Below are 55633 nucleotides of genomic sequence, written 5' to 3'. Positions count from 1 at the left end.
GCGCTAGACAGAGATATTCCTATAAAAATGCAATATCTTCTAATCAAACGAAACGAAAATATCAGCTCACTAAAACTAACTATGACTGATTGATTAGGTATAGTAATTTCCACGCCTCTATTCTGGACTTATTTATCCAATTAACCCACAGGGTAACGATCCAAGCCTCCTAAACTAGTAAGGACGGTCTTTCGTGGAGACTTTTTATAGTTACAACCCAGTAAATGTATCCTCTTGTAGTGATGATAGTTTAATGCTGCCCCTATTTAGTGATTTTAGTGTCGCAAATATTCATTTCTTTGTTTTAATTATACGTATTTTCTTCTTTTTTTCTTGAGTTTCAATTTTTTTTTGTTATGGACTTCAACAAGTTTGCTACAAGAATCCTAATTATTATTAGTATTATGTTCAATTTCTTTATTTGAATAAGTTGAATCAAATTGAAAGCATTTATACATTCTGGTGTGACCAAAATATTTATAAATTCAACTCTGCTCAGTATATTACAGGCATCTATTCAACGAGGTAAAATATTTCTCTCCCAGTTTGACTAGAATCATGGAGCAAAAGACAACTAAAATTTTTCCATTAACTTCATAATATGAAAAATTCTCCTATGAAGCAATAATCAGAGATAATTTTTATTGGCCAGTAGGTTGATGTTGGATATAGCCAACGTTAAATTCATCGATCCAACGAATCCTTTTCACCGACGGGCGGAGAAAAAGGATACAACAGTAACTATTATAGCAAAGTAAATGAAAAGGACAGCCTATAAATATTTCTTCTAATTTCTTCTACTTCGCCTGTAAAAATTTCTTCTACTGGGACTTTGTTACCAGGTGTACCAGGTACATATTACCAGGTGTAATTAAGTTTTAATCAAGGACCTTAACGTTACAAGAAAAGTCCGTATTAGAAAAAGGTCCAAAATTTTGTTTTAAAACTAATAAAGTCCCAGTGGATGAAATTATCTCTTCAATAGAAACATCTTTACATAGAAACCCCATCCTAATCAAAGATGTTAGCCTAGGAAGAGCTTCTAGAGTTAAATCCCTGTCAGAGTGTGCTTTAAAACCAGAAATTTTCAACAATTCTATCAAAGACATAAAGATTCTTAATAATTTAAGAAGGGATGAATCTATTATTATTACAAAAGCAGACAAGGGTAAGACTTTAGTGGTAAAGGACACCAAGGAATACGATTCAAAATAAAAATTAAACGCTTTACTGAAAGATGAAAAAACGTACAAAAACTTTCTTTTGACCCGATGGACTCATACACAAAGAAGTTTAAGAGCAAGTTAAAGAGTTTGAAGGAAGAAAGGAAGATTACACCTCAACTCTTCTACAAATTCTTACCAAGAAGTTCTTTGTGCCCTAAATTATATGGACTTCCAAAGTTAAATAAGCCAAATCTACCATTACGACCAATATTTGCGAGTACAAAGTCACCAACAAGTGCTCTGAATAACTGGCTAGTGTCATTATGTATACCACTCATGTCTACACAAATTTCTTACATCAAGAATTTGTCGGAACTAGTAAAAAAACTAAAAGAAGTGGAGATTTCTTCAAATTCTATAATTTCAAGTTTCGACATAGTGTCAATTTATATGAGTATTGATGTATAAGCCACAAAAATTCTTCTTGAAAGAAAGATACTAAGAAATTTGGACTTATTTAGTGGTAAAATAGTTTTGGAAGTCGGTGTAATTATGAATTTAGTTACGTTGTGCAACATGGTCTCTTATTTTTTTTCAATTCAGAGGGGGGGGGGGTTTCGAACAAGTAAATGGTTTACCCATGGGAGCCCCTTTAAGTCTTTTATTGGCAAACTGTTTTGTAGAAAATATTGAAACAACAGCGTTAGATTCATACTTTTTAAAACATAAATTTTTAGGGAGATATATGGATCACTTAATTTCAGTATGGAATTATGTGGTGGAGGAATTAAAAAGTTTTTTTTATAACATCTTAATTTTTGGGGAAGTGATTTAAAATTTACAATAGATTTAGATGTGGATAATAAACTTCTTTGTCTGGATGTTCTTCTATTAAAAAAATGAAAATAGTCTGGATTTTATGATTTACAGGAAAACCTACTAACAATAACAGATTTTTGTCGTTTTTCTCCAGTCATGCTCACCAAGTGAAAATTGGTTTAATCATATCCTTAACTGATCGCATTTTTAGAATTTGCTCTCCAAAATCCTTCGAGGAGGAATTATTAATGTTAAAAGAGATTTTAATAAGTAACCATTATCCGGGTTGTTTAATTGACCAGACTTTTTCGAAAAGAAGGAAAAAATTTCTAGAATTTTCTGACGATATTCTGGAAACAACAGAAAAGAAAGATATTTTTTGTTCTCTACCATATGTTCCAGGTTTGAGTGAAAGAATTAAAAGAAGTTTAAAAGATAATCCCTTAAAGGTAGTTTTAAGAGGTAGTAATACTTTGGCTAGTTTTTTAAATTCTGTAAAACTTCCGTGGAGCAACAAAGTGGGGTTTATAAAATCCCATGTACTTGTGGAAGCTCATATGTGGGACGTACTAACCAGGATTTAAAAATGAGATTGCTACAACATCATAATTCTATATCATCGTCTTTAAAGCAAAATGCCACACCTGAAGATTTCACGTCAAAATCCAAATGATTTTATTTTGTTTGAATATTTTTCTTTGATTTCTAGTGACCAAGGTTTAAAGCAAATTTTCAGGGAAACAATCAAAATTAAAAAAAAAATTATACAAGAATGATTCCATAAACAGAGATACAGGTGAATTTGGATTGAATTCAATTTATGATAATTTATGGAGGTCAAATTAAGTAAATATTACCCCATCTAAGAGCTCAGACCTCTGTTCACGTAATATGTCAGATAAATCTCATGAACCGGAACAGAAAAGGTCAAAGAGATTAGCTTCCGCTGTTGCATTGAAAAAATAAAGAGGAATAAACTATATGTAATTAGTTTATTACGTATAAATTTTGTTTATTTTTATTCATGTCTTTTAGATTTACTGTTGATGATGAACACTGTATATGTATTCGAAATAAACAGTTAAATAAGTTCATATCTATTCACTGTCAATAAAAAGGTTTCATCCCTTTTTTGAACTGTTTTACTTTTACCAATAAGCTATTTTCTGGAAAACAAGCAGAAGAAAGGATTAAGTTTCTTAGAGCTTTATTCAAGGTTTCAAACTCCGTAATCTTTATTTAATAATTATAAATGTTATCATTAAATGGATAAGATCTTGAAGAGATCTCTATTTGTGATGCGAGATCAATATAAATATACTGGTATACTACATTGATATTCCTGATCATTGAACTGTAAAAAACAATGAGTGCTGCGATCGGACCTATGAAAGAAATACAAGGTATTTCAATATCATGAAATACCTACAAATCCATAATTCGAAAAGGATATTTGCCAAAAAAGGTTACAGAATTCAATGACTATTAGAAGTCTTTAGTTCTGAGTTCTGAGTTATTTATTTAACAATAAAATCCATAAACAAAAAATTGCTTCAAGACAATCTCCCCCATAAGGTTCCAGGGCCGGGAAAGAACAGGGGAGAAAAAAAAATACCAACAACAAAAAACATAAATAAAAACCAAAAAACAAAATTGAGTCGCCCACCTTAACAATCTCCAAAATATGACAAGCTAGGCAGGGGGTAGCACATGATTTCACCAACTCAATTAAATATCCAATTCAATCCAGAGACACCAACTCCAAGGGAAACCGGAATAAAAAATAAAGAGACAATAAAACAACAACAACAACAAACAAACAAAATTATTTACTAGCTAGAAAATCTCTAACATAATTTTTGAACATACTAAACGAGTGGCAGCTTCGTACGAACTCTGGGAGCGTGTTCCAGATCCTGTTGCAAGCTGTCAGAAAATACCTCATTTTTCCTAATTTTTCAGAATTATCCCCCCCCACCCCAACTACCCCAAAGAGAGCGGATCCGTTCCGATTATTTCAATCATGTATCTGGGACTTGTGCTTATTTTTCCCATCAAGTTTCATCCCGATCCCTCCACTCTAAGTGTTTTCCAAGATTTTAGGTTTCCCCCCTCCAACTCTCCCCAATGTCATCAGATCCGGTCAGGATTTAAAATCCTGACCGGCTCTGAGAAGAGCTCTGAGACACAATATCATTCCAAACATCAAATTTCATTAAGATCTCATCACCCACTCATAAGTAAAAAATACTTCATTTTTTCTATTTTTTCCGAATTAACCGGCCCCCCAACCCCCAGATTTTCAAATAGGGAAAAGAACTATTTCTAATTTAAGCTGGTCATATCCCAGATAGGCCTGCCAAATTTCGTCGTCCTAGCTTACCTGAAAGTGCCTAAAGTAGCAAAACCGGGACCGACAGACCGACAGAATTGGCGATTGCTATATGCCACTTGGCTAATACCTGGTGCCATAATAATAGCAAAAATGATATTTATAACAAAAAATAAGAAATACATTGTGGTCTTTAAAAATACCAACCAAACTTGAAAGAATTAAAACACACGAAAACAAAACGATGCGGGGAATGGACAATAATAACAAATGAAGAAGATGTAGCTACTCTACTTTCCACTGAAGAAAATGCCCATTTCTTACCGAAAGGAAATGGAAAACAAAAAAGAAGTTTTTTGTTTTCTAAAAGACTTTTCTAGATGAATATTGTAGAAAATAGTAGAAAATAGTATATAGAGAAAAAAAATAAAAAAGGGAGAAAATTATAAAACAGTACTACGACTACTATTACTAGTAACTCACCACAGCACCAAGCCGTCTGAGGTCAACACAACTACACACGTTCCTCTGGCGTGTGTACTGAATTGTACTTGTTTCTACGTTTTAACTAACTGGCCTATAAAATGTACGATTGACAACATTGGATTGGGTAAACCTGCACTATACAAAATAACCAGATAAACTAGATTAATCAACTCGCTCTCTTTTCCATTCCGACGTTCCCTGAATCAAGGAGTATGATTATACTTAATTGGATATATTCCCTACCGTTTAGGAAATATGAATATCCCTCCATTTGTTTAGGGAGCAGGTAGTGTCTATGTGAATGACGGTTATATTTAGAGGATATAAACACCTCTGGTATTATTTTTCTTCTGTTTAAGAAGGACTTTAAGGATATTTAATTGGAGGTTAGGTGGGACATTCCTATTTAAGGTTAGTGTCCACCTATTTGTATCTTTCCTCCCTTCAACAGAGGGGCTAAATGTGGACCTTACCAAAAACAATAACAGAAAAAGTATTTTAACAAAACCACCAGCTAAACTAAATTAATTTGCTCACTCTCTTTTCCATTTCAACGTTCCCGAATAAAGAAGTATCATTTTACTTATTTGGACATATTCCCACCATGGGTCTAATTCAAGGATATATATCCCCATCACGATATACTCCCCACGAAGAGTATAATATATATACTGCTCCAATTGTTTAGGGAGTACGTATGGCATACGTGAATGACAGTTAGATATAATTGGAGGATATAAACAGCCCTGGTAATATTTCTCTTCAGTTTAAAGAGGATTTTAAGCAGTGGCGTAATTTTATCAAAATTCTATGGGAGGGGGCAAAGTTTGAGTTGATTTCCCAAATCGAGAAAAATGACACTGAAAAAGGGAAAATGAGCCATATAGTACGATTAGGGAAAAGAACTAAATTTCAGCTGGGGGGAAAACTGGGGTCTGGGAGGGGAGGGGGGAAATTGTGCTCTGGAGGAAGAATACCTCCCCTGCCAAATAGCAAATCACACCTCTGATTCTAAGGTTCTTTTATTGGAGGTTAGGTAGGATATTTTCCTTAGGCTTAATTTTCACCTACTTATATCCTCCTTCCCTTTAAAAAAGAGGCCAAATGTGGACCTTGCCCACGACAACAGAATGAGGTCCCAGAAAACAAAACTGATATAAGTTATATACCAATAAAAACGTTATTTTAAATAAAACTAATTTATGATTTAGCAAAAATTGTGTAATTAGCACTCCAAGGATGGGTTTGACACTACTGTGGCCAGTTACTAGATTCAAAAACAGGGTAATGGTGTAATTATTTTCCACGAAGACAAAATGTCCCCCTGAGTAATTTAAAAATAGTGGCCCATAAATATTCTCTTTTTATTCTCCCTCATCAAATGAATTCTTTATAAAAGCCATGAACTTTAAAAATCCTACCTGTAAACCAATAAACTTTATAAAACCTTAATTCTATAAAAATCGTGAAAATAAGCAAGCATGAAAAATATTAAATTTTGGCAGGACTCTGAAGATTGTGAGCGGGAGTAGTAAACCCTGAGCCCCTCTTAACTTTGCCTACAAACAACTAAATAATATCAAGTCTAAAATCAAAAGACGATTTTTTTTGACAATTTGTCAAAAGACAAGTTTTTTGCAAAGAGTTCATATTTGTGATGTGGTAAAATTTATCACATTTAGTTTACCTATTGCTGCTAAACAGAGGAATATATTAACAGGATAAGCTTGATTTGGTGTTACTTGGTTGTTCTACATTTGCTGGTATTTTTTTTCTTTTCATAGGCATAGGAGAGGGCCTAGTTACCCTCCATTTTTTGGTCACTTAAGAAGGGCGCTAGAACTTTTATTTTCCGTTTGAATGAGGTCTATCGCAAAATTTAGAACCATTGAGTTGGTACGATCAACCCCGGGAAGAAAAAAAAACAAATGAACAAGCATCCATGATTATTCATTTAATTGAAAAGACTGAAGAAATACTTTTAAAAATTTTAATATTAAAATAAATGACAATGATAAAAAGTTCCCTTTTATTTTTTGGTCACTTAAGAAGGGCGCTAGAACTTTTATTTTCTGTTTGAATGAAGTCTATCGCAAAATTTAGAACCATTGAGTTGGTACGATCAACCCCTGGAAGAAAAAAAAAACAAATGAACAAGCATCCATGATTATTCTTCTGGCAAAAAATATAAAATTTCACGTTTGTGCATATAGGAGCTTGAAACCTCTACAGTAGAGTTCTCTGTTATGCTGAACCTGATGGTGTGATTTTCATTGAAATCCTATGACTTTTAGGGGAGGTTTCCCCTTTTTTCGAAAATTAAGCAAATTTTCGCAGGTTCGTAACTTTTCATCGGTAGGACTATACTTGATGAAACTTATATATTTTGATATTTAGTCCGGTATTTAGATAGTTATATATTTAGTCCGTTTTCAGAGTTTGTATAGTTTATTCCTAGACTATAAAGTCTGTTTTCAGAGTTTATATATATATGTTTTGTTGACGTGACCTTCGGGGGAAAACAAGTGACTCATCTACTATAGCCGTGTAACATTATTTTCCCTGAATCCATACAGGGTAAGAAAGGAATTGCGAGAAATATCAAAATTAATATACCCAAAGGAGGTCCTTTTACCCTTCGAAGAGATAACTATAGATACTAGAGGTGACACAGATAGTGGCATTCTTAGAGCCACTAAATATAACCAGTAACAAACCATTACTATTTTAATCTACTTGCTACCGACACGCTACCAATAGTTTTCAATTACGAATTATCTTCATAGTATCTAGTGACAATAAAGGTCACTCCAAAACACCACTTTACAACATTTGCAAGACGGGATCTAAAATTAAAAATGACTTCGTCAAGGAGGAGGGTCAAAATAACTTCCCTTACAGCGGTCACTAACATAGCTAACTTAATGAATATTATATGTCAGTATTATATAATCTATATTTGGATAATATGCAAATATTATATTTTTAATATATTTTTGTCTTGTTTTTGTACTACAATTCGATTTTTTTTGTGGAAAATTAACTTGAAAATAAAAGAGTCCAACACAAAGAACGAGAGTGTGAATCAAAGAACACCTTTGATAGCACTTAAAAAACAAATAACTTACTCATTATTGATAATTAAATCGGACATGCATCCATCAAATTTTGAAGATGTCCCTGCCAAGATAGTGACATTTGCTGAGACGATTTCTGGCATGCCTCCAATAAAAAGACCATGCTTATAATTTGAGAGCTCAATTGGGCCATCGCTCTTTTCGAATGGAGATGAACCAACAAGAGTTTCACCAATAAACAGCTCAATTCTTAAATAATAAATAAGTCGTATATAAGTAATAAATTAACAAATAAAAAAGTAAATAATAGTAAATAGAACGTAAATAAAAGAAAATTCGTGCACTACATTATATACTCAGAAAATTCTTTTGTCAGATTTAGAGAAGGTTTGAAGTTTCAGTTATTTTAATTCAGGGATAATAGTCCTTAAATTGAGTAGCTTTTGTGGCTAATATGGTGAAATAAAGTTCGCTGAACAAGTAGAAAATAGATTTTGAGTAAGTCCCACACCCTAAAACTGGTGGCATCTACCATAGAATTTTCTGGTATGACAAAAAAAAACTCAATCTTTGGGAGTTGAATTGCGTCATCATTCTTTTCAAGTCGTGATGACTTCACAAATCAAACAGTTCGTGGTAACGAACTGTAGTAAGGGGCGACCCGGCTCAATAGTAACCAAAACTCTAAAAAGTGGAATTTTGATACCAATGCTACATGAAAAGAATAGCATTTTAATGCTGATTTTAAATATATAAGTTTCATCAAGTTTAGTTTTACCCATCAAAAGTTGCAAGCCTGAGAAAATTTGCGTTATTTTAGAAAATAGGGGGAACACCCCCTAAAAGTCATAGAATCTTAACGAAAATCATACCATCAGATTCAGCGTATTAGAGAACCTTAATGTAGAAGTTTCAAGCTCCTATCTACAAAAATGTGGAATTTTGTATTTTTTGCCAGAAGGCAGATCACGGTTGCGTGTTTATTTGTTTGTTTGTTTTTTTTGTTAGTTTTTTTTCCAGGGATGATCGTATCGACTTAATTGTCCGAGAACATTGCGAGAGGGCTCATTCTAACGGAAATGAAAAGTTCTAGTGCCTTTTTTAAGAGACCAAAAAAATTGGAGGGCACCTAGGCCCCCTCCCACGCTAATTATTTTCCCAAATTCAACGGATCGATATTCTGAGATGGCCATTTTATTCAGCGTAGTCGCAACACCTTATAACTATGTCTTTGGGGACGACTTACTTCCCCACAGTCCCAGTGGGAGGGGCTACAAGTTACAAACTTTGACCAGTGATTACATATAGTAATGGTTATTGGGAAGTGTGAAGGCATTTTCAGGAGGATTTTTTGGTTGGGAGGAGGGATTGAGAAGAGGGGGATAGGATTGGAAACTTTCCATCGAGGAATTTGTCATGGTGGAAGTTAATTTCCATGAAGGGAGCGCAGGATTGACTAGCATTATAAAAAAAAACAATGAAAAAATAAATATTAAAGTTCTTTTCAGCTGGAATTAAGGAGCAGAATTAAAACTTAAAACGAACAGAAATTATTACCCATATTAGGGGCTCACCTCCTCCTAACACCCTGCTCTTTACTCTATAAAGTATTATTAGTAATTTCGACTATTTATTCTACGGCTTTTGTGATTCAGGGGTAATCCTTAATGAATTCGACAAAATTTAAGCTTTAGTGTGAAGAGCGCGGCACTGACGAGGGGGCGAACCCCCTCATATATGTAATAAAAACATGAGAATACAAAACTTCTTTGCGTAAGCTAATTTATAAGTTACGTATATCTTATACTAATGAAAAGATTCGTATAAAATTAAAAGTTCTAGTTGCCTCTTTAATTAACCGAAAATCGGAGGGCAATTAGGCTTCCTCCCCCGCTATTTTTTCTCAAAATCATTCGATCAAAATTATGAAAAAGCCATTTAGCCAAAAAAAAAATATGCAAATTTCGTTATAATTATTCCTCTGCGGATAGCCAAAACCAAAACACGCATTGATTCAAAAACGTTCAAAAATTAAATAAAAAAATAAGTTTTTTTAACAGAAAGTAAGGAGCGACACTAAAACTTAAAACGAACAGAAATTACTTCGTATATGAAAGGGGCTTCTTTCTCACCAACGCCCCGCTCTTTACGCTAAAGTTTTTTTTTACTATTTTAAAAAGAAGAGTTGAGAGAAAGAGTCAAACTTTAGCGTAAAGAGCGGGGCGTCGGTGAGAAAGAAGCCCCTTTCATATACGAAGTAATTTCTGTTCGTTATAAGTTTTAATGTCGCTCCTTACTTTCAGTTAAAAAAAAACTTGTTTTCTTTATTTAATTTAGAGAAAGATCCAAGCTTTTGATGGCATAATAGTGGCATAAAATGCCAAACTTGAACGCCTCTTCCGGCTAAGAGGATACCTTACAATGGGATGGATATAAAGTCAAATAGAATTTTACCAAGTCCCATACCCCAAACAGGCAAAATCAACCATAATATTTTCTGGCATACCTTCAATACATATTGAAGGTATTGTTTGAGATGTAAATTATGACATTGCCCTTTTTTAATCTAAATGAGCAAAAAATACTCTCATCAATAAACAGTCCTATCTCTAAATAATAAATTGTATATAGAGATGGTGCATCTGCATGGTAGGTAGTCTGTTGATTCCCGGAGAAATTTACTAAATTTTTGCAGCCTATTCTTGTCGATTCTTTCAGTCTTTTTTCTTTTTTTTTATTTGGTGCCCCTGATACGAAAGTGCATAGCACTAAACTCTCGATTTTCACCTTGCACTTTAAGGTTTCTTTCTTTTTTTTTTTTTAATATGACTAATTTTTCATCCAAGAAAATAGTTGCACTGTTCCACTGACACATTGTCAGTGGAATCAGATTCTTAAATAAGATTCAGAATTGTTATTAGATAAAGAAATGACATAATTATAAATAAAACTAGCTGTTGGGGTGGCGCTTCGCGCCACCCCAACACCTAGTTGGTGGGGCGCTTCGCGCCCCCCCAAGCCCCCCCGCGCGCGTAAGTCGTTACGCGCCATATTAGTTACGTGCCATTGTAGTTGTGTCCCTGTGTCCCACCTGTGAATATAGATAGATTTTTATATGTGTTTCAAGCTACGTAAAAATTGCGAATATACAACATTCTTGGCTTTCCCATTGTCTGTCCATATACAAAGCCGTATGTACTAATAATGACGTCATATGCAAACGCTCTATTTACAAACAAACAAACATGCATACACACAACCCGTTTTTATATAGATAGATAGATAGATATATACAATACAAATTAACTACGTAAAACTTGTGAATATACAACAGTCTTCGCTGTCCCATTGTCTGTGCGTATAAATAGATTGTCAGGTTTACCGACCCTCAAAGATGCAACATACAATTGTACATTGGTAAAGCAATCTGTATTGAGATCTATACCGCATTTTTCTAGTGATTGCCCTTGAGCTTTGTTGATGGTGGTTGCAAATGCTAATCGAATTGGGAATTGCAATCTTTTAAATTGAAAAAGCAGATCCGTTGGAATCATGGGAATGCGAGGAATAAGAACAGCCTCACCCTCATAAGGCCCTGTCAAGATTGTGGCCTCTATTAGGTTTTCCATTGTTTTTTTTTACGGCAAGTCGCGTGCCATTGCAAAGCTTTGGTGGGTTGATATTTCTTAAAAGTATTATTGGTACGCCTATTTTTAGTTGTAGCACGTGTGGTGGAAACCCTGAAGGATCTATGGAATTTAAAAATTCAGATGGATAATTAACCGCTTCATTTGGTTCCAAAATACAAATTAACTGCGTAAAACTTGCGAATATACAACATTCTTCGCTGTCCAATTGTCGCTGCATATAAATAGATTGTCAGGTTTACCAACCCTCGAACATGCAACGTACAATTGTCCATGGGAAAAACAATCAGTATTAAGATCTATACCACATTTTTCTAATGATTGACCTTGAGCTTTGTTAATGGTGATTGCAAATGCTAATCGAATTGGGAATTGCAATCTTTTAAATTGAAAAGGCAGAAAAAGTATTAAAACAATATTGTTGACTTCGTAGACGTCTATATTTTTGGGTGCGAGAATCGCCCTTTCACTTAGCCATTTATTATTTTTATAATTTTTTAGAATGTTCGGAAATACTTTTTCAATCAATTCATTTTTGGACGTCACTAAATTACAGAAATCAGCAGGTAGTTGTATACGTCCTGAAATTGAGTCTACTGGGAGCTTTCCGTTTCCCATTGCCAGCAATTGATCTGAAAATGTTTGACCAGAGTCATCCTTTTGCAATCGGACACGCATATTTGTAGTTAATTTTAATATTTTTACGTGTGTCCATAAATTAGAATTTTTCAGGCAAGCATTCATTTCGTCTGCAGGAGTGGATTTAGGTATTATAGGTAATGTTTGCCTGAAATCTCCCGCAAGCAATATTAATGTGCTGCCAAAGGGTTTCGACTTCCCTCGCAAATCTTTCAAGCATTGATCCAGAGCCTCGAGCGATTTTTTGTGTGCCATTGTGCACTCATCCCAAATAATAAGTTTGCATTGCTGCAATACTTTACCCATCCCAGATGATTTGGAAATATTGCACGTGGGAGTTTCTGTAGAATGCAAGTTCAGAGGCAATTTCAAAGCGGAATGAGAAGTTCTTCCACCAGGCAGCAATGTTGCGGCTATTCCGGACGACGCAATTGCCAACGCTATATCATTTTTTGATCGAATTGATACCAGAATCAGTTTTATCACAAACGTTTTACCAGTACCTCCTGGCGCATCCAAAAAGAAAATTTCTCCAACGTTGTTATCGACACAATGCATTATCGTATCATAAATGTCTTTTTGTTCCGACGTTAACTTGGAAATGTTATTTTCTACATACGACAATAGATCACTCGTACTGTAACTTTGTTCACGATCCAATTCTACACATGTCGAAACAGCAGCGATACGGTTAGGTGAAGGCATTCCCAAATCCTGAAGAGGTTTGTTTGCCATACGTACGCACAAATCTTCTATAACAACTAAAGTGTAGTTATAAATTTCTGATGTAAAATCAAAAGTCATATCTGACGTCTCTAACTGTTATCGATGGAGTATATCTTCGGACATGACGTCAGTCAACACAGAAACATGACGTCACCTGATCCACAGACAGACAACTTATTTTATATATATATAGATATATATATGTATAAATAGATAAATAAATAAATAAATAAAAGTTTGATAAAAAATAAAAGATAAAATTAACTTAAAAATAGACAAAGATGTAACTTGTTATTTAAGTTATTTTCGTATTCACAGTTATTTAAATAACTTGCGTTTTGTTATTTTCAAACAAATCACAAAAATCATTCGATCAATAAAATCAAGTTAAGATGAAAAAAAGGTTGTAGAAATGATTAAAAGCCTTTTGAGTTATAAACGGAGGGAAAGTGATTAACAATTATCCAATCTACCAAAAACCCAGGATCAAGACTGGAATTTCATTTTCCATCACGATTATTGCATTCCCAATTTACACTACAAGCTATTATTTTTATCAGAACAGCATTTTTATGATCGAGATTGTCAGTGGATCGCCGTAATTCAAGTTCAGCTTTCGGATTTACGATTCAGCTTGTCAGCAGAAAAGGCCAAACAGTAATAAAATCCTGTCAGACGCTTGACAGGATTTTGAAGGCTCAACATTTCTTGGGAAATAATTTTAGACTGGCCAAAATTACCTAATTCCAAAGAAGACCTAACCCTCCTTCAAAGGTCATCTTGTAGGCTATCAGAAGTCTAGTACTACACCACCATGTAACTTGAGTATTTTAAAAAAAAGTATTTAAAAATCAAGGTAATCATCAAGATGACATACCTAGTAACAGTGCTAACTCTAAAGGCAAATAAGAAAAATATGTTCAAAAGCAGAAAGGGGCATTATAAAATTATGTTACAACTACTACTCCTACTACCTCTGCTACTACCCTACACTCAAGAAAATACGGTCAACGCTGTATTTAAAAATGAGAAATTTCAAGCACTTTCACCACCCGGGTAAAAACAACCTCTACTTCAAAAGTATTGACTATGCGCAACAATGCATACCAATAATACCAAATATAATTACAAAAAAATAAAAATAAAAAAGGTCGAGTAATTTTGAATAGGCTATCACGTAATATAGTTTAAAGCCACAAACATGGTAATTATTCTATCTTTTAACAAGGAGAAAACGAATAAAAAAGAGAAAAGAAGAACAATATAAGCTAACAGAAAAACCGAAAAACATGAGTGTAGGGACACAGATCAATTAAGAAAAAGGTAAAGGTTTGTTTTAATTATTCATGTACGGTGAGCCAAATTCAAAACCTGCATTAATTCAAAAATGTTCAGGACTTAAATAAAAAAAAAAGTTTTTTAAAACTGAAAATAAAGAGCGAAATTAAAACTTAAAACAAATAGAAATTATTTTTTATATGAAAAGGGCTGTCCCCTCCTTAGCACCCCGCTCTTTACGCTAAATCTTTTTTATTGTTTTAAAAGGTAGAGTTGTGACAAAGAGTCAAACTTTAGCGTAAATAGCGGGGCGTTTAGGAAGGGACAGCCCCTTTCATATACAGAATAATTTCTGTTCGTTTAAAGTTTTAATGTCGCTCCTTAATTTCAGTTTTAAAAAACTTTTTTTTTACTTCATTAAAAAATTAAAAGACAGAGTATGTCAAGAAAACTTTGTGTGAGATATGTTCCAAAACCATTTGAGGATAGTCGCAGTTTAGGTTTTTTTTTGTCACAGTTTCTTCATTAGGGCCCTTTCTACAATAATTAAGGGCAAGTCCTTAATTTCCGGGAAAAAAGCCAAAAACTAAATATGAGTAAAATTGAAATGTTAGATAGCTCTAGCATTTTTTTTATAACAGCAACAGTTTCTCATATTTACTGGTCTCAAGAAACTTATTTATCTTAAAAAATAAAGAGACAAAAAAAAATCCAAAATCAAAGGGTGAGGGTCGTAAGTTTTTTTTTAGTACAAACTAAAGCTTGAGGAAAATTGCCCACCTCTCCGAAATGGCACCACTGGTTATAGGATACTCTATTTTGGAGCATAAAAATCATACCAGTAAATAGAATATAAGTCCGTCCGACTGATCGTCCAAAATTATAGAGTATTGCTGATGCCACCATTCAGATTCCCTCTCTTTTTCAAAGGTATTGCTGCAAAGCTGTCCTTCAAGCTACCACAATTCAAAGCACCATCTTCATACAGCAAATTAGCACTTGAGCCACATGAAGAGGGCTGTGGAGCATCCTTAGCCTCTTGAAAAGCCGTAGCAGCCGCTAAAGATTCCACCTCTTTGCAACGACCAATGGTCATAGATTCAATCTGGACAAGTAACTCGAAGCCAATGATTCTAAAATGATAATTGTTAATTAACTTAATAATTAATTGTTAATTAATTAGTTAAATTATTAATCTTTTTAACGGCCTATGAGTTATTAAAAGTACCAACAAAAATGGGGATATTTCTAAAGATCAACTGTTCCTAAAGCTACGGTTTCTTAGAAAAGCGGTGTCATTATCTAGGGATCATAACGTGGCCGTGAGCGACGTTGTCAAGACGTTGTATACACAAACTACTGGAGTAGGTTTCCCAGGGAATGTAGTGTCACCATAACGCCAAATAGCGGCGCTGTAAGTTGTATGACGGTCATCATAACGGTAATAAATGGTTCTGGGACGTTTTTCGCATGTAACAGCGCCTGCTTTGCTTTAAACTATGAGAGGGAACGTGACTTGGATGGTCAAAAATCACTCGAGCGAGCAAATACATGTTCTTTTTGTGTCTATTATATGGTTTAGAAGCTAAGTAATCTCTTTTGTGATCCAATACACAATCAAACAATTCTGGTGTTAAGTAAAAGTAATAGCTACCTTTTTTTTATTACAATGCAGATGATGGCGCAATAAAAATTGAAATGCAACCTTAAAATCTCGATTTTTAAACATAATACTATTTTCCAAACGATCTTTTTTCGTCTTCCGATGACCCTTCATCATCCAAACATACTAATAATACTATGATAAAATCGTCTACTCTTTACCAGTGCAAGGCACACCGCTCGACCAAGTACTGAATGACGACGATTGTATATGGTTGCACCACATTCTAGAATACCAGAGGCTGGCAACCGTAAAGACGGCCAGAGGATTTCCCTCCCGAAAAGCAAAAGATATACACAAATAATGATGCTTCTTATTATCCGAAATATGCATAACTCGATTCGGCTATCAAACTCACCTCAAATGGTTACCTTCCCCGAAATATTTATAACCCCTCTTCACTCCAAAAAAATCAAAATGATTGTTTCCAGCGTTTGAGTGTTTAACAGAGAATAAATCCGCGATTGCCAAGATGCCATTTTTACGTATCAATATTGGAATGTATTTCATTCTGTCTTTCGAGTCCCTTCACGTGAATGATCATACGATAATCCAATCGTACGATATTCAGTCATATGATTGCTGATTGTATCACATGATTATATGATACATTATATCATATGATATGACAATCATATATTGACTCCAATCATAGTAGTATTGATAAATTTCTTGGCCAAGCATCAAGATATCCCACTTGTTGGATTCACTGCCCGTTGCTTGTCTTCAAAATTTTAGAATAATATTACAAGTTGCATTTGAGGGGCTGAGCATATTCGTCTATTTAAAACACACTTAATAAGTTTATATATACACTTGTTTTGTGGAAAAGGTATAATGAGAGAGAGGTTTACTTGTTTAAATAAATGAATAATTGGTTGATAGTCAAAGTTTCGCAACCGTCTTTTATCTGATGCCTTGTTACCTTTCCTTAGAACCTATTGTAAGTGATGTTTATTGTGTGACGAAATTGAAGGAAGTTTGTAAGTACATTAGCTTCCGTTAAAAGAAAAAAAATTGCCTAGTACTCGGTATGTAACTTATCGTGAATATAAACTTTGGTAGACTTCTATGAAATGTTTTGCCGGTTCCAATTTCTGCTGCCAGAAAATTGAGACGGAAAACATACAAAAATATATTAAGAACTATAATATTTTAAACTAGAAACTTATAAAATTTAAAATATAACTTACAAAACAAAAAAACCTTTTATGTAACAGTAAAATTTAACTCATAAAACGAAAAAATGTCAACCCGTTTCTTATCAAGGCAACTGATGCGTCAAAGTAACCATTCAGGGTGATGCATGAACGGCACTTGACTAAGATCATAATTTATCTCTGACTTTCACTCTAACTCTCTTGCTCCCCTCTGTATACTCTCTCCTCTCTCTATCTCTCGCTCTACGAAAGTTAAAAATCTCCCCCATTCCTTTTGAAATAAAAAGAATATACAGAAATTATAATACTTTATAAAATTCAGAAAATTCGAAACATGTTTCAGGCATAAAAAATTATTTAAAATCTTTTATCCCATTCATAATAAATTTGTAGCCCCTCCACTTAATTAGAATAATTACCTGGCTACTGCTAGGTAGATAAGCAAGCATTATGTTTTTATCCTTTTCTGTGATGGCGTATGTTAAGGACAAAGACGAGGTCGTTCCTAGCCTCAATTCAGGCAAATATGACCGTATACAGTTTTTGTCCTTAGCTGCATTAGTCACTGATACTTTGACCTCATTTGCCTCTTGCTTTGCCTTTTTGATTTTTCTTTTCAGTTCCTCCAAATCAAGCGCAAATTAATCTTGGATGATTTTTGTTTCTTTGATTTTTCTTTTTGAAGTAATCATTTGAGTTTCGAGTATTTCATAGTTCCGTCTGGCTTCGTCAATGTTTCTTGAAATCTCTTCAGAGCTCTGAAAAGGTTTTATTCCCTATTTTATTCTAGCAATTCTTTCACGTAGAAGTGAATTTTTTTCAGTAAGATTCGGTCACCCGCTCTTAAGTTAAAAATACCTTAATTTTTCTAATTTTTTCAAATTAACAACCCCCAGCTCCCCCAACGAGAACGTATCAGTCTTGTCCTGTCAGTCTAGAGTCATGTAAGTTTAGAGCTCTTCGGTAGTATTTTCTCTTCTATTCATCCAAAAACATTTGAATAAAGACCAAAATCATCAGAAAATTATGAACTCTAATGAAGATGCATGTAGGTATTTGCTTCAAACTAAGTATACTAGTCGAAAAACTCGTTAAAAAACAAATTGTTATGTGTTTGTTATTTTTGTATTTACTAAATATAGATTGGTGATTTAAATTCTCATGGTTTCAAGCTGTGGTAGATTTCTAATTATTATTTTTTTAATCTTGAGATTTTCAGATATTCGATTCAAACGTTTAATGCGTCTGTAAAGCACAAATGTAAAACTTTGAAATTTTTCTAAGATTTAGCATTAAGTGAAAGAATTGTCCTGTAAAAATTGTTATTAATAAACAACTAATCGTGGAAATATGATTGGATGGAACGTATCAAAGTAAGCATAAAAATCCTCACACGGTATATATAGCAGTTTAGACAATTTTATGAACAAATATAAGCAACCCTCAAATAGCAACTTAACTATATTTTGTGATTGGTTGGTATTGAGAAGTTGAGAAATTCTAAAGTAATATCGTAGTTGCATTCCATTTCCGTGGTTAGCTCAAGTTGTATGAATTTCCACTTTTTATTAACATCTTATTAGTCGATGTTTAAAAAAATAATTTATGCCATTCTTTTGATTCAAAATGAGAATTCAGAGACCTATCTATACCAGCTAGATAAAAAAATAACTATTTCCCTTCTTTTATAAATAATTTTTCGAAAATATATTTTTCTTAAATGATTACTCCGACCTTGGAAGGAGAATTTCAACTCATGCAATTAATACTTAATCTTTTTTATACTCATACAAAGTTACAATTAATCTTTTGTTGCAACGTTTGACAGAGGATGGTCAAACGAAGATGACGCACAAAGACTTTTATAATTTTTATAAATTTGTATTAAATATTAATCTTGTATGGAACTACATTTTACACAACAAAATAAGATTTAAAAAAACGCTGCTAATCCTTAATCCGCTCCATAATCCCTCAGGGAGGACTTGGGAGGGGATAGCTCAAACCCCTCTACACAAACGAACACTATACAAAACCTCTCAAAAATTACTTTCAACCTTCTATACATATATTAAAGCTCAAATCTCACAGTAATATAAGAGCATTTTTTCCCCAGCTTCTCCTCTGTGACTATCAGATCACTATGTATTTAAAAAAATGCATCCTATTCTCGATTGTCAAAACCTTCAAGCCAAATTGATTCGGTTCAAGAGTAAATGTTTTGTCAAAATATTCATTTCATCCTTTATTGGCAGATGTTTATTATCAAGATGAGACCCGCCAAAACAAGAGGATAATCTTGGATATTTTTGGTCGGTAAATATCTTGGAAAATGAGTCGAATGGGTATGCTACTTGGAAACTTTTAAGGATTGACTTTCAAATCAGAATGAAGGAAATGAACCTCTTTGTAAAGGAGGCATTGAGTGACAGAAATTTGACGAACCTGTCATAAATATAAAATATTTTATCTCTTCATATCATTATGTCATCAGACCTGGAAACGTGTCATTTTGACACAACTGCAACCCATTGGTAACCTAAGAAGGAACATGTTTCCTTCTTTAAATTATTATGGATAATTGTGATTGACTAAATAATAATCATTATTATTTATTTGCGAGGGCATTAATAACAGCATAACAGAGAGGTATCATATACTTAAGGGCGGCAAGGCATGCAAAAATCACAATTGCGATAATTTGTTAGTCAGATTAAGCATCCTAATAGGAGTTTAAAATAAAAGGAGTTTAACATAAGATGTCAAACAAATTAGGGGAGTGGTGATACCTGGAAACCTTTGGTCTAAAGCATGAGAGGTGGTCGTGGAGTGGCACCGTTGTCGCCTTATGTGCCACTCATCGGGGTAGAACTAAGTCTAAAAAAGCAAGCTAATGCTGAATAAAATTTTCTTTACCCACAAGAAGTGACCAGAGGAAGACTTCGAAAAAATTAGTCAGAAAAAAGAGGAAATAAGACAAAAATATACCGAAAAATTTAGTTTACCATGGATTTCTCAAGCGTTGGCCTACACCTTTTTATAAGATATAAGCTTTCTAGAATAATAAAAAACAAGTTTTTCCACCTGAAAGTAAGGAGTAGCATTAAACCCCTCTTATTAAATCCCTCTACAGCTCCAGGGGCAAGGGCTGTAAGCTATCTAAGTTGCCAATTGTTGGCATTTAATGTTTCTATGGGGGGGGTTGACGCATAAACATTTGAGCTGCTAATTTGATTGGAAATCGAAAGTTTGTGTGCGCTTTTGAAGAGTAGAATGTGATATGAGGGTGAACAGTACCCCATCAAACCTTTTTATCCCCAAATGCATCAGATTAAATTTTATAATTGCAATGTTGTTCACAATTGTACAAAGGTCAAATAACCCTTCCATAAGAAAGGTGATAAACAGGGTGTGGTAATTAGAGACATTGGCCTGGTTTCTGTAGGAAGCAAATTACATTTGTATGATACATTTTAAGACTTGGAGATTCTCTAGATAGTTTTAAGAGAATAACAGCTTGATTTTAGAAAGAGTAGAAGATGCGTCGACCAAATTTCCACTCTTAGGTTAATAATTGAGAAGCACCTTAATTATCAGAAAACCCTTTAATCCTCACTTTCTTAGATTTACAAGTTAGCGCTTGATTCAGCAGATACAAGAGCTTTAGCAAAGTTTCTATAAGTGTAGGGTAGGTTAAGATAGGATATCCGGTTAGTAGCTCCTGCCGTATTAAATCAGGAGATAAGGGCGATGTGTTCTACCCACATTTATATGTTTCTTTTTGATAGTTTATATTAAGGAGCAGAGGAAAGGATATGGGAGAACATGGAATCAAATGGGGAAGTAAACTCGCCTAGACATAGCTTAACAAGTTTGAAGTTAGAATTGTTTTCTGACTTCAGACTGTCCAAATACTTCACCCCCTCCCCTTAAGCGCAAATATATAGCCCAAATTATATATTTCCCATCTATTCTGTCCCTTGTCTTTGTCTTGTCTCGTGCTAAGCTGAAAGAAACTAACGAAGAAACCGGTTTGTTCTCGAGTTTCATACGGGGTTAACTTTAGTGAGTGGCCTATAATACACAAGCACCAAAATTCCTACCCCATACGGAAAATAAAAACTAAACTCAAATAAAATTCTCAAATTTTGAGAGCCTTATTTTCCATGTGGTACAAGGGGGAGGGGTATTTACCTTGGAGAGAGGGGTATTTTCTGAGGAGACGGGGGTATTTTCCGAGGGGTTATATGCAGGGGGGGGGTATTCTCCAGGAGGGCTATTTCTGGGAGGTATTTTCCGCGGAGGGGGGCTGTTTTTCGCAGTACTGGGGGTATTTACCTTGATCGCGTATGATGCGAGCATGACACAAGAAACTGGTCAAGCAGCTTCTTGATACCGCACAATTAGCTTTGGTTTGGTTGCAAATAAATTGTAGTTAAATTTTGTTTAGGTAGCCTATTTAGTTTGTATTTTGGTTTGGCTTATGCAAAAAAATTTGGGCTATATATTTGCACATTAAGGGGGGGCGGGGTCAAGCATAGCATATATTATATACAGCAATGGTTAGCTGACAAATTTAATATATGCTATGCATTAACCCCACCCCCACTCTTAATATGCAAATATATAGGCCAATTTTGCTTCTAAACTATTATACATTCATCATATTTTGTTTTATTTCATGAGCATTAATCAAACTTTACTTTCCGTTTTTTTTTTCACTTTCTTAAAAGCTTTTTCAGAAAGCTTTTTTGTGCATGCTGACCCATGGTCTGCGTAGCATAGACAGACCTCAACGTCACGATGGAAAGTCGAACGAACAAAGATAGCCTGAATATGAAGAACGCTACTGCCCCCTCCGACCATTACTTAACTGAGATTTTACATTACGAAATATGGCCAGTTGGAAAACAACAGAGTTTTCATTCGATTGCATTTAAAAACACGAACTCAATCAAACAGTTCATGGTAACAAACTGTAAGTAAGGAGTGACTCGGCTCAATAGTAACCGAAACTCTAAAAACGGCATTATAATATCAATAGATACATGAAAAGAATCAATTTAATATCCTGATTCTAAATAAACAAGATTCAACAAGCTTAGTGATACCAATCAAGAGGTACGAGTCTGAGAAAATTTGTTTGGTTTTTGAAATAGGGGAAAATACTCCTAAAAATTAAAGCAATCTTAATAAAAATCACACCGTCAGATTCAGGGTACCAGAGCCGTACTGTAGAGTTCTCTAACTCCTATCTGCAAAGATGTTAAATTTTGCAATTTTTGCTAGAAGAAAAATCACGGATGCGTGTTTATCTGGTTTTTTTTTTTTTTTTTTTTTTTTTTTTTTTTTTTTTTTTTTTTTGTACTTTAGAAGTCTCCAACTCCTATCTACAAAAATGTTAAATTTTGCAATTTTTGCCAGAAGACAAATCACGGATGCGTAGTTTATCCATTTTTTTTTTCTTATGATTTTTTTCAAGGGATGATCGTATCAAAATAATGGTCCTAGAAGATTGGGAAATGGTGCAATCGAACAAAAGTTAGAAGCTTGGGGTGAAAATAGATCATAATTAAACAAGAACGGAATGCCACCGTTATTTATAGGTCAGCCGATTAATAGATCATAATTAATCTATGCTGTTTTTGTGGTCGAGAGTGTTTAATCTAATAGCAGTTTTTTCATTTGACAATAAAGCCATTTCCAATGGGTTTACCCCCCCCCCCTTCTATTTTTTTTAGGTTTTACAAAGAACTTTTTCACACTCAGTTACCCAATTTTCTCAAGGTTTTACCAAACCGGTAAAACCATCCGAAGTAACCAACAGTTTACAAATACGTTTCTAAAACAATCTGGTGAAAAAAAATGACCATTTATAGATGATTCAGGAATGGTAATTGAAATTTTCCTTAGTCTTGTGAGTAAAATCTTATTTTGAAAACAAACTTGCATGAATTCTTAAGAAGAGCCTGAATCCCCTAAAAAATTATATCATAGCATAACTATGAGGGTTTATGGCTCTTTTTGAAAATTTCTGTAAATTTGGATTTGATACTGATATCTTACTATTAAGACTAACGAAAATAATAATTACCATTCCTGAATCAGCTACAAATGGCAATAATAGTACTTGTGTATTATACCGACCACAATGTTGTTCTTGACTTGTTTAAAGCCGGTTTCTCTGTGAGCATTCAGAAATAATCAGATTAACCTAAGTGAGATAAACTATAATGCAGGTATATTTTAACTAAAAATTGTTATAGGCTATTTAGAGTTGGTTAGGTTAGGTGTTGGGGTTAAGGCAACGTGTGGCTTCTAGCACTGGCAGCTGGACAGTAAAACGCTCTTCAAACTCATTTATCACTCTGTCCAAAACCTCGTAGAACTCTGTCCGCATTTTGTCTTCCGTTGTTGTGCTTTCGGAGTCAATGTTGTGCTTTCCAATTGTTGTTGTCGTCAAATAGTCTCTTAGTCTTCCGGATATCTTCTGAACTCGTTTTGATTTAACAGGTATGGCTGAAGAGAGAGCACATGTTTCCGACAGATCAGCTCCGACATTAATGGCCATCTCTTTAGACTTGCCGTATTGGACACGAAAATACTCGTCATCACGCATTTTCCTCAGTTCGTTCTTTGTTGCACTGATTAAAGTGCAAGCTTCTGAGATGACCAGATCTGCTGCCTGTAGTTGTTCAGAAAGAGGGTTTATCACTGCAAGAACTTCGTGAATGACATGCAAACTGAATATGAAGGGAAACGACTCTAGCTGGTTCTTAAGGCCCGTAGCTTCTGCCGCTGCCACCCTGTCAGAAGATTCTTGAACTACTGACAGAACTGCGAGTATGCAGTCATATCTAACCAGGATCTTAGCCACTGATCTATACCAGTAAGACCAACGTGTCACTACTGTCCTTTCAAGCGTTAGCACAGGCACATTGGGAGTTTTCTGGGCTTCGACGAACAACTGGTATCGAGTGTTGCTGTTGGAGACGAAACTGTAAACTGTTTGCAAAACTGAAAATACTGATGAAATTCTTTGTATTTTCTGCATACAATCGCCAATGACAAGGTTAAGTCTATGGGAATGACAGTGTGTGTACACCGCTTGTGGTGCTTTTTCCCGGAGACGGGCCTGTACTCCTGAAAAGTGTCCGCTCATTACACTGGCCCCGTCATAGCACTGTCCAACACACTTTGACCAGTCAAGGACGATACCCTTTATTTCGTTGTAAATGAAGTCGGCCAAACTCTCAGCGTCAACCTTGCGCATGTGGTAGCCACCTATGGCCCTTTCTTTGATTTTCAGGTCATGAACATAGCGCACTAAGATCGCGAGTTGTTCCTTTTTCGAGAGGTCTTTTGTCTCGTCAGCAAGAACGGCAAAATATTTTGCTTCTCTGACTTCTTTCGCGATAGAACTTTTGATTTCATTTCCTATGACCTCAATGTAGTCGTTTTGGTACTCGTGTGACATGTAATGGCCATAGGCCTTACGAGAGTTTTTCATCAAGTCCGGGTTGATTTCTGTTAAAAGATGTACTGTCTCTACGAAATTCCCTTGATTGGCACTAGACTCCCCTTCATCATGGCCACGAAACGCAAGACCTTGCCGTCCAAGTAATGCTGTAGTTTTTAGTAGAGCTTTTACGTACTGTCTATTCTCTAGTATTTCCTTTTCGCGTTCTTTAGAGAGGCATGACGCAACAGATTCGGCCGCCTCCGTCTCAATAGCTTTAAACTGAATCAAAGAAATGGTATATGCTTTGTGTCGGTCGCTGTTTTCGTGCTGCCGTATCAGTTCAGAAATGTTTTTCCACTTTCTAAATCCTACGTCAATGAATGCTCTAGCTCCATACCTTTCGCCTGATCTTAGCGAGGATCCACTGAAATGTCGGCAATTGAAACAGAACACCGAGTCCTGTTCTTTCGAATATTCGAGCCATGGGTATGCCAAGAAATAGGAGCTGTTAAATTTTCGTGTGCGATTCCCGATGGTAGTGGCGGGATAGTCAGTCAAAACTGGTTGGCAGGGGTTATCATACGGGTTCACGGACAAATTGGTACTGATCGTTCTGGAAGCCATTTCCTCCGTTTGTGGTTCGCGCAGGTTTGTTTCCTCAGAAATGTGTCTCACGTCCAGGGTCTGCTCGTTTGTCGGTAAAACTTCGGTTGCCGATGGGTTGTCCCTTGACGTCCCAGCATCACTATCCTACAGAGTAATCAAGTTTTAATTAAAAACAAATTAAAAGCGATGTCCCAGTTACTTCTTTTACCAGTACTTCACCGATAGTTATATTTCTAGTTTACTAAATACTCGACAAAATTTGCAACTTGGATGTGTCCTCTTGTAAATTATTAAGTTTCATCCAGATGGGATAGTTATTCGAAGTATCAAAGAATAGGTCGCTGAGTATTCTTTTTTTATGGCACTTGCCCTTCGGCCAAGTGCCATATAGCGATCGCAATTTCTGTCCGTCCGTCGGTCTGTCCAGGCTTTGCTAGTTCGGGCACTTCCACATACGCTAGGACGATGAAACTTGGCAGGCATATCAGGGACCCCAAATGATTAAGTTGGAAATAGTCACTTCCTTGATCCGAGCATCGTGGGGGGAATGGAGGGAGGGGGAATCCGAAATCTTGAGGTATTTGCAACTTTTGAACGGGTAATCGGATCTTAGTGAAACTTGATATTTAGACCTCGTGTCTCAGACATCCCACTTCAAATCCGGACCGGATCCGGTGACTTTCGGGGGAGTTAGAGGGGGGACCGGAAATATTGGGAAACGCTTATAGACTGGAGGGATCGGGGTGAAACTTGGTCGGAAGAAGAGTCATAAGTCCTAGATACGTCATTAACATAACTGGACCGGATCCGGGCACTGTGGGGGACTTGGGGGGGGGGGGGTCCGGATTTCATATGAGCTCTTAGCTCTTATTCATAGTGAGTTTACACATAAACTATTATTTTTATGATTATGCTAGTTTTAACATTTAATCCTTTTATATTAGTCCTATAGGTACTTTTTGGCATTCAGGCGTCATTATTGCCCAAATTATTATAATGATAAGTAGGTTGAAAGGCTAATTGAAATTTGATTAGTATAATAATATTTTGCTCTTGTATGTAGTCTAACCTATTTATTTGACTAGATCTTCTAAGGCTTTATTTCTATTTTTGTGACAGTTAGAAATCTACATTTTATTGGATCAAAGCCGTTACATGTGATTTTTGATGCTTGCCGTACATCGCATAATTTGAACTTAAACGATGAATCATGGAATGAATCTTTGACTCTGTTTACTTTACAATATTTAGTTGAGGGTATTAGCGTTTTTGTCGAACAACTTTTTTAATATAAACTACAGAAATCACCCTTAGTTAATTATTATCTTCAAGGAACAGCTCTATTCCATTGGCAATAAAAGAGGAGATAAAAGAATCAAATAAAAGAATCAAAAGGAGATTAATCAAATAAAATAAAAGAGGAGATTAATTCAATACGGAATGTTTGAAAAGGCCATTCTGGCAATTTTACATATGCTGAGAACTCAAATGTGGGTTATGCTGAGAGCTCTTATTTAAAATTCCGACAATATCTGTTGACATTGGGGGGTGGTGGAGGGGGAAACCAGAAATCTTGGAAAACGCTTAGAGTGGAGAAATTGGGATGAAACTTAGTGAGTAGAATAAACAAATGTTGTAGATACGTGATTGACGTAACCGTAATAGATCCGCTCTCTTTGGAGAAGTTAGGGGGTGGGATTCAGTGCTTTGGCGAGTTTGGTGCTTCTGGATGTGCTAGGACGATGAAAATTAGTGGGCGTGTCAGGGAGCTGCATAAATTGACTTGATAAAGTCGTTTTCTAGATTAGACCATCTGGGGGGCTAAAGGGAGAGGAAAAGTAAGAAAAAAATTAGGTATTTATAACTTACGAGTGGGTGATCGGATCTTAATGAATTTTGATATTTAGAAGGGCCTCGTGACTCACAGCTTTTATTTTAAATCCCAACCGGCATTAAGCCTCTGATTTTCATTTTAAATCAATCTATTGATTCTTAGAATTTTGCTAGAGCTCATACCAAAGTGAACAGATCCGTTCCAATTATGTCAATCACGTATCTATAGCTTGTGCTTATTATTCCCATCAAGTTTCATCGTGATCCCCCCACACTAAGCGTTTTCAAAGTTTTTAGACCCCCCCCCAATTCCACTCCACTTTAATGACTCTGGATCCGGTCAGAACTTAAAGTAAGAGATCCGATTTAGGAGGTCCTTCTAAATATGAAATTTCATTAAGATCCGATCACTCCATCGTAAGTTAAAAATACCAAATTTTGTCTAATTTTTCAGAATTAACCCTCCCCCACCCAACTCCCCCAAATAGAGCAGATCCGTTCTGTTTATGTAAATCATGTATCTAGGACAACTGCTTTTTTTTCCACCAAGTTTCATACTAATCCCTCCACTCTAAGCGTTTTCCAAGATTTTAGGTCCCCCCTCCAACTCCCCCAAATGTCACCAAATCCGATCCAGATTTAAGATAACAGCTCTTAGACATGATATCCTTCTAAATATCAAATTTCATTAAGATTCGACCACCCGTTGGTAAGTTAGAAATACTTCATTTTTTCTATTTCTTCCGATTTGACCGCCCCCCCCCACTCCCCCCAGATGTCGAATCAGGGAAACAATTTTTAATTTAATCTGGTCTATACGCCTGCCAAATTTCATCGTCTTAGCTTACCTAGAAATGCCTAAAGTAGCAAAACCGGGACCGAAAGACCAACAGAATTTGCGATCGCTATATGTCACTTGGTAGATATCAAGTGCCATAAGAACTAGGACGTGAATTGTACATAATTAACATAGAAAACAACACAAAATTTAGAGCAAGCAACAACAAAAAACATAATTAATTCAACTACGAAGCTATAATCAATTAGTTCGTGGTAACGAACTTCAAGTAAAAAGCGACGCGGCTCAATAGTAACCAAAACTCTAAAACACGGAATTTTGATACCTATAGATGCATCAAAAGAATCAGATTTGTACGCTAATTTCAAATATATAAGTTGTATCACATTTAGTTTTACCCATCAAAAGTTACGAGCCTGAGAAAAATTTCCTGGCTTTAGTTAAAAAATGATCAGAAATTAAATAGAAAAACAAGTTTTTTCAACTGAAATTAAGGAGCATTATTAAAACTTAAAAATAACAAGAATTATTACATATACGAGGGGGGTTGCCTCCTCCTTAACACTGCACCCTTTATCCTAAAGTTTAAATTTTGTCCCAATTCTTTAAAAACGACTCCTCAAACACAAAGGGCGTTTCATTAAAACAGTAAGTAACTTTTTTACAAATGCTGAAAAACTTTAGCATGAAGAGCGGGGTGTAGAGGAGGGGGAAGACCCTATCCTCTATGGGGGCACTGTGGGGGACTTGGGGGGGGGGGTCTGGATTTCTGGCAATTCCGTGAGATCGGTACTTCCTGATGCAACAGGACGATGAAACTTGGCAGGCATATCAGGGACTCGAACAGACTAACTTGAGATTAGTCGTTTCCCCGATCCGACCATCGTGGGAGGAGTGGAGGGATGGGAATCCGGAAACTAGTGGCATGCATAACTTTTAAACGGGTGATCGGATTTCAATGAAACTTGGCAAGTGGAAAGAAATATCGTCTCAGATATTCCATGTCAAGTCTGGATCTGATCCGATATTTGTGGGGGGGGGTGGAGGCGCCCACCGGGAAACTCGTGAAATACTTGTAGTCGAGGGATTGGATAGGGTACGCTCCGATTCCAGTCGAACTTGATGGACGGGAACCGGAGATGTCAAAGATGTGACTTTTATTTTTTCAAGTCGTGTTCGGCCACAGTAGGGGGCCGGGAAATTGTGTGGCTCGCATATGGGTCAAATGAGTGCAGCGATTTAAATGAGACTTGGAATGTAAAGTAAGCATATGCCCTAGATGACATATTTTACTGTCCGAACCAGATCCGACCACGGTCGGGGGGGGGGGATTTATTGAAAAATGCTGAGATTCGAGTGAAACTTGATAGGTGGTGAGACAAGATGCTCTAGATGATCCGTTCACGAGTGTCTGAGCCAGATTCGGCCGCGAAAGGGGCAGCTGGAAGGAGGTATCGGAAACCGTGTTGCACGTCTAGGGATTAAACGAATAGGTTTATTGTGCTGAAACTTGGAAGTTACAACAGTCATCTGCTCCAGATGATCCGAGGCGATGCCAGAAATGCACCGACTTGAGTGAAACTGCATATTCTATTTCTAGCTCCGAACCGCATTTTTGGGGTGGCGGGTGTGGTTTGTGACGGGCTCATCTCCTTTGTTGTACTGCCTACTCGTAACAAGTGCCATATGAGCTCGTAGCTCTTGTTCTGGTTCGTTCAGTAAGATTGGTCGACGAAACAAAATTTAAAATGTTGTAGATTTACTTACAGTCGGTTTGAAAAACGAAGCCAATCGTCGTTGCATCTTTATTTCTTCTTCTTTCCTTTGGGCTTTTATTTTCCATTTTTGCACCACTCGCACCGGATGAACTCATGTTTCAATAATCCGATTTGAACTTGAACACAACTCAACACTGTTTCACAATTCTTTATTTGATGAAGGGTAACGAGAAACTAAATACAAAACTGGAATGACACCCTGGTCTGGATACCCTCTTTTCCAGATGTTAGCCTACACATAAATGTGCCGACTGACGGGATTCATTAATCACTGGAGAGACTTCAATGTCACAGAAGTACTCCGAGCCCAGAAAGGACTTTACAAACCCCTGCCAAAAGGGTGACAATAAATTAATGAGGGAGAACGGCAAAAACAGGATACTTTCTTGAAATGCAATAATCGTCGAGTATCTTGAATTTGCTATTTAGTAATAATTCACAGTAGAAATACGGTAAAAAAAAAGAGAAAAAAGTAGAACAAGGACGAATAAACAAAGAATTACGTGGTTGAAATTGGGCCCCTCCAGAAATCAGAGGGGGGCCATGGTCCCCCCTGCCCCCCCCCCCAAATGGCGCCACTGGTATTACTAAATAGCAGTTCTCGCCAATGAACTGACCGTAAGAATTGACGTGGCTAAATAGTGACGGAATATCTAAAAACCGGTTTTCGACACCAAATGGTACACCAAAATTGACTATGCTGATTCCAAATATATAAAATTCAGTAAGTTTAATGCTACAAATCAAAAACTACGAATCTAAGAAAATTAGCATGATTTTTGAAAAACGGGGAAACAACCCCAAAAAATTAAGCAATTTTAATGAAATAATACCATTAATTCAACACATCAGAGAATGCTACTTACAGTGATTTTAAGCTCCCTTCTGCAAAATCTCAAGTTTGTGTATTTTTTGCAGGAAGGAAGACCGTAGATGCGTATTTTTTGTTTTTCCTCTTTGTGTAATCATGTCGAACCAATGGTCTTTGAATATCGGAAGAGGACTCTTTCAAACTGAAATGAAAACTTCTAGTGTTTTTTTAAAGTTACAAAAAGATTAGAGGGTAGATAGCTCCTCCCACACACCTTATCCCCCTAAGTAGCCCAGTTAAGATCTTAATATAGCGATTTTGTTCAATATAGTTGAAAAGCAACATAAAAATTGCTTTCAACAATAACATGGACACCCCCAAACCTCCTGTGGAGCTTTGGGCTATAGGTTTTGAAATTTTATATATAGTATTTTGAATCTTACAACAAATATTGTATTATAAATTATGTTTGAATTGTAAACAGACCTTATAGCTTATTGGTAGACCCTTCGACTGTAGATTAAGAGATCATCGCTTCAAACGTGGATGTTCCGTAATTTTAGCCAGTCATATCTGAAGAGCTTTGATATTGAATTTTAACAGAAAGTAATAAAAATTTTATTAATAGTTGATTTTTTTTTAAATGCAAAGGGGCGAAAGCCAAGCATATTCTTTTTTATATTATTAACAACAATCTTGCAGTAATACTCTTGCCAAACAAATTTTATTAGGGGTTTGTTTTGCCGATTTTGAATTTAATTAGTGCTTTGGAACATGCTTATTCACATTATTTAACGAGTGTCTTATGTAACTTTTCTGTTTATATAACTACTCTTGTTTTGTTTAAACCATTAAAATCAGCGTTTTAGAACATCAATGTTTTGTGGAAAGTCAGTTCTAAAAACTATATGTTTGACGATGACTTGACCTCCCACAGTCACTGGGGAGGGGGCTGCAAGGCATGAACTTTACAAGCTCTTAATAGATAACATTAGTTATTGGACAGTATACATGTTTTTTAGGGGGGAGGGGGTCCGTAGAGTTTGATTTACGTGAGAGGAATTTTCTGTGGAGGAATTTTTCGTCGAGGAATTGAAACTTCAACGGAAGGAAAGTTGAATCGTCTAGCATTATAAAATAAAAAAAAGAAAAGAATAAGCAGTTGAGTAAACAAAGTATTTTCCTGCTGAATGTAAGGAGCAACATTAAAACTTAAAACAAACAGAAGTTATATGTTTATGAAGGTGCCTCGTTCCTTATTACATTACTCTTTACGCTAAAGTTTTTTATTAATTTCTTGCCTCATTCCTTATTGCATCACTCTTAACGCTAAATTTTTTTTTAATTTCTGAAAAGTTTAGTATTTTAATTAAATGAATCTCTTGTTTAAGGAGTTATTCCAAATTACTGGAGGAAAAAAAAAACTTTGGAGTAAAGACCTGTAAGAATCTTGTTATTAGGTTTATAGGTTGTTTACCAGGTATTATTCTCTTCTTGGTATAGCCTTGGAAATGTTTGTTTGTACGAATTGATTCTTGCTAAATAACAAGTGCAAATCGAAAAACAGGGGGTTGTATAGAAGGACGAGAGGGTTTTGGAGGAGTTAGTTGGTGTTGGTACTTTGGCGAGTGTGGGTAGCTTTGCTTAGATGTGAGTAGAATAATTTGTTCCTTCTCAATCTCACAATGTTAATTTACTAGTTTCCATAGCGTGACATGAGTCTCGCTGATATAATTTAAATACCTTGGAACATTTTGTTCGCTCACATATTAGTTAGTAGTTAGTTTATTTTAATATCTTAAACTTCTTATTTCAGTAAGAAGACTATGCAAGATTGTACTTATATTACAAGTTATAAAACTTTTTGATTTTCTTGATTATCTTTTTAAAACGAGACTATTAAAAACCAAAAACCAAACTTCTTTTAAAAATAAAACCTTTGCTCTTTTTTAACTCTTGTGTTGTGTTAACTGTATTAGGTACTGGTTATTTTTAGCACTTCTGATATATTTATTTATCTTCTGATATATTTATTAACCGGCAGAGTTTAGATTTCTCCACGCTACTCGAACTATTGTTAATTCTCCAGCCTCTGTTTAAACCAGTTACAGACCAAGGTTTTAAGGAGGAGGTGCCCCCTCCAGTGTGTAATATTTTCGATTCGTTTTGAGTTTTAATGTTGACTGCTGATTTTCAATTCAGAATAACTGAATAGTTTATATTTTCCAAACAGGCAAAAAAAGAAATAGAGTATATTACTGTTTTTTAAATACAACGATCACGTACCAAATAAAAGTTGTTACCATATATCAGTATCATAAAACAATATGCACAGTAAAAATACACAGCGAAAATTTTTTTAGAATAAATTTGAACGATTACCCATGGTATCGTTCAAAGAATAAAAAAGAAATTACGTACGTTATTGGTTGCAAATTATATTTATTTTCTTAGAAAATAATTGTTGTTGATTTTGTGCATTAAATCAGCAAAAAAACTTGAAAAGAATTACCAGTCAAAGATCTTCTGAATAAAAGCTCAATTTTAAACTAAAAAATCGAATAGGAGAATCTTAGTCCCACCTTATTTAAAATAAGGTGGGACAATAAAAATAGTACGATTAAAAAATTAAGAAATAAATTATGTTATTGGATTTAATTTACATGTACCAGTCATTTGACAAATAAAAATCAGTATTTGAACATTAATACAGGAAACAACAATTAGAACGATAAAGCTCAAGAGCTTCTGTTTTATTTTCGTTTCTTATGAGGCACCAAAGTTTCAAAGCATTGTCCTTATATTGTTCCTAACTAGCTGCTCTAAGATATGATATTATGGTCTAAGAATAGATCTAATTGGCAGGCTCTTTTGCATTTTCTTTCTCTGTATCATTTGTAGGACAGGTCTATCATGAATAACATAATCGAGTAAATAAAAATAGTCAGGAAAAATTCAAATATTCTTATGCCTAAATGTTCTATATATTAAAATGATTTCTTCTGCTACCATGAAAAAATTATGTTTTTCAAGACTAAAATAACAAAAAGGAAGATTTTGAGCTGGTTCAGACGTTAAAAATCACAAAATTGAAAAATCTAAATTGTCATTTTTTGGATGCTTTGAATGTGTCCCTGAACATTATTCTGTCCGTCATTATCTAAATTGTAGCAAATATATCATTTAAATTAATATATCATTTAATAAATCATTTAAATTAATAGAAACTACACCTCTAAGAACCCATATCCACTTTTTCAAATATGCGCCTAGACGCAGTAGATCCTTGTTCCAATTAAATAATAAAAAGAAAAAGCTTTTCCGACTGAAAAAATGAACCAACATCAAAACTCAAAACGAACAAAACTATTCCGTATATGAAGAGGTCCCCCACTTCCTCATCTACTTGCAATCTTCATATGAAACTTTTGAACATTTTTTGGAAAAAGTTTTTATTCTAGTTAAACTGTCATTGTTTTTAAGTTGTTAAAAAATTGGGAATAACAGTCAAAATTTAGTGCAAAGAGCAAGGTATTAAAGAGGAGGGGGCAACCCCTTCATATACTTTACTTAACGCTTTCACTCAGCAGGGTCACCAGTAAAGAGAGAACTGGTTGACAGCACAGTCAGTTTTCTCCAAGTACTCCTGTCCAGGGCTAAGGATGGGGCCTCATTTGGTTTGATGTTGAGACTGAGCAGGTGTTGGTTTATTACATCAGCCTATCTAGTGGTTGCCTTCATTGAGGTTGAACCCAGCTATTTTCCAATGGACTCAAGCGGCTTGTTGCTGCAGTGAGTTTTTAGTAGTAGTAGTTGTTGTATGATGAAGTGGGTTTAAATTATTTCTTAACTCGCTATTTCAATTAATCCCTAGATCGAGGCCTTATCCGTATATCATCCAATCTAGCAACAATGGAATTTTTTTTTTAAAGATAATTGCAAATTTTGGTTTATCGGTGAATTGTGTTTTATTTTAGGATTTGAAAATGAAGCTGAACCCACCAAGTAGTAAATATAATGAACGTACTAAAGTTTCTAATATTACAAGCAATGTTGATAAAATGCATTTTCATTGCTCAATAGTGGAAAATTCAATTGTGAATGGGAATACATTTTCTGATGTAATCTGGAGTTTTGCTAAAAAAAAAACTTGGAACGCTGCTCTGTGAGATTCCTCTAGAAAGGCGATATCTTCCAATCAATCGAAACGAATATATCTACACGTTAAAAATTACAATCACTAATCAGCTAGGTAGATTAATTGTTCTGAATGGAGAGAATATTGAATATGTTTTGGATTTGAAAAAAGTTTAATGAAATTATTAAATAAAATTTATGTATAATAAATGTTGATCAAAAAGATAGAATTATTGTATACAGGACATATGGTAGTGGGATGGCTAGTTTCTTATAAAATATCGTCAATTCTCAATTGCTCTAGAGGTCCATAAGAAATATAAAAGATGAAGCTCGCTCCGTGTATAACTCTATGATTAAACCTCGACTGAAATTATTTTCCTATTATTATTATTTTGGAATTATAAACAAAAAGAGAGTTAAATAAAGTGAGATCTTTATAAGATATAGTTTCAAATAATAAGAGATATTTCAAGAAAAATCTTGATGAACAGAGGAAAAGCCTACTGGATGCAATTATGTTAGGGAAAGGACTTAAACTACATCCCTGTTAATATCCTCAGTGACAATCGAAGACCCACCTCCACTGTTTGAAAATCTTTTAAAGTTTAGTTAATATTTTATTCTGTAAATAAATGGCAGTGAATAAAGTTGTTGCTCCTCACTGGGAAATATTTGAAAAAGCCTATTACTGATGATTCAACTAAATGTGAATATACGGAAATTTAAGAAAACAATGTGAATATATCTTAACAATTAGATTATAATTTCATTTGAAAAGATTCTGAATCTTTGATTCTTACAAGTGATAGTTACCTTTATGCTAAACAGACAATTGCACGATGGGAGGGATCAAATATGTAAAACAATGAAGAAGCTATATTAACAAAAAATGGATTTAATTTGGCCACAGAGCCATATTTGGCCACTTTCATCACTGTGGTCAGCCTTGGCCATTCTATTTTTAACATCTTCACTGCTCCCACCTTCTCTACTAATAATAATAACAAGGTAAGTGAAGCTGCCCAGCTGATGCTACCCACCTGATGTTACCCAAAGATTATATTTATTTACCGTTTTCATTTCGCTCAAAAGTTTCTCCATTTATTAATTACTAATTTCATTAAACAGAATATCAAATTGAAAATAATTTATATATTAAAATATAATTTGCTATTAATGTAGCATATAATATAGCACAAAATATAACAATATTAACATTGAAATAAAACAAATATCTGAAAATATAACACGGTAAAGGTTAAATGGATTGGCAGGTACTTGATCTAATAAATTTAATTTTAATATTAGCAGTTGATCCAACTAGCGAAAAGTGTACAGCTTCATTAGAAAGTTGAATAAGAGAGAATTGTACCACCATCCACAGGGGCCAACAACCTACCAAGGACAAGTGATTACTGATATCAAAACAAAAGCTGAAGTAGGAGCAAGTCATCTCCACCAGACAATAGGTAAGAAAGATCCATTTGAAGAAACCAGCCTACGCTCAACAACTTTCATTAAAGCAAGAGAATTTTCTATAGAACAATAATAATCAAATTACAATAAACCCTTCTCAAAAGCAGGATTTGAATTTGTCCTAAAAAACAACCAGAAACTCCACCAGGCTGTGACCTGGTGGAGTGACTGATAAATGGAAGGTTATTTTGCTATTTCCTTCAGACAATCTTCTTTTCTCCAATGCCTATACAGTAGGATTAATTCACGGTAGTGATATTCTTCGTCATTTTCTTTGCTAAATCTCACATATCTAATGACTTTTTATTTGTTTCTCAGCCTTAAACTTGTTTTACCAGATGTAATATCGCTAATATTAAGCTTTCTTAGTCTTATAATGTTGGGTTGATCTATTGACCGTGTATAGTCTTCACTATTGGATTGGTTAGAATCTTCAGACTCTGATTTGTGACAGTCTTTGGGCTGTCACCTGCAAATGCAGACTGTGAAAGCAATTCTTGTATGTCTGGTCGTTTTTCATATTCGTCAAAAATACATTTGAAGTAAAGTTGATCTGAATCTTTTAAAAGCTTTTTTATGCTATCCATGTCTTTAAGTAGGAAACAGTGGTCTTCTTTTTTTGCTGTGTTTAAAAATATGAAGGATCGACTGGCTTCCCTCATAGGAAATTCAAATAAGTACCATGTTGCTTCCTGGACACTCAGCTCTGAATGGCTTAGCAAGACGTTTCCTAGTTTTCGAATAGATTCTTTGATACCTACATTACCTTCTCTAGCTTCTTTCTCTGCTTGAGACAGAAGTATGCTTAAGCCCCTTTTGCTTTTACTGTTTTACTGTCACGGTGATGTATACTGCGCAAGCATCCACGAATTGAAGATCGTGATTTGATTCCATTACTTTTAGCAATGTAGTATTGTAACTGTTTACTCTTATTTCTGCAGGAGATCGTTTACAGAATATCTTCTCTGTTTTCTTCGTATAGCTTTGATGTAAGTTTCTTCGTCAGTGTTTAAAATAGCTAGAGAAAGACCTCAAAAGTTAGATCAGACCCAAGTTTCAAATTGTTTAGTAATTTCCGAATTATTTCCCTAGTTTCAGGTATTCTAGCTTCTGTTCGAATGTTTCTTCGTCTTCTTCGAATGGTTTTAAAATCGGTGTTCGATTCTTTGGAGTTATAGGGAAGTGAAAACTACATCCACTCGTCGTTCCTTTTTTTAAACACGACTTAGTATGTTTGTGTATCTGCAAATAGGTGAGATCATCTGGACTGTTCGAGCTGGAAATATCACAGGATGTGTATTGTTCTATGTAATTTGCTACCTCTTGTTGATTTTCACTACTTAGTTTCGGTGCATCTTTGACCCATATGAATATGTGGAGATCCTCTCTGTTGAAATTCTACTCGAAAAAAATGGTCTGTGCATCCTAGTATATCTTTGTTGTGTAAAAGATTTGACACGTAAGCGTTCACGATATGGTGGAACTGTCTGGCACAGTTAACAGGGTTCCTGCGTACTAATCTGCACTTTTCTTCCCAAGTTAGAGCTTCAACGTCTTCGTCGGCATAAGTTTTTGTATCTACTGTTAGACCCAGAATTTTGAATAGGAAAATCTACCTTGTTTCAGCGCAAGATACAGAATGAAACCAAATGGGGATGCCTAGCATTCGTATCATAGCAAACAAATCTTTCTTGGCTGCTTGTCAATTTGCAGGCGTTGTTCTGACGTTTTTGAAAGTTTTGTAACCTTCGTCTAAGTTCACAAGTTTCTGGACAAAGGTGTCATTGTGAGAATATCCAGCCTTTAAATGTTTGTTGCTAATGCATTTTCGAAGCACAATCTGGCTCTTTTTGTTGAATTTCTTTTATCATTATTTTTTGCTTGTACTAGTTCCGTGTGTTGTCTAAAGTGAGAATGTATGTCGAGTATTTCCTATTTTACGAAATCCGCTTGGGCTACTCGTATTTTTGATGATTTAAATTTTGGTTGTCCGCCATATAAGGTAGGGAAAAAACTTATCTCGCAGTCTTTGTCATAGAAAAGACCTTGAGCTTTACTTTGTGATCCTGGTGCTACGTATATTTTATCGATGAGATCTCTGACGTCAGGGAATAAGAATGTATCAAAATTTCACACCATTTCTGGAGTTTTCGACTTCTTCCCACGAAGAAGCATTTGGGTCGGACGGAACTTCTTCAGTATTTTGGGGGCTATTTAAAGTTTGTGGTGTTTGAGATCTTTCGTTTGTGTTCTCTTTAGTTTGGTGAACCGGTAAACGTAGAGATTCGCTCGGTGATGTTGACCTTGAAGAGCTTTAACCAGTCTCTTCCTTTGATACCTGTTGGTTATCAGATAGTTCAGATTCGAACTCGTTTACTGATATTGATATATTCCGTTCTTTGTAGAGATCACTTGTTGAGCACAGATGATTTAATGCCTGTAAAAGCTTTTGTGGTCTGACATTTCCGTGTCGATAGTCGTGATTATATGCTAAATTTTGTTTGAGTGAAACGAATACTGTTTGACAATTAGCAGTTATCCTCAGAAGAACTGAGGTGGTACCTTTGATGTTTTGCAGGAACATTTATAATATTTCCTCTCAATGCCTGTTGTCTCCCTCCAGGGAGGGATCTAATTTGCATAAATTGGGTGTTTCAGGCAATAAATCTTTTTTCTATTGAATTAAGAGTTGATATGACAGGATATTGTCTCCCAATGTATTATTTCTCCCAATGACATTATGTCTAGAGAAGTTTCCTCTTTAGAATATAATATTTTCGAATTTGAATTTGATATTTTCGAATTTGATATTATGATAATAGCTTCGTTGTGTTGACACGATAACAGAGTTTTGTACAAGACTTGCAGACAAAACTTAGGCAAGACTCTTTGACCGTGAGGAATTTTTTAATTTGTTCATCCCTTTGCAAAGTTTTGTTTGCTCGCTTTTGTAGTTTATCAATAATCTTTTCAGATCGGCGGAGGTTCTCGTTACTACGCTTAGCTGCCATCCGATTTGTATCTGCTTGTCTTTTCTTTTGTCAAAATTTTGTTTCTTGACGTTTTCGTTCCTTTTCTATCCTGTCTATTTCTTTTTGACAAAATTCTACATCTTGACGTTTTCATTCCTTTTGTATCCTGTCTGTTTTTTTTTCTTTTGACGAAATTCTACATCTTGCCGTTTTTCTCTTTTTCAGCTCTCTCTGCTCGTCTTTTCTGTCATGTCTGTTTCTTTTTCTTTTCTTGACGTTTTCGTTCCTTTTCTATCATGTCTGTTTCTTTTTCTTTTCTTGACGTTTTCGTTCCCTTTTCTATCCTGTCTGTTTCTTTTTCCTTTTGACGAAATTATACATTTTGACGTTTTCGTTCCTTTTCAATCCTGTTTGTTTCCTTCTACATCTTGGCATTTTTTCTCTTTTCAGCTCTATCTGCTAGTCTTTTCTTTTGTCTGATTTCTGTTTCTTGACGTGTTTTCTCTTTTTCAGCTCTATCTGATTAATTTTTTTTTGTTTCTGTTTATTAGAAAAAAATATTTAATTAGATAGTTAATTAGTTGTTATTGCAGCATAACTTCCTCAACTGATGATGAAGATTATGATGGTGATGAAGATGACGTCACAACTGGTGATGAAGATGAAGGCTTTTAGTTTCAGTTTTAGTTTGAATTGTATATACGAATAAAAATTTCTGTTTGTAGATAAGACCTCTAATATTTTAATATCCAAACGTTGGATTTTTTTAATTTCATTAAACTCATTTATTTTATAAACTTAAACATCATTATCTCATTAATTTCAAATATTATCTCAGTATTTTAGATCCCATTAATTTCAAGGCTCCTTCTATTTATGCAACAGCTATATATTTCTTCATGAATTTTCTCACCAAAATTCATATATTATGTAACAACCGAAAGAAAACACTCCAGTATGACGTAGGTGCACTGTACCGTTACATGTACGCTATAATATTGCATAAGACCCAGGAGTGCTTAATAACATCTTTTGGGAATTGCCATTAAACTTAGATTTTGTTTGATCTTCTCTATTCTGCACAAGGAGTTTTAGTTTGAAACCCTTTTAAGTATATCTTGATCTAATTAGATTGCGAAAAAAATATTAGGACAAAAATGTCTTAAAACATGACAGACTCTGGCTGTAATTTGAAAGAAATATAAGGAACCAACCGCAAACAAAGTGAGCAAATAATTTTAATATGATCATGGCAAAATGTCCTGCCCGAACAAGCCCCAAAAAATTGTATCGAAATAATCCACTTTTGAGACTACGCTTTATAGTGAGTGTGTCCGAAAGCTTGTTCCCTCCAAATTTACACCTTTCAACAGAGTTGCCACCTCTCCATACCCTTGCAACAGCTATAACCCTATACAAATAAAGCCACTTCCCCATGCCCTATCTCCCTAATCAGGGATAAGATTTTTTAATTTGTCACTAAACATTATATTTTCCTTATGTTTATCTCTTTAGAAACCTATTTTGAAGCAAGATTATAATCTAAAAATTACCTTAAGCTACGTGGCAGCTAAGTATTTTGAACTTTTATGGCTATTTAAGACAAGACTTTTCACTGAAAACTTTCTTTTTTTCTTGTCACCTAGTTTCAATGAACGCGGTTTTCAGCTAATTCTTAGTGCATTGACATCGTAATACAACAACAGAAAATTCACGAGTAACAGAAAACGCAATGATATCTCTTTAATAAGCAAAATAATTTTAGTGAGCAAAACAGAATCATGACCAAAATATCACAACTAGAAACACACAGGCTTAATTACTTCTTTGGATAGAGTTGTAAAATGCAAAAAAAAAAAACAATTGAAGCTTTAAATTCTGTATCACAAAGGAAAAAAAAACTTCAAGAGAATCAACGTAATGATTGAAAAGCTCTCAATACTTTTGGTACATTTTCTTAATACCTCAAGCAAGAAAAATTAAAAATAGTTTATGAGAAATGAAATATAATGTACAGCTTTCGACAAAAAAAAATACTGCAACAACTAAAAAGCTAATTGCAATATAGGAATTCAGTGTCATCACCTTAGGAAAAATATGCATATCATAATCTGATTATTTTGTAATATAGCATTTTGGTTTTTAGATGCAGCTTATCAATCGGTTTCTTTTACCAATCAGGTTCCAGTCCGAAGACTCCTAGTTTTCACAGAATCTGAAGAATTCCGACATTTGTTTTTCTTTTTAAAGAAACCGATGGTTTATTATTCAATTCCTATTCGTACCTTGAGGTGCAAACTGAAAAAATTCCTATCAAAAAATAATTTCGTATCTTATTTTCAACATTATTTGCTAGAATAATCAGGAAATCGTAGAATATTAAGCTTTTTCGTTGGATTTTCAACTTTTTTTGAGAAAGTGCTTAGGGGTTATGAAGTCTATCTCCATCTGTTTCAGACACAATATCGTATTTGGCGTCTTACTTTTTGTAAATAATTAAATAAAAAAAACTATTTTTTTTAACTGAAAGTAAGGAGCGACATTGAAACTTGAAACGAACAGAAGTTACTCCGTATATGAAATGAGTTGTCCCCTCCGCAATCCCTCGCTCTTTACGCTAAAGTTTTTAATTGTTTTAAATAGTAGAATTCTGGTAAAGAGTCAAACTTTAGCGTAAAGACCGAGGGATTGCGGAGGGGACAACTCATTTCATATACGGAGTAATTTTTATTCGTTTTAAATTTCAATGTCGCTACTTACTTTCAGTAAAAAAAAACTAGTTTTTTTTATTTAATTTCTGAACGTTTTTAATTTAATACATGTTTGATTGTGGCTCGAACGTTTTGTTAGTAAAAAATATACGTAACTTAAGAATTAACTTAAGTAACAAACTTTTATATTCTTATATTTTTATTATGTATATGAGGGAGTTTGTCCCCTCGTCAACACCTCGCTCTTTAAACTAAATCTTAACTTTTGTCCCAATTCTTTAAGAGTGAACCCTGAATCAGAAAGGCCATTGAATAAATAGTTGAAATTACTAAAAATACTTTAGCATAAAGAGCGAGATATTTATCTCCTCCTAAATACCTCGCTCTTTATGCTAAAGTATTTTAGAACCCCTCATATGCGTAATAATATTTGTTTGTTTTTAGTTTTAATGTTACTCTTTACTTTCAATTGAAAATTTTTTTCATGTTTATTTTTTCATTGTTTTTTTTATAGTAATGCTAGAAAATCCTGCGCCCTTTTCATTGAATTACTCTTCCCCCATGACATATTTCTCCAAGGAAAGATCCTTCCACATAGCTCCCTCACCTCAACCCCACTCCCAAACCAAAAAAATCCCCCTGAAAACGTATGTACACTTCCCAATAACCATTACTGTACGTAAACAATGGTCAAAGTTTTTAACTTGTAGCCCCTCCCCCAGGGACTGTGGGGGAGTAAGTCATCCCCAAAGACATAGCTTTATGGTTTTCAACTATGCGGAACAAAATGGCTATCTCAAAATTTTGATCCGTTGACTTTGGGAAAAAAATGAGCGTGGGAGGGGGCCTAAGTGCGCTCCAATTTTTCTGGTCACTTAAAAAGGGCACCAGAACTTTTCATTTCCGTTAGAATGAGCCCTCTTGCGACATTCTAGGACCACATGGTCGATACGATGGCCCCTGGAAAAAAAAACAAAACAAAAAAGAAACAAATAAACACGCACCCATGATCTGTCTTCTGGCAAAAAATACGAAATTCTATATTTTTGTGGATAGGAGCTTGAAATTTTTGCTATAAGGTTCCCTAATACTCTGAATGCGATGGTGTGATTTTCGTTTAAGATTCTTTGACTTTTATGGGGTGTTTCCCCTATTTTCAAAAATAAAACAAATCTTCTCAGGCTCGTAACTTTTGAAGACAAACATTAAATTTGATGAAACTTATATATTTAAAATCAACATAAAAATTTGATTCTTTTGATGTATCTTTTAGCATCAAAATTCCGTTTTTTAGAGTTTCGGTTACTACTGAGCCGGGTCGCTCCTTACTACAGTTCGTTACCACGAACTGTTTGAAATGTCTTTATTCAATAGTTGTAACTAGTAATCTGCCGTAATAAATAGTTCTTTTTGACTCACTTTAATTAGCTTTTTCTTGTTTTTTAGTGAATCGTAGGGTATAGTTAAACTTTTCCTTAAATCCGTTTGCTTTCTTTCCACGAAAGCTTTGTAAAAGAATGAACTTGAAAAAAAAATTCTAAAAAAAAACTTTATTCTTTTGAGTAGAAAAAGGGATGAGTCTGATTGATGAGGACATCAATTTACAACAGGAAAGTGGATATGTAAATACAGGCCAGCACCCCCCCCCCCTTATAAAATTCAGGACCAAATATCTCATTCATACCCCTTTAGAAAATTTCCAATGTAAAAGTCTTTGAAGCATCTATAAGATTTAAAGTTAAATCCAAGATACATGCTTTTTCGCACAAGTCGAGTTATTTGTTATTTCAGCAAGCAAAAATGTTACAGCAAGCAGAAAAGTAACTTTTTGAATCAGCCAATCAAAATCCAATCTCTATTACTGGTTTATTTGAACTCGACGACCCAAAAGGGAAAATCCTTGTTGTAAAAATAACTCTCGGGAGTGAAGACTAGACAATGTATCATGATTGGGAAATACCAGCGGTATTGTGACATTAACAGTCGAGGTCACCTGCCCAGTTCTTGTTTTAAAAATCCAGTTATAGTTTAATATTAGCGTGACGCAGGCAGCCAGAGCGAGCAGTGAAGTTCTGGCGTTAATGTGTACCATTCCATGCTAGATATTATTGAAGTTGTTTTATCCAAAGTTTTATGTGAGTACGAAAATAAAATTGTTGTCTATTAATAATTTTTTGTCTATGAACCAAGGTATCAGGTACAGTTCCTCTAGTCTTTTGGAACGTTTCCAAAGGAATCCACACAATTAAGGAGACCTGAGCATCACTGAGATGATTCTGTCTCCCTGGTTACAGGGGATTATTTACAGAGCCTTCTCATTCTGTTAGCAACTTAGTTCCCATATCTAGATTTGAATATTCCATATCTCATATCGATATTAAGCTACCAAGACGTAGAGAAGTCCAAAGTACCTCGTAACAATAAAACTCCCAACAATCCTCCTTTAAATTAAACACCTCTTAACTTCACCTTATCCACCAAACCCCCCCCCCCGTAACAAAAGACAAAATTAATTTAAAAAACCTTTAAACCAGATTAAAAAAAACTTTGTTTCTAGAATTTCGACAAACTTAAAGAGTTTGTCGTATTCTATAATGTGTTCTACAATGCAATGAATGGAGGGTGACCTGACCAACATGTTTCATATTCTACTATTTACTTCCAGAATTGAAGTGATTGTGTGACATATAGGCCTACTCCCTGTCTATATAGCCCTACTCCCTGTCTATGTACCCCATCCTTCGTGCCTGAGTAAACAAATTCTATGTCACCTAATTTCATGCTTCCTACTCCTAGGATATGAGTTTTTGAAATTCCTAATAAATACAGTTCAAACTGTCTGAATTCGTCAGTCAAAATGTCAATGTGTTAGTCATTTTTTAACGTCGTAACATTCCAGTTTCCAATTTTCATGTTCTTTAAATCTTTGAAATCATTTTGGCCTCAGGAAAAGCAATGATCCCCGGATACCAATGCAGGATGGGGACCAAATTATCTTCTCAAGTCTACACCGAAGCGCTTAAGCCGGCCTAGAACCGGACAGCAAGAAGTCACGGGGACCTCCAGTAAGTTAGAGGCTTTTTGCAATCCTGGGCCCATCTCGGTCACAACATTGGTTTCAGCACTTGGCGATGCTCTTCAATCAACAAGAGTCAAAATCCTGCACAGACAGTCCCAAGCCTATTACCTCCAACTCATTATATATTCATGCCTACAAATATTATGCTACTACGGGGAGGCAACCCATAGTAGATAGATTAGCTAGGAACCGATGATTATGTTGCTTCCCCTCAAGTCATCCATATTCAATTCTTAACTGGTTCCTTAGTGACAGAAGGGATACAGCTGTTGAATTCCTGGTAAAAAATTAAGAAAGCCTTTGTGAAGAGTAAGAAAAGTTTTGGAAAAATTGACAGTTTTAAAGAATAATTCAAATTTCTCAGCATCAGGTAGGAAAAAACTGGAGGTGATTCTTCGTTTTAGTAATGCATAAATGTTGCTCTGGTATAAGAAGACACAAGGGGTGTTTATACTGCTCTCCTTCGCTTTGACTTATCTTTTTTGCTTTGTTGCAGATCTCAAATGTTCTGGAAAATAAAACTACACCTGATTGCCGGGCAATTTGCGAGACAAAGAAGAAACAAGAAAGTAAGCAATTTTCTTACTGTTTTGTTAATAAAAAAAAGTATTTGCTCTGGTAGTTGTGTTATATACAACGCCTGAAACTTATGGGTGCTCTTTGGGAGCGAATATATCCTTAAAGACCTTCTTCCCTTGAACCTCATTCTTTCAACAGAGAGACTTAATCAACTAATCTGTAGTCCATATTCGTGAAGCTACAAGTCTCTTAATTAATGTAAGCGTACGATGCATTTTACCAATCAAACAGTTCGTGGTAAAGAACTTGGTAGTAAGGACCGACCCGGCTCAATAGTAACCGAAACTCTAAAAAATGGAATTTTGATACCAATAGCTGCATCAAAAGAATCGCATTTTAATGTTGGTTTTCAATATATAAGTTTCATCAAGTTTAGTCTTACCCATCAAAAGTTACGAGCCTGAAAGAATTTGTGTTATTTTAGAAAACAGGGGAAAACACCCCTAAAGGTCATAAAATCTTAACGAAAATTACACCATCAAATTCAGCGTATCACAGAAGCCTACTGTAGAAGTTTCAAGCTTCTATCTATAAAAATGTGGAATTTTATATTTTTTGCCACAAGGCAGATCACGGATGCGTGTTTATTTGTTTGTTTTTTTTTCCCAGGGGTGATCGTATCGACCCAGTTGTCCTAGAATGTTGTGAGAGGGCTCCTTCTAACGGAAATTGAAAGTTCTAGTGCCCTTTTTAAGTGACCAAAAAAATTGAAGGGCACCTGTTACAGGGTGGTTTTTGTGAAACTAAAGGGTTTGGTGGGAACTTTAACTAGGGGGGTTTTTGCCTTGAGGTGCTTGGGACTTTTCTAAGTCTTAATAGCTTAATGCGGATACGAGATATGGGAGCTAAATTACTAACAGAATAAAAAGGCTTTGTATATAATCCCCAGTAACCTGGGAGACAGAACCATTTCAGTGATATTCGAGGTCTCCTGAGACAATATAGATTCCCTTGGGACCGTACCTGAAGACTAGAGGAACTGTACCTGATGCCCTAGTACATAGACAGAAGATGATTAAATACAATAAGGTTTATTGACTTACAACATACAACTTTGGACAAAATAGCTTTAATAACTTATAGCATGAAAAGGTGCACATGAACACTCGAACTTGACTAATCAAAAACTCCTATGAAACTGACTATCAAATCCTTGCGTTGAGCTGATATATCCAACGCGATTTCTAAACCAGAACTCCGCGGACAGGCTTGGTGACCTGTGCCGTTGACCTCCGCTAAAAATGTCGCAATACTACTGGTATTCCCAATCATGTGACTAGTCCCCGCACCCAGAAGTTATTTTCGTAACAAGGATATCCCTTCTGGTTCTGAATCCAAAAAACCTACAGTTCAAAGAAACCAGTTGGTTGGTTCCATAACATTTTAACTTGTGTCTAAAGTCACGTAGTCCAAAGTATTGAATAACTGCTAAATTCTAAATGAATTTATTTAAATCTTTTTCTAATTGAAATATACTAAAGGGGTATGACTGAGAAATTTAGTCCTGAACTTAAGAGTTTCTAGAAGAGTATGGATGAGAGATTTGGTCCTGTATTTGAGAATTTCTAAGGGGGTGTGAATGAGTGATTTGGTCCTGAATTTTATAGAGGGGGTGGGAGGTCTATATGTTACATATCCCCTTTCCCGTTGTAGATTGATGTCCCCATCAATCAGTCTAATCCCTTTCTTTAAACATTGCATTTAATCCTTATTGTTTATAAAAATTCTATTATAATTTCATAACCTTATAATGATGATTTAAAATTTAAGAAATATTTTCCTTCACCTTATAATATATTATAATATATATATATATATATATATATATATATATATATATATATATATATATATATATATATATATATATATATATATATATATATATATATATATATATATATATATATATATATATATATATATATATATATGTCCTGCACCTAGTACTAAAAAAAATTAAATAACAACAGCACTTGACATTAACTGTTATTACACGTGAATACCTGGTTCCAATTGTTTTTGTTTTTATTGGAATTATAGACAATTTTAACTGTTATATTTAATTTTCAATTGGTCCCAGGCATTTTAACAATAAAGTGAAAAATATACAACATTAAATAAAAAGACTTCCACTGGCACTTTTATTTAATTTAATTTATTAATTCATTATTTGGCACTTTTTAATTGTTCGTCACTTATTATTTTAGGATATTAGTTTCACACCAATCACAATTTTCGTGTCCTTGCCCTATTTACTTATTGAACAAATATAATGTCGTTTTCTAATCTATCACCTTTAAGTGTTTTTGTTGTTTAAAAATTTAGCAATTGCAAAGACTGTCTTGTTTTCACGCTGTCACAAAATGGGAAGCGAGGGACCTGGAATCACCTATCACCAGCAGTTTAAGTACAAGAGTACCGCCGGTGCTACGGCTCGTCCGTCCCGTTCCCGCTCTCTTCTGCATTTTAAGCGTTATCTTTATTGTCTTTAATTCAATTGATTGAGGCAGTATTTAAGACCTTACTTTGTAGTTGATTCCTAAGTTAAAAAAACTAGGATTTAGGATGTTCTGTTCCAAATCTTCATCTAGGTCTGTGACTTTGCTGACATTAGGTTTCCATATTGAATTAGGTTATCATCTATGGTGTCTTCGTGGGTATGTTGTGGTTGTACCCGCTGGCTGGATGTTCCGTCTTCTCTAGTTTACGGTGTTCAGTCAGAAAGATGAATATGATTGTTGTAAGTGGTTGGTTCTATTTGGGATGTCATTGGGTGATAGTTGTCCGGTTGAATCAGATGTGTTTTTCGGGAATTCTTCGGTGGTTGATAAATCATGATAGGTGTTTTCCAGTTTTTGACCATGACGTTCGTCGGCCAATGTCAAGAGTATGCCAAATTCTATAATAAAAAAATTCCAAGGAGAATCATGTTGTCAACATATAAAATGATACTAGTGATACGATAACATGAAGCAATATTGTAATATAAAATTGCATAATAATAGCATATGATTGTATAACAGTAATATTATCTTAAAAATTCAAAGGGAAGTTGAAAATACAATGTCTTAAATGAAATTTTAAATTATAATTATTTTTCAGGTACATTCGAAGTAACGTAAGGTATATGAGGTTATATAGTAATTACGACTATTTTTATTGTTATTACACTATTACTATATTATTATGATTACATGTAAATATAAAAACACTGAACTAAAGAGGGTGGTTAAATATAAGATTACGTAGAGGTCTTAATTTATGCTGGATTATATTTTAATCCAAAAAAAATTTTTAACTTCCAATGCGTGATTAGTCGAAAAGAAATACATTTTGCATCATAGACTTTCAATCATCACGCCTTGGAATATTTTTAGTTTGGAAATAGAGCAGATAAATTACAAGAGATGACCTCTTAAATCTCTTGCACATAGAAAAAATAGGAACGAATTTTTCGTGCTTGTTCGAGGTCTATGTTTACATAAGATTTTCTGCCAAGAGTATTTTTGATGTATATGCAAAAAGTAATATAGTATGTTGCATCATAGCCTTTTAGCTGTTATACACAAACAATATTTCCTACAGTAGGGAAAGGATGTTAACGTGCGGGGAAAGTATTCCGTATGTGAAGGGGTTGCCCCTCTCTTCCTTAATACCTTGCTCTCTTAGCTAAAGTTTGACTGTTCTTTCCATTTTTTTTTGTAACGACTCCTGAAACACGATGGCAGTTTAAATAGAATTAGAAGCTTTTTCTAAAAATACTAAAAACTTTCCCGTAAAGATCGAAAGGTGTTAAAGATGGGAGAAACCCCTTCAGACACGAAATAATTTTGTTCGCTTTTGTCACTTTTTACGTCTTAACCGCCTAAAAAACAAATTTCGTTTTAGTTTTTTGACTTGAAAAATTTCATTTTTTCTGGGTGCAACAAGAAAAAATCCTTTTTAATTATGAGCCCGTTCAGACATGAAAAGGTTTTAAGTTTTTCGTGACTATTTTTCTTTAGTCCAGTGCTCTATTCATGATAGACCTGTGCTACTAATGATAGAGAGAAAGAAAATACAAAAGAGCCTGCCGTTTAGATCAATTTTTAGAGTATGTTATCGTATATTAGAGTTAACATGGGTTTGTTTTGAGGCCCATTCAACAGCTAGTTCCAGATTGGTCACGCAGTTCCATATTGTCCAGGGCATCTGTAATACAGGAATCAACATTTGGCTAACACTTTTTTTTCAATTGATGTCTTAAGTAGGAAAAATATTGGTTCATCATGACCCAAATACTGGCATAAATTATTTGCGATTTGTTTGCTCCACGGGTATATAACCTTAAATTTATATTTCTATTTTTTTTTAATATTTGGAATACATGGTGTAATGAATAGATTTGAAAGCTAAATTTTTCAATAAAAATACAAATTCAATTCCTATAGATACTTATTAGTTTTACCAACTATATGCTTGGAATCCAATTTGTATTTTAAGCTTAATTGTAATATATAATGAAGGTATTAATATGTATTAATAAACAAAAAAATGTAATGAATGTATTAATATGAAGGTAATTTTAATATATAATAAGCCAATGGACATTAAAAAAAATTGGCCTTTTCTACCCTTAATTGCTGGCACATATCTGTCATGCGGCTCCACCACGTCTACGGTGCGTGGCTCGTTCCACCTCCCCACTATGCTGAAATCTCTTTTGCTTGAGTCAAAAGAGAGCTGACAGCAGAGATACTTTCAAGCAAGTTTTGCCAGTCTTTGATACAAAAGTCTTTGAAATAGACAGCTTTTTTCTCCTTTTTTTTACATGGACAATTAGCTTTTTTACAAGGACAATTAGGAAGCTGGTCACCCTGCGATGGCAGAATTCAAACTCTTGGCCCAGAATTGCGAAGCACAGTATCAATCCACTGTGCTGCATCAAGGGTTGCAGCAAATGGTGCTGGAAAGATATCGGACATAATCAAAATTGAAGAAAACAGGAAATTGTGGTTAGAAGATAAGTGACAGCGGAAATCAGAACGAGTCACTAACGAAAATGAAGAAGATTATCTAGAAGAGCGAGGGCAAAGCGAATTGAAATCACAGGAAAAACATGTTAGCGTAAAAATAATTGTTTTCTTCTTAAACGGCTTACATTTTAGACTTCTAGCCAAAGATGGAGTATAGTATCGACTGCAAAAAAAAACTATTAGCAGCCTATTCCAAAAATATCATTAGCAACTTATCTAAATAAAACACTACCGGCTATTTCTTTCAGTGTCCTAGGTTTGTTGCTCTTTTCTGTTACAAACCATTTCCGGTAACTGAGGTAAGTATAGGTGGGGTTGTGAACAGAAAAACCAGAGGAATATTCAAAATATATCATGTCATTTTCATTTTATTTTTAGCTCATGGACTAATTTTCATTCTCAGAACTGATCCCAGCCTGGCTAATAAACTACAAATAAGGAAAATAGAAAGTTTTGAACTTTAATGAATAATTGGTATACAGTGAAGTAAAAATAAAATATTTTTGGGGAGAAGTATTTATTGAAATTATAATTTTCGTAAAAAAAAAACTAAAATAGCCCAATAGGATATTACGAGGTAATTATACGTCGGCCAATGTCTGTAAATAGCAAAGGCAAATCTCCGCAATTTGAATGTCTAGTCAGCACTGAATCCACAAGAAAAAGACAATAAGAAGACGGATAAGCAGATATAAATTGTGATCGATTTCGTAGCCTCATTTTTGTAAATAATACATTGTGTTACAGTTTTTTACAGGTGAATTAGGTGCAAAGGCTCCAATAGCTTTATAGGTGTTTTACACTGCTTTTTAGACAAAATCACTATAATAATAATAATTATTTATTTCTTACCCACAACAACACTATAAAAGTATTAAAATGTGGAGTACAAACAATTAAATACACACACAAAAAAGCGAAACAAACAAAAATTAAAAGTAATGACAATAGAAATTTTTACGTTAATACAAAAAATTAAATAAACACACAAAATAACGAACTATGAAAAAAAATGAACATTAGATACACACAAAAAATGAAATTAAAAAAACACGAAGAGAAAAACAAATACACACACAAAGTCAACGAAAAAAACGGATAAGACGGTGGTGAGGGGATAGGCGCGCAGAAGCTGTACTGGAGAGTTGTCTGTGAATAGCCTCAACTTTAAAGTTATATCAGGAACTGAGAATTTTTTAACAAGAGTCCGGTTTTTTGTCCAAGGTGGAAGATACAGAAGAAATTTGCAAAATTTGAAATAATTTATCCGAATTCTTTTTAAATTACTATTATTAAGAAGGGGGAAAAGACCAGAAGCATAAAGGACAGAATGATCACAGAAAGTAGAATAAAGTTTAGCCAGCGCACGTCTATTATACTTCCCTCTATTTGCAACAATTTTTGAATAACCAATCTGAATCTTTTTACTTATATCACAAACAGTACGCTGAAGTAAGCTCGAAAGATTGTTAGTAATAGAGATACCAAGCCAACGAATACAATCAACAAGAGGGATAGTGAAGTTATTAGAGTGAAGGGGAGTAGCAGTAATGCAGTTATAGGGAAGAAAATCACATTTATCTATATTAATTGAAAGGCCAATATCAGAGAAAGCATCAGAGACTATAGAGACCATATTGGGAAGACCCTTTTTGGTACGGCTAATCAGAAGCAAGTCGTCAGCATACGCAAGATAAGAAACATCCTCAAGACCAGAAAGGTAGGTACCTGAAATCTTAGCCAGCACACTAGAAATACAAAACTTAAAAAGCGTAGGGGACAGAACACCACCCTGCCTAACACCTCTTCGCATTCTTATAATAGTGTCTGGTGCAGATCCTAATTGAAGAAATGAATTTGAATACCAAAACCTAAGAAGCATTATAATAGAGAGATTGACTCCATAATTATACAAGAAAAAAATGAGCTGACTATGGACCACACTATCAAACGCTTTCGAAAGATCCAAAGCACAAATATAAAGACCATTTCCCTTGGAAGAGTTATCAGCCAATAGAGAAGACAGAATCTTATGCGTATGCTGACAACCCACCCCACTCCGAAAACCAAATTGGTTCTCATCCTCAATAATATTTTTAGTCAAAAATGGTAGAAGGATATACTCAAAAACCTTACTAATATTACAATATACAGTAATAGGTCGATAGCAAGAACAATCAATCGGTGACTTTCCCCTTTTTAAAATTGACGAAACAGTGCCACACAGAAAACTCTCAGGTACGTATGAAGTACATAGACATATTTGAAAAAGAAGCTGAAAGTGAGATATAAGGGGGGTGCATTCAATCGGCATATGCATCTTAGAAATACCATCCTTATCTATTGAATTAGATTTTAAACTTTTAATAGCATTAATTACGGAAGAAAAAGATATTCTTTTTCTTCCGTAATTAATTATTACGTAAGAAGGCGAGTAATACACAGAATGCACTGAATAATTAATCACTGAAAAAATCGAAGAATAATGTTTATACCAAGCTAAAGTTGGAAGACAATTACTTGTCATAGTTTCATCATTTATCTTGTCAAAATTGATCACTTTTCGCCAATCCTCCCTACTTACAGGGAAATCCATACCGCGGTAACGTGCCAACCTAAGATAACGTTTATAATTGGTTTTAGTTTTACGTTTGATATCAGGGACACACCCAGAACTTGGCCGACCACACTCATTCCATATCTGGAGCCACAATTTTGCTTTATTTTTTATCGACTTTAAACAAGGGTCCATTGATCATATAGGTTTTTGTGTTCTTTTACGAATACGTTGTCGAGGTGCGGCAGCTTCTTCTGCCCTTTTCATACACATCACAAGCTGGTTATAATAACAGTCAATATCGGCTTTACCATTCGTAGGTACCTGGCGCTGAAGAAGATGATATGGAACACGTATGGTAGAAAGAAGGGTTGTCAAGGTAGAGATGTAGTGCGGTATATTGGCTTTGCTCCAATTACTTTTTTGAAACCACTTCGATTTTTCTCGCGAGCAATTGATTTCCGATAGATCAATATCCATTGTAAATGTCGCTGAAATTGGCATGTGGTCAGTATCTTGCTTGTTAACATGAACAGAAGCAGAAGAAGAGATAATACCAGGCGAGCAAATAATATGGTCAATTTCACTTGTGCTTCCAGAATGATGAACATATGAAAAACTGTGGGATTTGGGCACAACGCGGTATGAAGGAAGACACTCAAAAAGCAGTTCCCTTCTCACAGAAGATCGATTAATATCAGTATTTAGGTCCCCAATTATTATATACTGTAGAGAGTTTAACAGTACCTGATTCACAAGATTCTTAAGCAGACCACACGCCTTTCCGAATTTAGTTAAGGATCTGATTGAGTATCCTTCATATGGGAGATAAGAGTTTATAAATACAATGCTGCCGACACGCACAGCCAAAAAAAAATTCGTCGGAGTAGAAGAGTACTGGGGAGGGTAGATGAATATCCCGTTTAAAGACACAGGCTAGTCCACCGGAAGGGCGACCGCCAGTAGCTTTTGCTGGACTCAGGAACGCAGTATGATGCTGACTTCGACGCAAAAAATTCAAACTTGAAGCAGTGAGAAGATGCTCCTGGAAACATACCAAATCGTAGGAACCGTACAACTCATCAATAACAGAATCCTTATCTTTGGTGCCATTTATATTGAACGAAATAACTGAGATTGATGCACTCATGGTTGAAAGGTGGATTTGCACTTTATTCGATTCTTAATAACGGGGCAGGAAAAGCTATAAGAGGGTGTTTTTGGCCGCAATTTGCGCATTTGGGATCAGCAATACATGGCTCATCTTTTGTTGAAATGTGTGGCCCTCCACAACCAGCACATTTTGGGAGAACGCTGGGACAGGAGTACTGTAGATGGTCTAGTGATTGGCATTTAAAACAGCATTTGGGTAGGTCCTTAAACTCGTAAACAAGTAAAATTTCATAGCCCACTCTGAAGCCATACTTGAAAACCGTAGATTGCGCAAAAGAATCCAAAATTTCGATTTTCACAGACTTAGATAGGCCCAATCTTTTAGCATCTATGATACCGTGTTGGCTTCCGAGTACCGTAATGTCAAAGTCGGTAGGAATATTACGTGATATACCAAAAAACCGCTTGGAAACCATTTTTGTTCTAGTACCGGAGATTATGTTCTGGATTGACGAGCAGAAGTCCTCCGTAGCAGACTTGTCCATATTAATATACCACGTGTCATTGATGAGCTTTACGCTACGTACTAATTCATGTCCAGTAATTTGGTCTATAGCAGCTTTTCGCTTAAGAGGGTCAGATAAGGCGTCCGGAACCTTTGAGACGATAACTGTTGCATGCGAATCTAGCACTGAAGCCGGCTTGGGTAATTGGGGGAAGCTCAATTCATAATTGTCAAGTTTTGAAGACATTCCCAAAACAACTTGATGGAGCTCATTAAATTTTGAGAATAAAGAGGTGTAGGCAGTGGCAGGGAGGCAGGGTACTTCTGTAGGACGCTTTATGACGAATGTCGGAACATCAGTGTCAGTTTCGTCAAGAGATTATAATAAAGTAATTATGTCGCTGAAATGGCTAACCAATGCATTAGTTTCCTTCCGAATAGGGCAATCTTCATGACCCGGACAAAGCTGCCACAATAACGTCTTTGCCACCTTGACCGAATTAGAGTCAAAAAACTCCACTCCATGCCTTTTAATCATGTCATCCTCTGCTCCAATTAGCAAATTGCTCTGTACAAAATTCAATATCGGCGAATAAACAAGGACATGATTATTGTCACTGGTAGCAGGCATCACGCTGGTTCATTTTTTTTTCTACAATTCATGTAAAAATAGTTCTTTTGATAAATCCTCTTATATAGGTCAAGGTTACACGTCACTTTATCCTTAACCAGTTATTGCGAAACCTTGAATTGTAATGAACTAATTTCTATTCGATGAGAGCTTATAGCCGAGTGTTGAAATAGTTCACAATTCTTAAGCTAAAAAGGGCTTACTGAATTAACAAGTTCATAAAATATCCAATTTAATCCTGGTGTGTTCACTTTGAACTCAGATTCAATACTGATGTGCTCATATTCAATGAATGTGCTACATATTCAATACTGAATATGTATGTTGTTGAATTAACTTTGGATAAAAAAAATAAAGCAAGAAATAGTTTTGATTTATCCCAAAACACATGTAAAAGTATTATGTTCATTTAAGACTTGGGAGATTAAGCTTGAAATTGCAGCTTTTTCCTACTCATTTAGTCAATGTTAGGTTTATAACATCAACTAGGTTCGAAATAGTAGTTTGTAGTTTTGAAGGTTTTCTGGCCACTGCCATGCCCGGTTTTTCTAATTGTTTCATTTATATTTC

General features: G+C 34.9%; 1 protein-coding gene and 1 long non-coding RNA gene across 2 annotated transcripts; one reads left to right on the top strand and one right to left on the bottom strand.

Moving 5' to 3' along the window:
* Positions 1–15050: 15050 nt before the first annotated feature.
* On the bottom strand, positions 15051–29496 carry LOC136043629 (zinc finger MYM-type protein 1-like). Its single transcript, XM_065728532.1, has 3 exons — positions 29461–29496; positions 23350–25205; positions 15051–15303 (listed from the first exon to the last, which is right to left on the bottom strand). Exons 1-3 carry the CDS (start codon positions 29494–29496, stop codon positions 15051–15053), a joined length of 2145 nt encoding a protein of 714 aa, XP_065584604.1.
* A 2383-nt stretch (positions 29497–31879) lies between these two features.
* Positions 31880–39599, top strand: LOC136043639 (uncharacterized). Its single transcript, XR_010621675.1, has 3 exons — positions 31880–31932; positions 35731–35891; positions 39464–39599. It is a non-coding gene; the product is annotated as an uncharacterized LOC136043639 (long non-coding RNA).
* Positions 39600–55633: the final 16034 nt, after the last annotated feature.

This window comes from Artemia franciscana, unplaced genomic scaffold (assembly GCF_032884065.1).
Source record: "Artemia franciscana unplaced genomic scaffold, ASM3288406v1 Scaffold_772, whole genome shotgun sequence".
Classification (NCBI taxonomy): domain Eukaryota; kingdom Metazoa; phylum Arthropoda; class Branchiopoda; order Anostraca; family Artemiidae; genus Artemia; species Artemia franciscana.
Note: the sequence above shows the minus strand (reverse complement) of the source record. Positions and strands in the feature narration are given on the sequence as shown.

Bases quoted from the DNA above. Each gene is read 5' to 3' on its own strand.
- LOC136043629 (XM_065728532.1), bottom strand. From the start codon at position 29,496: ATGCAACGACGATTGGCTTCGTTTTTCAAACCGACT. The intron at 25,206-29,460 runs GTAAGTAAATCT...ATTACTCTGTAG, and splicing joins CTTCGTTTTTCAAACCGACT to GATAGTGATGCTGGGACGTC. The intron at 15,304-23,349 runs GTTTGAAGAGCG...TTATCATTTTAG, and splicing joins TTGGACAGAGTGATAAATGA to AATCATTGGCTTCGAGTTAC.